Below are 72,089 nucleotides of genomic sequence, written 5' to 3'. Positions count from 1 at the left end.
CCTGTTCTAGATGTACTACCCAGAAAACAGTTGCTCACTATTGATATAGTGGAATGACTCATGGTTTCACAGGCTGTGTCACAGATTTGTAGATAAGCCTGAGAATATCCTCCTATCTAGACTGCCGACTCCAGCCTAGGAAATCCATGGGTATTTGGGGGTGGTTCCTGTGTGTGTGTTTGGGGGGGGGGAGATTTGTGGAGAGATTTCACTTCTGTGGTATACCATAGAGTTTGTCTACTGAAGCTGCCATTTTCTCTAGGGGAACTGATCTCTATAGTTTGGAGATCAGTTGTAATTCTGGGAGAACACTTGGCCCCACTTGGGTAAGCAATCCTATTCCCACCTCCATGTTAAGTTTGACCCATAATGTCAGACTACAAAAAGGTAAGGTCTACAAAAGGTGTACAAGAAGGTCTACAAAAAGGTAAGAGAGTGAGGCTGCTATGCAAGTCTAGTGGCTCAAAGCATTATATTGTCTTCATCAGTCGGAAATATAGGATGTATGCCAAAAGTATAAAAACAGCACATGAGTAAATTGGGAAAAGATCCAACGGTATTCCTTCTATCCTAAAATAACATCGCTATAATTGACACCGCTCATTCAAGGGGCAACCTTCTCACTTCCCTTTCTCAGACTTTTAACAACAAGCGTAACTCTTCTAGAATGGTTTTAAAGAAAGTGTTTAAAGTTTTTTCTCTCCCCTTTGAAAACAGATATGTGGCTCAGCCTTGCTCTTCAACATGAAATGCAGAGTAGTGTCTCAAACTTGCCCACCAAATGTTATGGTTCTCAGTTAAGGGTCAACAGAGACATCACACTGTAAGAAGAAAATGTTAAATATGAGACATAGATAAAAGCTCCATTTCACTTCCATTGCAAGGGTAAAAATCCTGGGTGTCTATTTCCAATCTAATGCTACTTGGACCTCCCACCATAGGATGGCTATTAATGCAGCCAAAGTTAATGCTGCAGCAATATCACAGGGCCAAGCTACAAGTGACGAATGACACTTGAACAGCAAGTGGATTGAGTGGAGGGCAAGTGAACAGGGAGAAATACACTTGCCGTTCAAGTGTCATTCGTCACTTGTAGCTTCACCCTCACTTCTATTTTTCTGATAGAGGTAACCAATATGTGCCTGCTGCTCTTAAAGCCTTCAGTGCTAAAATTGGAGCTCAGTTATTGTATAGGGCCCCGCTCTGGACTGATGCTATTGACAATTCAGTTGAACGTGTTCACTCTAATTTTCTGCGTAAAATCATAGGGGTTCCTATGTGTGTTCCATATGCTGCCTTATGCTTAGAGTGTGGTAAGAATCTGTTGGCCACCAAGGCATGGCTTCACACTATCAAATATTGGTTGAGACGCCATTTTAATTCTGATCCCCCTAGTTATACATATCATTTATTATCTGAATTTGCCAACTCTAGTTGGTCAGCCTGTACTGAAGCTAAAATAAGTTCCTTGAACTTATCTATAGAAACTTTATCCCTGCTATTTGAGTCTGAGGCCTTCTCAAAAATAAAATCCAGTCTTTTGAGATTAGAGTTACAGACTCTCTATAGTTCTGCTAATAGAACTTGTTCTCCCCTAAACTTGGGGATTGTCCCTAATGTAAGTCTCCCAGCAGTATACCTTTACCAACTCCTGGCTCCCAATTTACGTAGAGCCTTATCTCTGGCCAGATTTAATGTTCTTCCTTCAGCCATTTTATCTGGTAGATTTCATGGGATTCCTTCTTATAGCAGGTGTCCTTGTTTGATGGACTGTGTTGAAACTGTTTCTCATGTTCTTCCTCCAGTGCTCTTTTTATCTGGTGCCACGCTGCGATCTTCTACATCCTATATTAGCCCAACTTTCAGAGTTTTCTGATGATTTTAAGGTTCAGTTTCTGCTTGACAACCCAGATGGGGAAATAACTGAAATAGTAGCAAAGTTTCTCTACAGTGCCATGGCTATACGCCCTGACAAGTAATATTCCATACTGATTTTGCTGCCCTGCTGCCCTGCTCCTATCTGTAATTTTAATCTCATTCTATATGGACTCATTTCTGTATTTAAAATCTTATATTTTTATATATGCCAATAAAGGCTTGCTTGATTGCTGCTGCTGCAAGGGTAAAAATTGATTTTAGATGGCATTAATGAGGGGAAGTCACTTCAGGAAGCACTGAAAATAGGTTGAATTCTATGTTGCTTGTCTACCAAGTGAGGAGCCTTTTCCTCTAAAGCAAGACTTCTTTCTCTGGAGCAAGATTCTTCACTTTGCAGAAGGGGGTCATAGGATCCAATCCACCGGGCTGAACAGAGCTCAGTTTGTGGAATGGAACATTTCTGCCACCTCTTTCCACTTTGAGTCTACATGCCCTCTGAAAGGCTGTCCTTGAAGTTCAGGGGACTCCCTAGAATGATTCTTGGTGCAATATGGAGATCTGGAGGGGAAGAAGGGAACTAGGGAAATTGGCCCCCTCCCTCACTAATGGAAAGACCTTTGTATTGACTGTAAGAGACTATAGAATCCAGTCTATAATCTCTATTTTGTATCAATGATTCAGCTCTCTTTTCCTTTGCAATCAGTAACTTGGGTACATTGAATATGTCTTAAATATGGGTATGGGTGTGTATGTGTTAAGAAAAGATCATACAAATAGTACAATGTGGTTTTTTCAAAGAAGGTTACTCTATGCTTGACCAATGATGACCGGTTTACTCTGAAACAACAAGGACTTCTAAGAGGCAAATGTTCCAGTCTCCAAACCCACGAACCCCAAAGCATACAACATTAGCCAACAGGAGTGAAACTGGGCTATCTTGCAAAAACACATTGAGCAAACAAAGTCTATTAATGGAAACCATCTGATAACGGCAGCTACAGCCTTCTGTACAGTGAAGGGGACTTCAGTGTTCCCTTAAGCCTTCCTAGTGGTACCGCAGCTCCTGGCTGCACTGGAGATACCATGTCCACAACAATTTGCCAAGTGATGGGACTTTTAGTGTCAGCCCTGGGTTTAGCTGGCTGCATTGCTGCTACGGGGATGGACATGTGGAGCACCCAGGACTTATATGACAACCCGGTGACAGCTGTGTTCCAGTATCAGGGCCTCTGGAGGAGCTGTGTCAGTCAGAGTTCGGGGTTTACAGAATGTCGGCCTTATTTCACAATTCTTGGGCTACCAGGTAGGGGCACTGGCTAGCCAAGGCTACCATACAAATGTAATGAAAGCACGAGTTTTCACAGATGAACAAGAGGCAGTGTTTTAACAGTTTGCTAATATAAATGAAGACCAAACATGGATTACTGTGGCTGAACAGATGTGGCTGTAAATGTAGATACAGCTGCCATAGCTCTAATCTTATACCAAATTTGTGGGGTCCATAGATTTCATGTTTGAAAAATCGGTATTTAAAATTAAATCATATTTCTAGTTTTTGATCAACCTTTTCAATTTAGCAGTACAATCCTAAACAGAGTTACACACTTCTAAGTCCATTGAAGTTGTTAAAAGGGTGAAACGCTGCTTAAGATTGCCCTGTAAGTGGCTAGTACGACCCCATTTTATATATTTCAGTGGATTTTTTTCCCCTTTGGGCTGTATTTGATTAAACCTTTAAATTTTCTTACTGGCTGCAAGCCACTGGGTTTGAGAAGGTTCCATATCTATATAAATAATTATATTTTGTGGTTGGCTATAATTCTCTGTTATAATTAAATTGAATATTACTGTCAATGGTTTACTAATAGAGGATGCACCAAATCTCAATAAGGTATCTGCTTCTGTAAGTATTTTCATGTTCCTCAATATAATTTCAGTAGTTTTATGCACATGATTCCATGTGCGTAAAACAGTGTACTACTTAACAGAAACAGATTGTATTAATATTGAAAGAATGGTATCAAAGTTATCATAAATATTCAAAATGAGTTTTCAGTATTTTACCCATTCTGAAAACTGATTTTTTGTTTTACATATCTTTTTAATTATATTTTTAAAACATATGTTAGAATACTATCTAGATTTTATAACAATGTTAATCTTTTATCGAGTCATGTAAAATATTCCCATTATTATTTGCAAGAAGCGTGCTTGCACTCAAATCTCCTACTAGCCCTCTCCGCTCAACTGAGAGCCAAGCTACAAGTGACGAAGGACACTTGAACGGCAAGTGAACAGACTCACATGTATTTCTCCCTGTTCATTTGTGCTCCACTAGCACTCCACTTGATCACTTGATCAATACATGCAAGTGAACAGGGAGGAATACACGTGAGTCTGTTCACTTGCCGTTCAAGTGTCATTCCTCGCTTGTATCTTGACCCTCAGTCAAGTTCTAGGGCTTGACTTGATTTCCTAGCAGCCTCAGAACAACAGGTGCATATAAGATTTAAAATGGCCATCAAAACAGTGTTTCTAGTAAACACTGAAGGTAACTGGCACTGCATAGATGCCACATTATTCCCATCATGTACTTTTTGTTTAATTTTTTGGAAAACATTTTGGAATATCATCATTATATATATCCTTAAAATTACACTTTATTTTTATACCTAAATATGTTTCACATTTCCTGTGTCTTATGCTACTTTGCTTCTTGATAGCTATTCTAAATCTTCACTATTAATAGATTAAGGTTTCTGATTTCTTTTAATGTACCTTAAATTTTACTACTGATGGGTTTCTAAAGTCCTCTCAGAGGTGTGTGTGTACTACCTCAGAATAATGTGGGACATCATATGTCTGAATGTGCTTTCATGACAGAATCTCCCTACACATGGGAAGATAGCCAGTCATAGAGACACATGGCTAGCCTACTTGTCCTTTGAAATGTTAGATTTCTTCACGCAGTCAACTATTGTTAGAAGGGTGCATTGTAATGTGATATCGTATGCACATTCTCAGGTGGTAAGAGGCCTATATAGGCCCTTTCTTAACATTTGAATAATATATTCAAGCTATAAATATATATTGTGCTTTTAGGATTCCTTAAGAAATTACAGGACCAGAGAAGAACATCATTTAATATATTCACTTTCTATTGTCTTAATTCTGTGTGTGTTTTGTTATTTCTGATTACGATTGTTAGAGATGATAAGGTGAATAATAAATCAAAAAAGGATTCAGTTAGCTAGTACCCCTACTCATAATACATTCATATCATATTTGTCCGTTCTCCTCCTTCTAAAAGAAAGTTGTGTTTGAAAATGGTTCCTAAATTGGTATTTTCTTATTAAATGTCTAAGAAATTTCATTTTTAGCATGTTAAAAGCCTTTTGTGTCTCCAAATGCATGCAATATCTCCACAGTTGCTTTGCATGTCATGGTTGTTCTGATATGGAAATAGGGCAGAAATTTGAGCCAACACACTGGGTAAGAGGCTTTTTACCATGAGGTAATCACATACAAGAATTTTTGATGGCCTCAACATGTATTGTTGTTGTTAACTTTATACTTTCGATTTCTCATTGGGATTCAAGTCAGATTACACAGAGTTAGTCAATACAATCAGCAGGATGGAACATCCAATAAATAGTACAATAAAATTTCGATTGCAGAAATATGGAACCAACCAGAAATCTGAAAACAAAACTGAATCATATAAGTATTAACATGACACGTTAAATGATGCAAATACTACACAGTAAAATCCTACTAAGAGCAATACAAGCTATATACAGTAGTATAAACCATACTATTCTACTACCCCTAACCCTTCACCAAAGTAACTTTTTGAATGGGGCCATAGCATTTAAATTAGCATTTAGTGAGCTACTACACACAGCTGCTAGTTACTAGTTCATTCATGATATTTTTGTACATGCAGGGCTTTTTTTCAGCGGGAATGCGGAGGAATGGAGTTCCGGCACCTCTTGAAAATGGTCATATGGCCGGCGGCCCCACCCCCTGATCTCCAGACAGAGGGGAGTTTAGATTGCCCTCCACGCTGCTGGAGTGGCGCAGAGGGCAATCTAAACTCCCCTCTGTCTGGAGATCAGGGGGCGGGGCCACCGGCCATGTGACCATTTTTGCCAAGGGCCATTTAAACTTTAAAAAACTCCCCCCTTGTTCCAGCTGACCCAAAGTGACATCATTGTGTGGTCCTGACTTTCACCACTGAGTTCCACCACCTCTTTTCCCAGAAAAAAAGCCCTGTGTACATGTATCACAAAGAAACCCATATACATTCATTTATACTGTCATGTGTGGCAATTACACATTTCTCTATTTTGCTGTGTGTATGTCATTGTATGGGCAAAGTGCTGTCAAGTCATAGCTGATTCACATTTAACCTTGCTGGGGTTTTGAAGGCAAGAGACTAGCAGAGGTGGTTCACCATTGTCTGCTTCTGCATAGCAACCCTGGTCCTCCTTGGTGGTTCCCATTTAAATACTAATCAAGGCTGATCCTGCTTAGCTTCTGAGATGTAACTATATCGGCCTAGCCTTGGACATCCAGGTCAGGGCCCCAGCACGCAGGAGAAAATGAACACATGCATGGCAATAGTAGATAGATTTTTGTGGTTATTTTCTGCACAACCGTCCTTGCATGAGGCTTTAAAGGGAGATTAGACAGATTTGTGGAGGATGGTCTATCAATGGTTACTAGCGATTGTGAATAAAGGGTGCCAGAATCTGACATCAGGGGAGGGCCTCAGCCTCTGTGCTCTGTTGTTGGTCCTCCAGAGTAAGTGGCTGGCCATTGTGTAAGACAAGATACTGCACTAGATGGACCACTGGACCATTGGTCTGATCTAGCAGGGCTCTTCTTATGTTCATGCTGGGATAATATCATGTGTGAACTGGAGTTCAATGGTGATGGAATAATACTCTACACATGCTCCGGTTCTGTAAGTCTAAATTTAACAAAATTGTCCTATCCGCTTTGAAACAAATAAGGAAGGCAGGTAAATATTTGGAGATGCTGTGTAATTAGGGTAGGTAGGTACCATTAGCAACATCTTGACAAGGTGTAATGGGATATACCAACTTTTCTGTAGTGAGTGACCTTAGAATTAATGTGGAATATTCATTTCTTCTAATGACTATTGCAAGCTTGGAACTTACTTTTTGGTAGACCAGACATCCTTGTAATTTTGACCTTGATGAAACAGAAACCACTAAGATGGATCTGGGGCAACTGACAGTGGAACACAATAACTTTTTGTTTGTTCTGTTCTGTACACAATGTACAGTGACCACTCTTTGGTACTGATAGCACAGTTCCATTAACTCTCTTGCTTCCTCATGCTTAATAGTGAAATCACACCTATGTTAATGAATGGGAGCCTAGAAATGTCTGAACAGTTAACATTTGTTATCTTGCATTGGCTGATAAGTCCATACCTTGTGATTAGAATGAATCACAAAAAAAGCGGTCCAACTGCTAGAAGGATTCCTGAATCTCCTAGACCATTACGAAAGTTAGCCCATAGCTGTTCCCAGGATGGTTCGTATATTTGAATGGCAACACATACAACTGGGACAAACTCCTAAAACTGTGAGACCTTAAATATGTCTGTGCATATTGATATTAACTATTGCTATTAGCTGGGTAATAAACCACTCCATATTTTTACAGCCCCACCCCCAATCAAATGTCATAACTTCTCATTGGTTCCTTAATGGAGTATGTGGTGTACTGTACATTTTAGATGGGGTTGTGGTGAATGAAGAGGTTTAATTCTCCCATACTCGTATTTCCACTGCTTTATGCACAGTGCAAACTACTGAGTACTGCACAGATTAACAGTGTGACAGATGGTCGTCCGGACCTTGTCTCTGCTGAGAATTCCTTCTAGAATGTGCAATGTTTCCCCTTTGTTGTATTAAGAGATTTGAGAAATATTTCTTTGCTATTAATTAAATGTATTTTCTTGTGCATTTTGCAGCAATGTTCCAGGCCGTGAGGGCTCTGATGATTGTGGGCATTGTGCTAGGAGCTTTTGGCCTTCTGGTGGCCATTTTTTCCCTGAAGTGTTTGCGTATTGGCAACATGGAAGATTCAGCAAAAGCAAATATGACTTTGACTTCTGGAGTCATGTTTATTGTGGCTGGTGAGTCTGAGGGTCCGAGGTGCCACCTCTTCTGTAAAGGGCAAATGAAATTCAGAGCCTGGAAGTAACACACAGCAAAAGAGTAATACAGTAATACAGTTCAATGAGCAGATATTCCCTCCATTCGCTATGACTAATGTTTCCATAAAGCCTCCCAAATGCAAGAAAACTATACATGCCACTTTGTTGTTATTGCACCATATGCCTTCAGAGGGCTGATGCCACAAAAACACTTGAGAAATCTGAGAATGAACCATGTTCAGGACCCATAGAAATTGTACAGAATTAATTATTTCCCTCCTCTTTATGCCAAAATGAGGAAGAAATTGCTAAATGTCATTCTGGATTTCCTTAGTTATTAGCTTTGGACTCAGATTATGGTTCATTTGATGAAGGATAACATCCTCAGTGTAACTAGGGAATTGGCTATTTTTTGCTAATTCTTTTCAATTTTGGAAGTTACTTGTTCAAAAATAAAAGAGTTTTAAATAAAAAATTAAAAGTTGCTGTAGCAGCAGTCAGGGTTAAGCTGACATGAAATGAAGTGGGCAGGGAAGATCCCATTTGCACGAGGAAGAGTGGTATCTCTTCTCAAGGAAAAGGTCAGCTCAACGTAACATTAACCATAATGTTTTGCCATGGCCAGTGCAGTAAAAAGGTCCGTCTCACAGATACTAGCCATCATGAAGAAGAAGGCACCCTGTCATTTTCAGGAAAGCTCCGTGGCAGAGCATTGCTTTGTACACAGAATGTCCAAGATTCAATCCCTGGCGTCTCCCATACAAAGAATGAAGAGCCCTGGAAAGCCCTTGCCAGTCTGAGGAGACAGTGCTGAGCTGACCTTGGTAGACAAATGGTCTGATAAGGCAGCTTCATTTGATCATTTCATATATAATAGCATTGTTTTAAAGTATAACTCATCAGAATTGACCTTTCTATGACATGGCTTTCCTGAACAACAAACTGGAGTGCCTTGGCTCAAACATGACTTAAACAATTTCCTTGATGCAAGTGATCCTATGCTGGATTCTATTTACTCTTTTTTCCTTCTAAAGAATAGTTTTCCATAGAAAACCATTTTATATATAATCTGAGGTGATTAGCCACCCGAGGCAAAAAGACAGCAGCAGACATGCATTGGGATGCAATCAGATCTCTCAGATATCCTGTTCTTCAAGTGAGTGAGGCTCTTTCTCTTTGACAGGTCTCTGTGCCATTTGTGGGGTGTCTGTTTTTGCCAACATGCTGGTCACAAACTTCTGGATGTCAACGGCTAACATGTATCAACCAGGAATGATGCAGACACTTCAGACAAGGTAATTCCAGCTCCTGCTTTTCGGTGCTCCAAGGACAGGTGATGAGTATTAACCATTATTATGCCAGATCAATGAGAGACTTAAGGCATATCTACACCATGGACTCAACTGGTATAGCAAGCATTCTTTTTTTTTTGAGAACTCTGAGAATTTCATCACTTCTCCCCGAAAAATTTTGTTACACAGAATTCTCAACAGCACCAATACCATGCTACAGTCCTCAGAGTCTTTGACCATAACAATTTAACTGGTATAAGACTGAGAACAGCCCTATATATGAGTTTTTTTTCATTCTATCAAGCATTCATTGGATTCTTGTCCAATAGTCACCTACCAATAGTGCCATATACTAATATTTTGGACCAGATTTTTGGCTTTGCTAGAGGAATGCATAATGTGAATGGGTCAGGATTGCTCAAAACAGTGCACTAGGCAACATCTTTCAGATTATTTGGCTGCAGCACATCATTGCCACACCTTTTATATGCACCTGCCAACTTTTTCATAAGCTCTTTGTGTTAAATATTCAAAGTAGATGTGTTGTTTTCTTCCTTTATACATGGATGTAGTCAGATACTACTTCCTACTGAGTCATAGGATTAGAATGTTATAGTCTTAATTTACCATTCTTTCCCAAGTTCTTAATGTTACACTGGTACAACATTGCAAAGCTCTGGTGGAAATTATGTGTTTCCTTTTTGATAAGATGGCTCCTCCTGGTTCCCTAGTAAGGGCGGGGGGGGGGGGCGGGGGGAGGAGGAAGGGCCAGGAGAGGGAGTAATTTGCCCACCTTTGGAACTGTGTATGCACAAAATATTTATTTTGTTTAGAAAATGTTTATGCCATTTCTCCAGGAATGTGCCCAACATAACTTATAAAATAAAAAAATAGTAAAAACAAAACACTAAAAGACGTTAACTAAAATCCAGCATTAAAAAACCAGCCCAGCATAAAAACATAGATAATAAAAACAGACAACTGACAGCTTAAAATAACAGTTTCCCGACTAAAAGAGTGTTAAAAGACCCAGCCCTTAATTAACAGTGTGCATCAAAGATAAGCAAATTATTCCCCATGCCGCCTCTCCCTGCACCCTCTTCCCAAGCCTAGTCAGGCTCCTGGGGACTTAAAAATGCCTTTCCCCACAGCTGCTATGGGACTTTGGGGACAGCAAATTGGGTCTGGTGAAGTAACTCATAAAAAATGTTAATGTGTAGTTTGCCTTTTACTGGGGTGCATAACCTGAGGTCAGGAAAAATGGATCCATGTTCATTTAAATGACAGCTGTTACAGTTCAACTGATGTAGATCTTCCAGCATCAAGGACTGATATCTACTAGGTGTAAGTGCCTGGCTTAAAAAGCAGCTATATTTTGAAAAACCTTTTGGAGAGGCAGGCTGCCAACATACAGAGTGACATTTAAAGCACTACTATTCTTTTCATTTTATAGGTATACGTTTGGCGCTGCCCTGTTTGTGGGTTGGGTTGCTGGGGGTTTGGCCTTGGTTGGAGGCATCATGATGTGCATTGCCTGCAGAGGACTGGTGCCAGAAGAGACCCAGTGAGTGATTATATTTACTTATATGAAGCAATTATCATAATGGGGTAGACTAAGGTAGATGCTTTATTTTAGAAGCCAATAAGTTATACTACCTCTTAGAGGCAAATTAGACAGTAAGGCATGGAGCTGAGGGGTTAGCTTGATTTTTTTCATGTTAATGGGCAGATAAGAGAATCATTGACACATTGCTGGTATCTATTTGCAATAGCTACCAATTGCTGTAGTTTCTGGCATGTTCATTGCTGCATACTTTCCTAGTCTGTCTATTGCTAATAACACATCACTGAAAATCAGTGGGGGTGATAGTTATTTTTAGATGATACAATCCTACCAACACTTATGCCAGAATGTTCTACTGAATTCAGTGGGCCATATTTCCAAGTAAAGACACACTGGACTGGGCTATTACTGCCTTGCCCTTAATAAGTAGTTATGAAACATATGGCAGAAGCACCACCAGGCATATAAAAAATCTTTGTATTTTCATCACTGCTGATCCTACCCTAAATTGATGTTATAGCAAAATACACAATCAATATGTATGGAATTTATCCAATTGCATTATATCCACTAACTAGTAGCAAATAATGTAGTTAATTATGAGTTCTCCAGTCAGTTCCGCTGACTGATATGCTGTTTTATTTCTGTTTCAGTTATAAAGCTGTATCCTATAATGCATCAGGAAAAAATATCTCCTACAAGGCTGGAACTCCGTATGAAAGCAAGAAGGTTGCAGCATATGAAACTGCCAAAAGCGATGATGGGAGACGCTCCTATCCTTCAAAATATGACTATGTATAAAAAGAAGCCCTTCAAGGAGCAGTCCTACGCTCAGCTTACTAAGCCTCTAGATTTAGACGTCTTTTAAAAGTCTAATCTTTTCTTAGTTGCTTTTGTTTGGTATGGCGGTGTTGAAAACTTCTTCCCTGGATGTTTATTAATATGCTCAGTAAGATACCATCAATGTAATGAGCTCCTGCTAAAGAATTCTGATTTTCTTCCTGCACATATTATGAGGTTAACTGACTTTGACTGTAAGGAGAGACAAAGACTACTTTACCCCTCTGAAATTTCTAGATGTCAGTAGATATTTAAGACCAGTACACCACTGCAGTGTACAGTGTTTAGTTCAGGTGACATTCATGCCTTATGAAATCTTACCATGTTTAGCTGTCCTTGACAAAGAAAGATACATAATGCTAAACTCAAAGTATTTCTTAGATGCCTAACCCAAGTTAAATGAAACAGAAATATTGTCCATTTTACATCTAAGATGGAGTTTGGGAAAAAAAACCCAACCTAATCACAGAGAATTTCAGAGCAAATAAAATTGCAGGTTGCTTTCTGCTCATTGCATTAAATTCATCCTATGTAAAAACAAATATGAGCTCCTAGAAAAATATAATAAAATATGCCAAATATTCATGAACCCTTGCTTTACTTTGGAATTCCCTTTTTGCCATAGGCTATCAATATGAGTCATTTAACTGAGTGCCACTCTCACATTTGAGTCCTCCTAAACAGTTGTTCTGAGCTGTTCATTTTTTAAAACACATCTCATTTGCCTTTCTTTAAAGCCCACTGGGGACAGACATGCCTTCAATTAGACATTAACAATGCCTTGATGCTTATTATTACCTTATATTGTATTCATATATTGAATCATTGTGGCACTTAATATGAAGGATTGGCACCCCAGTTCTGAGGCACGGATGAAATTCCTCAGAGAGTATTGAAATGAACTTTAGAATGAGCATGCTAAGGTTTGTACAGCCTTTAGGCATCTGATCTATACCAATGATATCAAATTGATTTTATTTCTTCTGAACTCACTGGGGAAAGGGTTTAAAACCATTATTATACTTCTGATGCATATTTTGGAAATAGCAGCAAAAACACTTTGCTATTCTTTAGACACAGATGGTCATCTTTAATGATACCCCAGGAAATGCAAATTATATTATATTTTGAGCATGGATTTCATGGGTTGAGAAGTCTTTATTGACACAGCAGCAGCCCCATGATGTTTCTTTCCTTCCTGACAGATTTGAAGAGAAGCTGGTGGCACTTCAATATAACCTTTTTAAAGATTAAAAGATGTAGTGGCTAAATTTCTTGCCCCGGTGCCATCAAGTGTTAGTTCAGGTTGGTTGCTGTCCACTTGCTCTCTCTGTACCATTCTCTCTCCTAGTGAGGCACGGAACCAAAAGCATAAGAGTTCAGTTCAAAAAATAAATAAATCTGCCATTATTCCAGGGATGGGGCAGAACCTTTTCCTGTTTGACGATTCTGCTGGCCACACTGCTTTTGGAAGAGTCTGTATCGTGGAAGGGTCAATCTACTGGCATTCACTAATGGAAAGATACAAAATGTACTAATACACTTTTGGTTTTTTTGGTTTTTTACATACAAATAAATACATATTTTTAAAAAATCATTCACTTTCTGTTGTTTCTGGGAAAGGTATTCAATTCTAGATACACTAGATACACAGCTTCAAGTAAGCTGTGGTGAGGCCTCTTTTAAAGAAATCATCACTGGACCTAGATATGGGCACGAATGGAAACCCCCCCCCCCCGGAATATCCTGTTCGTCGTTCGTTGCCATCCACGAACGATGAACAACAAACATGGATGAGAATGAACTGTTCCCGGACATGTTCGTTGTTCGTGGGGGCCAGAACCACCCCCACCCCCAACCCCCACCCCACTTAGCCCCCCTCCAAACTCACTTACCTGGCCCTTTAAAGATCCTGTCTTTAGGCCCTGTCCTGGCAAAAACAGCAGTGTCTGCTGGCAGCGAGTTTGAGGGGTTACAAACTGACCTTCCCAATGTCCAATACCCACCAATTTTTCAGGGGACATAGTCCTCACTGTCCTCTGAAGACCCCCCAAGTTTCAGAGAGATTGCACCCCAGGAAAGGCATGATCCACAGGTCTCCCCATTGGCTGTCATTTTCTCTTCTCAGTGGCAAAAACAGGACTCTCTGCTGGAAGTACTTTGAAGGGTTAAAGCCAGAAAGAAAGCCAGAAGGAGTTCAGACAGAGTTCAGTCCCTGCCTCTGGTTGCCCAGGGGATTGATTGCAGGTGCCAGACTGTCTGGCTTGATGAATGGCTGCCGAAGGCAACGAACGAGGCTTGCAATGACCACCTGTTCGTTTAGGTTGGGGCCTCATGAACAGCTTGTTCACGAACAGCAGATTGGGCTGTTCCTGTTTTTTTTCTGTTCATAATGCTGTTCATGCCCATGTCTAGCTGGCCCCCACCGACCTGGTCAATTACTGCCTGGTTTTGAACCTCCTATTTCTGGGAAAGGTGATTGAGCAGGCGGCGGTGGAACAGCTGCAGGCATTCCTGAAGGATGTCTCGGCCCTAGACCCCTTCCAGTCTGGGTCCGCCTGGGACATGGGACAGAGACATTGCTTGTCTCTCTCACAGATGATCTTCGTAGACATCTGGATCGAGGTGGCTTGGCGCTGCTGATATTATTGGATCTGTCGGCAGCGTTCGATACAGTCAATTACGATCTTCTGACTCACTGCCTTACCGATGTGGGGATACAAGGGACTGCCTTACAGTGGCTTGTCTCTTTTCTACACGGTCAGGGACAGAGGGTGGTGCTTGGGGAGAAATTGTCATCCCGCCACCCTTTGGTATGCGGGGTCCCACAGGGAGCAATACTCTCCCCATTATTGTTTAACATCGATATGCGCCCCCTTGCCCAGTTGGTGGGTTTCGGACTTGGGTGTCATCAATATGTAGATGACACCCAGTTGTATCTGATGATGGACGTCCAGCCCGGCCCAGCTCCAGATGTCCTGGAACATGCTTTTGCAGCCGTGACTGGTTGGTTGAAGCAGAGTCAGCTGAAACTGAATCCGATGAAGATGGAGGTCCTGTACTTGAGCCATGGGGGATTAGGTTCGGGACTTCAGCTTCCGGCCCTTGATGGGGCACCGTTAGTGCCAGTTCTGAGAGTTAATAGCCTGAAGGTGATCTTGGATGCCTCCCTGAAAATGGAGGCACAGGTCACAGTCATTGTCAGGTCCTCTTTTTTCTATCTGTGGCAGACCAGGCAACTTGTCCCTTACCTGTCAACCCGTGACTTAACTACAGTGATTCAACCAACAGTCATCTCTAGGCTAGATTACTGTAGCTCGCTCTATGTGGGGCTGTCCTTGAGCCTGACCCAGAGATTACAGCTGGTACAAAATGCAGCGCATGTATTATCACAAGAGTGCCAAATAAGGCACATATAACACCATTCTTATGCAAGCTGCATTGGTTGCCAGTGGAGTACTGGATTAGATCCAAGGTTCTGGTATTGACCTATAAGGCCCTGTGCAGACTGGGCCCAGCGTATCTACAGGACCATTTTCCCCCTTATATTCCCCAGAGTACACTCTGATCAGGGGACAAACTGCTGGTGGTGTTCCCTGGCCCCAAGGAGGCCCGCCTAGCCTCAACTAGAGCCAGGGCCTTTTCGGTCCTGGCTCCCACCTGGTGGAATGCTCAGGGCCTGGCAGGACCTACTATCCTTCTGCCGGACCTGCAAGACAGAGTTGTTCCACCAGGCATATGGCTGAGGCTGGACCTCCACCAGCCTGAAAAAAAAAGTGTGTGTGTAAAATCTTAACACTCCCTGTGAAGGCTGTCCACCATCCTGTTTTAAATGTGTATGGATTTTTATTGTATTTCAATATGTTGTTTTTATTGTATTTTGTATTTTAATATGTTGTTATCCACCCTGAGCCCGCTCACGGAGAGGGTGGAATAGAACTTTGAAATAAATAAATAAATAAAATTTAAAAATGACAGCTCTTTGAAGAAGGGACTTTTACAGTACAGTGCTAAATAAGCTTAAACCTTTCTAAGTTTAGGAGTGCACTGCCAGTAACCTTGTGACACTGTACAATCACCACTGCAGCAGCCAGGAATCAGGTGATCAAGGAAGGCAGGAGAGTCCCATCTGGTCTTATTCAACTGCAGACACTGGCCTGGATCTTCACTTTAGTCAATTTGGTAATCTACCAGACTGATCAACTCATAGATTGCTTAAAACCCTACCTATACTTTACTGAGCCACTGGTTTGCCAACCTCCAGGCTGCCAGCCCCAACGTGAACCAACATAGCCTACCAAAGGAAGATTTCCATGGAAAATTTCTGAGCATGCTCAATAATGAAAATGCAGTAAACAAACAGGATTCATCATAATAAAGAACAATTCATTGAAAAGAAATCTTGATTGTCCATGAGGACATAAAGAATGAAGGCTCCTGAAGCCTAATGAAATTCATCTCTTTGTTCTCTGCTTTTTCCTCACAGGATGCTTTAGAGCTACAATAATACTGAGAGGTATGTTACCTACTTTGAAAATGGGAAAGTGGCATATAAATATTCTAAATAAATAAATAGTCCAAGAGAGATTAATTTATTCAACACCACCTACAGCGAGCTTTACAATAAGCATGGATTTGATAACTAAACAGGATTTGATCTAACTTTATAGAAAAGCCATCAAGGAGGGTTCTATATGTCTTTAAGGTAAGCTTTACAGGATTCTGCAACAGCATGATTGGGTCAACCTGCTCCTGTTTCCATGATGATGCGCTTCATTTTAGGGGCACTAACTTCTGCTTGTATCACTGTAGCAAAGAGACTTTTTAGGATTGTGATTAAGAAAGCACAGAACAGCAAATAGCAAATGGATTGTAACAGAACTTTGTACCAGTCATTTATACAGGGACACACAGATGCCTCAAGTATTTATAAAGTATGGCATGTCATAGACTGGTTCTGACATTGATCAAGGGAAGCAAAAAACTCCTTCTGGAGCTACAAATTGGACAGTGAGATAAGAGCTCTCCAGTAATCTCTATGCAATTAAAGGCCCTATTTCCCTTTCTGTAGTGACAAGGTTATTGCTCTTCTGCAGCTGAGCAGAGATAAATGAGGCTCTGGGTTAAATGGCTCCAAGATTTATGACATGGTTCTGGCCCAAATGTTATGGGAGCAGAGCTCTCCTAGCAAGATACTTCAGCTGAAGAAACTTGATATCATTTCCCCTTTCCTTTATTTTTCAGGGTCTGTGCTATTTTGCTTAGTTTTGTTCCATTTCCAAAGGTAGATGCTGGTGCCATTTGATTATTTCTTAATTGCCACTGTCATTTATATTCTCTATAAAGGCTTCATTGGTAGATCCAGCCTTACATTTAAAGAGAAAAAAATGTCAATTTGGAAAACAAAATGCACACAAAAATACAGTTAAAGAGCCAGGTGGATTCATACTGACTGCAAATCAGTACCGGGTTAATTGGAATATGAACCTCTACCAGTGTACACCAAGAGAAGACTGGTGCATAATGTTCTGAAAGTGGATCTGCCCAAAGATACAGCATCTACTTCAGCCAGTCTGTCATACAGTTTCATAAGTTGCTTCAAAACTCTTCCTTTGTTTTGCTGGAAAAACAGGCCAGAGTTATTTCCCCCCTGCCATCTAGCCTGCCTGTTTAACCCAGAGTCTGGTGGGAAATTCACTTTTGAATTTTGACCTCAAATTTCATCGAAGTATATACTGTACCAGGTCCTGGATTGGAGCTGGTTGGAGCAAGAACCAGAAAGTGCACTGCCTTTCCGTTCTGGGCAATGATCTATATGCTTTGGAATTAGATTTGCCAACATCCAGATGGGGTCGGGAGATCTTTCTGATTTACTACCCATCTCCAGACTAGAGATCAGTTCCCATGAGAAAAATGGTGCTTTTGGAGGATGGACTCTGTGGACCCCACTGAGGTCCCTCCCCTCTCTATGGACCCCACTGAGGTCCCTCCCCTCCTCAAACCCTGCCCTCCCCAGGCTCCACCTCAAATATCCAGGAATTTCCCACCCTGGACCTGGCAACTCTATGCAGAATACACTTATCCACATGCACATGATGAGAAAAAAAGAGGAGAGAGGAAGACTCTGATGGGCCTTAAGGTGAGTTGAGTCCTCCATGCATTTGTGCTCCAGTTGCAGTGGGAAGAAACATGTCTCCAGTTCCAAAAGACACATGCAATGGCTTGGTTTAGATGTGCAACTCAAACATGAAGTGGCATTATGTTGACAAATCTTGAAGAAGCCTAAGAGTCTCGCATACACCCCTTCTCTTCCTTCCCTTCAAGTGCCACAATCTAATTCATTATTTCTGGATTTGAGGCAAACTGTAGTTTTCTACTGCCTGCCAACCAGTAAACTGTATTTTCACTTGATCTGAAAATCCAAGGAAGAGCAAGGACATCCAGCACTGTAGTTCCTAAATCACAAGAAGTCAGGAAATGGATACTGAAATGCTGCTCTATTGGTGCGGGGGGCATTTCATCATCCTTGGTGAACTGCATAGGGAAAATGAAGCACAGGCAGAGAATGGACCAGAAAAGAAGCCATTTCCATATACAGAAACAGTCAGACTGAGGTAGGGACTTGACCTTCTACAGACAGATAATTACTTGTGGTTGGTGGAATAAAGGCGTCGTAAATGCTGTGCCATTGCACCTTGGGGGTCAGGAGTCTGGGGGCTGAAATGTAAACGATCAGCCTTATCAATCCATCAGCATTTCAAGGAGGTCTAGATAGAGGAGCTCAGGAATATAGCAGGGCAGCAAGATTTGTTTTACTGACACCTTTGTCACTCGCTAATAGGCAGTTAAGAACCGATGCAAAAAGTGGTGAAGCCAGCAGAACCAACAAAGACAGCAGTTTTCCTTGGATTGATATACCCACCTGAAGGGCACATCTTCATTTAGAGAATCATAATCACTTACTTTCCATCCTGAGTGCCCTGTTGCCTCCCATTATCAGCCATTTATCATTACTAATGCATATCTAGGACTGAGCTGAAACCACATATACTTCCTTGGGAATATTTTCAGCAGTGTCCAAAAATACTCAGCCTTTCAATGATTTATCAGCAGTGCCCATGAAAATGTTTGCCTATTAATTTACATTGCCCTCTCTTGCTCCTTTTCTCAGTTGGCTCGCTTTGCCCTAAGTAATGTCATCACAAATATGATTGGCTGGCTACGTCATATTGTGTTGCTGTCCCATTCGCAGCAATATCCTTGTATGGCTGATATCACTCGCTACTCTAATCCAGGGCACATTGCCTTCCATTTGCAACTGATTTTGTTTGCTGTCAGTGACATCATTTAGTTGAATCTGGTCGGCTACATTGTTTTGTGATGTCATTGCATTCATTATGTGATCTCTAATTGGCAGGGAATGCTCCTGTGACTTATCCTGGAAGAAAATAAGCAGTCTCCAGAATGTGCTTGGAGGGTAGTGGAATAAAATGATGGGTTGCTTCTTGAGGTCACCAATTCTCTTTTTATGCCACATGCTTTTTATTAACATAGAGTGCAGTTGCTCATCTTTTGTTGCAATTCTGTTTCATTGAACTCTATTTCCATTGTATGCTTTTCGGATAAGCGCTTCTTCCACTCTGAGTTCTCCATCTATCTGCTTATAGTCTCCTTTTCTTCTATCTTCTGGTCTGAATGAGATCCAATTTGGCCTTTTCTTTCATCCTGTATGAACAGTGGGAGCTCTGCCAATTTACATCAGCTGAGGATCAAACCCACAAAGGTTTCAGTTTTCTGCATTTTGTGTTTTGATGTGTCATTGAGTGAAAAATAGGTTAGAAGTCACACCACACATTAGCATCTTCAATTTGCATGAAATGCGTTTGCACATTGAGCACTGGCCTACCCCAATCCCAGTGGCATGTGCTGGTAATAGGATTTCATTGTTTCGTGGTTGTTTTGGAATCTCATCTTTGCAGAAAGAAGGAAATTCATTTTGGATTAAGCTTTTGTTCCTTTCTATTTCTCTTGTGGGAAAGCTAAATTTGTTTTCTAATGCCATTACAAACAAATCTTTGTGTAAAGGAATTATCAGGGCACCTGTTTCTCCATTTAAACTCGATTAAAAGTAAGTTCCCACCCTTCAATGCCTACTTTTTTGACATTGTCTCCTATGGATTTTTACATTTATAATTCTTTGCTGTTATTCTCTTGAATTCTGTAATCCCTTTGCTTCCCTTTAATTTTCTCTAACGTGTTATCAATGTAGAGTACATCAAGAACATGGAATAATTGTAATGTGCAGGACATTGGCTTTAAAATGAGTACAGGTACCACTTTTTGCACCCACCAATTTTAAAAATTCTAATTTAATAGCAAGGAAACTCAAATTATGATGAAATGCAAATACCGACACCGAGAGGTTTACATTGCTAAGGAAAATAGATCAGAATAGCCTAGGGATGCCAGTTTGGACTCATTGTGACTCAGAAATCTAGAAAGTGCTTTCCTGTTTCTGGATGTACTAGGAGATGAGGCAGCTACAGCTTCTTTGACTCATGCCTTTCCCATTTCCTTGATCTAAAAGTTCCAGATTCTGGGAGGTGGGGTGGAAAGATAAAATATGAGGAAGGAACTGGTTGGGGAAGAGATGGCTGCCTTGTCATCTACTCCATTGGGGAATTATTTTGGGAACTGATGCTTCTTATACTGTGAGTCTGCATACAGTGTCTGCTTCCTTCCATTTATTCTAGTTCTATATACGCAAATAAATAATTTATTAGAAAGGCACCATACATCTCCAATATCCTATCCTCACAAAGGAAACGATTTAATACCATTTTCCATAGGACTTCTTATAGACATCCAAATATGCCCAATCTGAAAATAGTGACCAAAATTCCTGCTTCAGTTTTGGATCAAAATTCAAATGAAAACTAAACAAGGATTTTCAGATCAGAAATATCCAACTGCACCCCACTCTCCCCAATTCAAATATTTGGAAAAATGCAAAGCATGAAACAATCCATGACTCTCTAAGATAGGGCTGAGTCAACTATCACATTGCAAATGAGTGCATGATGAAACCTCTGAATTTATCACAGCTGAGTAAATGTCAGTCCTCTGAGTGAATCTTTGTGGACCTTGTCTACACCAGGGAATACTTTTAAAAATATAGGAATGAAGGCTGCTGCTGAGGTTGCAGCTACATGTAGCAATCAGACTGGCAGCAGGGAAATCCACAGCCTAGTAGAGGGGCAACATATTTAACCCTTTCACCAGCCCCTCACTCCCTTGACAACATTTTAGTCATAGCTGGCAGAGACTGAAATTAACAGCATTTGGGAAGGGAAGAAACATGCAGCAAACATGGTGGTGCAGCTTTCATGTTCCCGTCAATTTATTATTTGTTTTAAAGATTTATACCCTGCTTTTCAATCAAATGATCCTCCAGGTACTTTAAATATAACACATTAAAAAAAAAACCCAACAGGCCTACAATTGCTAGCAGAAGTCAGAATGTGCTTTCCCTTACGCCTGCAGTCTCAGAGCAATTGGCATTTCAGCAGTGTTCTTTCTGGCAGGGAGGAAGGAAGCACGGCCCCAGAGTAGGGTTTCCAGGTACCCTTCACTTCCCATCAGGAGGGCGGAGTCCCTGGCGCTTACCTTGTGCTGGGCACAAGGTCTTCTTTTGTGAGTGCACAAAGCACACATGTGCTCTGCAGCTGGAGTGATAATTTCACTTACAGAAGTGACATCACCATGCCAGCAGTGCGAGCACTCCTGCACTCCACATGGGGCTAATTTGGCCCATTTTGGGCCCAAATCAACCCCAAATGAAGCGCTGGAATGCTCCTGCAGGCGGTGCGACAACATCACTTCTGCAAGTGACGTCGCTGTGCTGGTTGGGATTGCATGCGCAGCATACACTCCTGAGGTTTCTGCTGGTGGTGGGCAACCTCCGGGAGCATGTTCCCTCCTATCGATCGCTGGGCAATCGGCAGACGAGGGGGAAGATCCCCAGGAGTTTGTCCACCACTGGGAATTCTAACCCAGAGGCTTCTCCTCCTTTGGGTAATGGCTAGGTCAGCTCTTTCCCTGGAGATGGGGTTTGTCTAGCAAAAGGGAAGGTGCAACTTTCTCCTGGCCCTTGGACCTATGGAAGGATATGGAGGCCAGAATGTCCTTCCCCTCATGTCTGGAGTTCCCAGGTGATTTGGCTACCCTATCTCCTGAAGCCTGCTGTGGAAAAGTTGGCTGGGGATAATACGATTTAAATACTAGAAGGGCCTATGTAATTATCAGAGGGCCACACTGGCCCATGGCTATCTGTTGCCACCCAACAAGTTATGAGGAAGAACAAGGGAGGCTAAGCTTACATGGACAAAACCATAAAGGAAATAACTAAAATCAAGACAATTATGCAAGTCTCTCTCTGCTGATGTTAAACACCAGCAAATATATGACTGTTGTTTGCATTCATTCCTGCATTGTGGGTGATACCCAGAAAGACTGACACGTACTGAGTTGTATTCTGAGCCACAACATATCTTGTTCATCAGAAGGCAGCAGAGATAGCCAGTGATAATATCTGCCATTTTGTTCTAATCAACCACAGTGCAGTACAATCTCTTTAACATCTGTTATGTATTGTTTTCTGGCTTAGAAATTAGTGTTCAGAGGTGTCACGCTTATTTGTTTTGATCTGAAGGGATGGATCTTGCAACCCTTAGTGATGCTTAATTAATGCAGTACCACTTCCTTGGGAAATCTATACACAAAAGAGTGGTTTGTGGATGTGAAGGCAGCAGCACCAAGAGTTGGGAGATTTATGATATTTCTGTAAGATTCTGCCATTCATACTTTGGGTGTGTAAATGGACCCATTATACTCAAATCTTTTAAATTATGTATCGGTGAAATCAAAGTCATCTTTGGATAATCTTGTATGGTACTTACTATAATGGCAGACTGCGAACCAGCACAGAATATTTATATTTGCAGGGGGAAAACAGGTTTTTTTCTCACCATTCTTCTTTAAAAAGCATATAAATTCAACAAAACGAGGCCACACTTTATTATTTTTTTAAAATCTCTGTGTTGGATCCAGCTAGCTTTTCTGAAGGTGAAAAGAAGATGAGACGGTCCCCTCTACAACCTAAAAATCTGTGCTAGGGATCATGGAATCTGCATGGGTTTGAGTGAACACATGACATATGAGGTTGCCTTATATTTAATCAGACCATTGGCACATCAAGTATTGTCTACTCAGACTGGAGAGGCTCTCCAGAACCTTAGGCAGAGCCTTCACACCAACTATTTCATGATCCTTTAAAACAATGGATATGCCAGTGATTGATCCTGGAACCTTCTGCATGCCAAGCAGATGTTCTGCCACAGCTCTTCTCACGTGTAATTATTCCTCCATGACTGTTGGCTCAGCTGCTGAGGTGTTAGGGAATGTTTATAAACCTTCAACTGGTGAGAAAGTTTTTTTTAAAAAAAAGCGGCAACACATAAGTTCTGAGAGTTGACGGTTCTGTCTTCTGTGGGTGCAACGGGCGTTAGCAGAGAAGAGACCCAGCACTATGCTCTAAGTATTGGTCGACAGATAGTATGTGGTTCTGTATGTGAATTGTATATGTGAGTTGTATATCAATAAGAGCAAGACACATGAGTACTGAACTGGGAAGAATTTGAAAGACTGAAGATGGAATGGCTACAGAAAAAGGTATATTACACATAAAGTACGCCCATCTTTGTGAGGATTTCCAGTCATTAATTACTTACTGTGCAATATCTCCTTCTTGCCCCCAGTTTCATTGCACACTATATATGTATCTGACCAATATCTAACTACTCTCTTAAAAGCCACTGATCATTCTCAGCTAGTTAGTTAGTGGCTCACACATCGTGGATGAGAACTTCCACAGGAATAATAGCAGGAATGGTCATATACTTTTTATGGTTCATTCCTTTATAGAAAAGCTTTGCACAGTGGCCTACTCTATCATATTTTCAGCCGAATTTAAAAGCCACAGAAAAAAAGCTCCACCGTGTGGTTAATTCAATGCAATGCTTTGTCTTATTCCTTATGTGATGATATAACAAGGCTTACCTTGGAAATATCTTGGAAATACAGCAAGTCCAGAAAAATTTGTACGTCCTTTTGCATTTGTAACTTTAACTGTTTTTATACATATATAGTATGTCATTTTAGCAATGTATGATAGACATTTGGCAGATACTCATTTGAATACTTTGAACATTCCTGTGCAGTTTTATATGATTTTAAAAACTATTTAAAGTTACAAAGGTGTGATTTGGCTCATTTTAAGACCCCTGGAAAAGAATGTATTCTGAACACTGAATTCATGAAGAGAACCATGAAGAGCACCATAAATACAATGCTTTTTTGTTTTTTAAAAAGAAAAGAAGTGCCAGTATAAGGCTGTCTTGATTTCCATCAACCCCTCCCTCTCCCTGCAGATGCCCACTCTCTTTCTCTGGCTCTGTGACGTGGGCCAGCGCATAAGCATCAGGGCATGGGAGAGCCCTGGGAAAAGGTGCCAGTGCTCAATACTGGTGCAGTCATAACAAAAGCCCGACATAGAAATGAACGCCTCTTCTAAACTAGCAGCTCCTGCTTATTGCTTGAGCTGTTTCATTGTAGTTTTCAAGAACAGTTCTTACCAATTTGGTTTTCAGATATATAGATGTTAAACATAAATACAATAGACGTCTACAAACACTTTTTAAAAATCTTGTTACAGTTGTTCTTCAGTAGGGTACAAATTGAATGTTGCATGCAACCCTATGTTTTAATGCCTCCAGTCCAACGCGTAGGCTCTGCAAGACTGTTGTCTGAGATAAAGGTATAGTGCAAACAAGTCCATTGGACAACAAAATCTGTTTGAACAGGTGGCTTCTTTTTTAGGTCATGCTCCCTTAAGTGTGTACCCATAAACTTTATAACTTTAGAGATCTTTTTAGTCACATGGAAGTGGGACACATCTGTTGTATAAAACAAGGTGGTCCATAAGCATAGTAGGTAGCATGAAATGCTGGCAATTGCTCAACCAGCGCTCATTCAATCGCCTTACCCAGGAACAGAAGATTCAATACTGAGCAGTAATTGGTCTAGTCAGTGGGATCCCAAAGATTGTTTCTTCAGGAGAGGCTTCACCACTGCTTCTTTTAGCACTCCAGAAAAAATCCCAGAGCTCAAAGATAAATTAATAATATTCATCAAGGAAGCCCCGAAGTCCATCACTATTGGCTTTCACAAGCCAATCAGTCATTCAATAGCTTTATTGGCATAAAACAAAATTAAACAAGCCTATATTAATTGAACAAAATATAATCAGAACTTATATCCTATAGTCCCTAATTCTCATAGCAATGAAAAGAAATTTCACTACTGAGAGGGTAATATGGGGACACTGATCCGATAAAAGAAGAGAAACAAGGCTGGCTCACTACTGGTGGGCTATGCCTATTATGCAAAATAGGATTAATTAACACTTCCCATATTTGGACATAACATTCACTTTGGAGCAAAATATTTTGCTTTCACTAGTCTTGATAGACAAGGGTCCAAGGAGCAAGTGGTGGGCCTCACAGCACACAGTACCCTGTCAACCTCATTGTTGACTGAAATGACCAGACCAGAAGATGGCCAAGGGTTCTCCAGTTCACATACTGTTATCAAATGTGACCAGCAAGTCATGGTGGAGAGACAAGATTTTACCTGCAAAATAGCTCTTAGAAGCCTCACAGCTGATTGCAAATTAACATTTTGGCATCTCTCTGCAAGAGGGAGACTAAGGATCCAATTATTCTAAATACTTGGGCCAGGCAAGAGCTTGCAGTTGAAATGGAAGCAGCGCGGAACTCCTTCTTTGCTGCTTTTGCCGCTACCTCATAGGCTTTTATAAACATCCTTATAAGATGTTCTTGCTTCTTTGTCACGAACACGTCACCACACTCTTTCTAGCCATATCAGCTCCTATGTCATTAGTTGTAGCTCCTGTATATACCAAGAGGTTAGTCTGGTATGAGGGTATAGAGGGTGATGGGGAACAATTCCATTGATGGCTTCAATTTGACCTGAGTTGGGACAAATTGAAAAGCACCACAACTGATGGTGCTGATGGGAAGTAAAACTGGGGTAGTTGCAAGAATCAATAAAGAGACACTGAAATTAAATGGTACACTTCCCATGCAATTTTATTGTATTACCCATCAGCAAGCCTTGTGTAGTAAGATTCTTCAGTGGGAAAGTATGATGCATATTGTTGTATCCAGTATTAGATACCATGGCCTTACTCATCATGAGTTTCAAAATTTTCTGTCAGAGGTAGATGTAGAATATGCAGATGTATTTACCATGCAGAAGTCAAGTGGCTTAGCAGAGGCAAAGTCCTCATATTTTTTTCAGTCTTCGTCATGAAGTTGATGTCTTTCTCAAGGAGAAAGGAAAAGGTCAAGAAGTACTTTCTGACCCTGGATGGATTTTTGATTTGGCTTTCTTAACTGATTTCACAGAGCATCTGAACACATTCAATCTAAGGTTGCAGGGAAAAGGAAAGCTTGTGTGTGACATGTATTCTGAACTGAAAGCTTCTGAAGCAAAACTAAACATTTTTTAAAGCAAATTAGTGAAAGTAGCTTTTCAAACTTCTCAAGCTGCAATTAATTAAAATTTGAGAAGGACGGGAATTTACAACAATTCAATGCTGAAAGACATGTCAAAGAAGCACTGAACCTATTGCAGGTGTCCAGAACAGATTCACTGATTGCTGTAAGCACATAAAGGAAATAAGAATGTTTCCAAGTCTATGTGGAGTAGCATCAGAAGATGCAAGTAACTTTTTCAGATGGAGCTAATTGATTTGTGAGCCAGTGATCATCTCAGAGACATTTACAAAGAAAACAGTCTGTTAGATTTCTATTGTGGTCTACCTGATATATTTATCAACCTAAAGAAATTTGCTGCAGACATGTTCAAAGTCTTTGGCACTACATACATCTGTGGACAAACTTCTTCCAAGATGAAAACTGTGAAATCTAAGTGTAGGTTGAAACTTACAGATGAATATTTACATGACATTTTAAGGATGTCTATCACAAACCTTGACTTGGACATTAATGCCTTGGCTAACATAAAAAGCCACAATAATCACACTGACTAGGTAAGCTTGTGTAGCTAGATAAAAGGACCTGACAAAATATTGTTCCAAAATGGATTGCATTCAAGTTAACATTTCTCCATTGACCTCTGAAAGTTTCCTCTTGATCTAAATAGGTAGGTTAATAATTTTATTACATTTTGATTTAAGATGTGATTTATGCATTGGGCCCTCTAATGCGGCCCCCATGTGCCAAAAGGTTGGGGACCCCTGTTTAAACAGTGTAGTTCATATAAAAATGTTCGAATCTTTTAATATACTTGTGTGAGCCTGTGTTGATTGACATGGAGAGTTCACATTTACAGCTGTGATATAGGAAATCCACCCCAGGGATACCAGTCTAGGTTTGCATTTAGATTGAGATCAGATAGCAGAAAAATGTGAGACAAATAAATAGGGATACTTACAAGTATGAGACCATTGTTACTTTACTGCTTACTTATTTTATTTACAGCCTCATGGATATTAGGACTGATAAATTATACATCGTTTCTATTAAAATTGTAAAAAAATAATCCTCTGGAGCTGCATGAAGTTACAAAGATAAATTAACACTTCAATACAACACAATAAAAATGTATATACAAACCGAACAACCCTCCCTATCCCCACTATCAACATTGCTGATGTTGGAAGTAGCAACATCCAGTGTACAAAGAATGAAGAGAAGAAGACCCTGCCATACAGGGGGCAGCAAGGATTAGTCAGATAGGAATATGAAGGACAGCACTTCGCTTTTCTGTTAGGTGTCATTTCCTTGTCTTGTCTCGTATTAGGCTTAACAGGGGCAATATCCTCCTCCTCTCAGAGAACACTCTCTCTACTATGTAGCTAGATAGCCAGCAGCTCTCTCTCTCTGAAATGTAGTTCCTAAATAAACTCTTTTTACACCTTTGAACCAGTACTGCGCAACTACCTCTGATTATTTGGCACTCTGCAAACAGCTGAAACCGTAACTAGAGATGGGCACGATCAGCATTACGATAGAAAAATACCCACAATAATGGTGTTCACGTGATCGGGACCCAGCGGATTGGTGCCGTCCACGGAGACCGATCCAGCGTTTGGGGGGGGGGGCTTCATCGGGGCTTGATTCCGGCCATCGGGATCTGATTGGAGATGCAGACAATCAGGCGCCAGTAATCTATTCCTGGGGTAACGGAGCCAGGGGAATGCCTGAGCTGTGTTTGCCCTCCTTCTGTCGCCCTGGAAACCCGAATGGAAGCCCAGCTTTCCTTGATCAGCAGGGCTTCCTTCCTTGATCAGCAGCAACATACTCACCACCAGTTGGGAGAAGAGACCCAGGGGAGGGGGAAGGGGGTGTTCTGTAGCCATGGGCACTCCAAACGTTTTTTGCTTTTTAAAAAAACGGGGCTTTGTAGGAGGAATGGCTGTTTTTCTGTCTGTCACTGTCTGTTTTTAACCTGCTTTTAAAACACTGTATTTTGTGGGAAAACCTCATTCACAGCTCTGTGTGTGTGTTTAAAATATGCTTTTGGAAGACTGGCTGCTTGCTTTTAAAATTGGGTGGGGAGGAATGGAGGATTCTGTCCCTGCTTTTTTTAAAAAGCTGGCTGAAAAATGTTGACAGGGTGTCTCTCTCTCTCTAATTGGAGAGGCAGGGATGGGTTAAAAACTCCCCCCCAACCTCTGCTCTAAGTGTGTGTGTGTGTGTGTGTGTGTGAACAACCCCTCCCTGAGGGGAGGTGGCTTGTCGCCGGGTTAAACCCCCCCTGCTCTAAGTGTGTGTGTGTGTGTGTGTGTGTGTGTGTGTGAACGACCCCTCCCTGAGGGGAGGCGGCTCGTCGCCGGGTTAAACCCCCCCTCTGCTCTAAGTGTGTGTGTGTGTGTGTGTGTGTGTGTGAATGTCCCCTCCCCGTGCCCGCTGGGCCTGGCGATCGCTGCCACCACCCACCTTCCCACATAGCTGGGAACAGCAGGGCGCCCCTCCGCTTTGGCCTCCCCGATCCAATCCACAGATCGGAAACGGGAGATGATCGGTGTGGATCGGTGATTTGGGGTCATCGCTGGCGCGGATCCACGATCAGCTTGATCGGTAATTTTTTTTGGATCATGCCCACCTCTAACCGTAACTTGTTTAAAAGTCAGTTCCCTTGTGATTTTTCATCTTGCCACTTTCCTATACCAAAAGGTTATTTCAAAACAAATATCACACACATACACACATGCACACACTTCTGCAAACAATTTTTACATCAGAATTTTTTTTTTATAGAAATGGTTTTGGGAGACAACATCACAGCTTTTCTAAAATTTGAAAGTCTCACCAATAATGTCTATAGGTTTGAGGCTCTACAGCCAGAATTATTTACCTTTAGTATAAACATACTTCCTGAGTGAAAAGTTCCAGTATGCTTCTAAGAGTAGAATTTTGCTCTCATTTTTTAAGAAAGAAAAGGATTCCTCCAATTTTTCTAGGTTAAGATTTGTCTTATATTTAATGTAGTACAATGGTCTTCCAGCAAATGTCATGGAATTTCAAGAAGCAGTACTTAGAAATTACAGCAACAACACTCCTACTATTTCCAGGCTGACAAAGTAAGTTCCATGTGTTTGCATGTCTGCAACCTTGTCTTGTAACATAAAAACAACAATAATGATGTAACAGAAACTCCAAACTTCCGGTTTTGATCACAAACAGCTGCTCTGTTCGTTCCTTCAATGGAATGGCATTTCTGTCTTGAGCTGATGGGACACATTTTTGCTAACTCCTGTCCTGTTACAGATGACTACTTTACCCCTACACTGTTTGGGGGGAGAGTCCACTCACTGATTCAAAACAGCACAAATATGGAGGACAGAGAAAGCTGTAGTGGCTGGGGGAGGAGACCCTGGGAAGTTTCCTTTCTCAACCATGACTCCATTCGCGCTATTTAGAATCCAAGCCACTATGTGTATCTGGCACACAAATGGCATTAATTTTGAAGAGTTAATTTTTTAAATTTTGTAATATATGGATGTATATCTTCAGCTATCCTTGAATCTCAGGGCGCACTTATGGAAGTTTAATGAATTTTTCCTCTCCCAATAGTCCTAGTCTACATGGACAAAAGGAAAAAATAAAGGAAAATGAACATATGAAAAAGCATGGCTCCAACTGCTCAGATAAAGTTGCAATCTGAAGAACAGACTGAAAAGGGAATGCCAAATTCTGATTATAAAATCCGTCCTAATAGAATCTTCCAATCTTCCCTACATTTTTTTCATTCTAATGAATGGTTACAAGATTCAATTTTTAACAAAACATAATATATACATATTCAATTTCGTGGCTTAAATTAGGAGAAAATTATTGATTTGCACTATTTTTGAACCCATTTTTCCTCATATAAGTTACTAGCAGTGCTCCAAATTATATTAAAAGTCTGCTATCCAGAAATCTGTGCTATTTTTTCCAGGTCAGCAGTATCTGGGAAATCTAGAGCTGTGCACACTTTGGCAATGTGCTTGAATTTCAGACAGCATATGTAGATCCAATAATCAAGTGAGCCATTTAGGACTAAAACTTCATAACATTTTCCTTACTACTACTACTAAAGTAGAAGGGTCAACAAGCCAAAACTGTATTAAAGTGATTTCTAGGAAAGAAAGAAAAACTTTTGATGAAAAGTTTTATTTTTTATTTTATTTTTTTACAATTTTATTTTTGTACAATTAATTTTTGAAAATTAGGACTGATCAGCCTTGTTCTGATTCAAAACAGTCCTCTTTAGTAACTGGTACTATTTGAAGCAGAGCTGTTACATTGTTTTTTTGAGTTATGGTGCCATCAAGTGGCCAGCTCTGGTCAGCAATTTTAAAGTGTTCTAAAGTACTCCTCACAAATACGTAATGGCTGTGATTCTTGAACGGTGACTTACATGGAGTTGACAGTCTGATGGGCCCTGAGGTGTTCCTTGAAACTACAAAAATGATTCTGAAAGTTTTCAGGAGAATGAAAATTGATGGAATGGCAAATTAATTTATCTGTTCTCCCACCACTGCTGTACAAAAACAAAGCAGGTGAAAGGAAAACATTGCTAGGTACTGGGAAGATGTGTGTGTATTATGTGCTGTCAAGTAGTTTCAGACTTATGGTGATCCTATGAATTAATGATGACCTCCAAAATAACCTATCACTGACAGCCTTGCTCAGATCTTGAAAACTTTTAATTCCAGGTAGTATTCAGGACTCTTCTATTTCTGAATCCAGCTTGAACATCTGGCATTTCTTGTTCTATATATGGTTAGAGCCTTTGTTGTAAGATTCTGAGTAGAGATGAGCACAAACCGAAATACAAACCAAAGTTTGTCACGAACCAGGCCGGTTCATGAGCCAGCAGTTCGTCAGAGCCCATTTCTGACGAACTGCCACGAACTTTAGGGAGGTTCGTTTGGTTTGTTTTTTGGTTCATCACTGCAGACAGCCTGATGCCGATCAATCAGTTTCCTAGGCAACAGGGGTTGGGCTTTCTGCAGACCTTCTGCTGACCTGGAAGTTACTTTCTGCTGACCTAGAAGTGGTGATTTGGTGGCCCAGAAGTGGCGTTTTTACGAACCAAACAAACCAGTTCGCAAACCGGAGCAGGTTTGTGAATGTTCGTGAAACATGATGAACCACGAACCACATGGTTTGTTTTTTTTTCTGGTTCATGCCCATCTGTACTTCTGAGCACTGCTTTGCTTGCATGAGAAATTAATTCAATGGTCCAGTAGTTGATACTATCTTTGATGTCTCCTTTTTTCCCAGAATTGAAATGTAGGTTTGAGCATTTCCAGTCTGTGGGCCATTGTTTTTTTCCCCGTATTTGTCTGCATGTTCTTGTTAAAATTTTGAAGGACTGGGGAGATGTGGTAGGGTTGAACTGGCCCTGAATCAATTAGGTATTGTTCCTTTCATTAAAGTAGGAAAATGATGCTGAGGCTATCCCACTTCAGCAGATAGGGGCTCTTATGACTGAATGCTTTGCTATCCAAAAAATTCCATCTACATTGGAACATAGATGTCAGGGGAAAGGAATTAAGCATGGAGGTTAATTTCTAGTGCAGTGCACAGCAGAGTTACATCCTTCTAAAGCCCACTGCCTTCAATCGGCTCAGAAGGGTGTAACTTTGCTGAGGATCGTACTGTTAATCATATATGTGCCTCTACTTTCTGGGGCAAATTTGCCCTTTAATTTACTGGGAAAGTTCCAAATGAGCTGGAGTGCTTCTGGTAGCCAGGAGGAAGCCAAGTTGAGCCCTCGGAGTGCTAGCTCAGCAGGGGCCACTCAGGTAGCAGCAATTACAACAGATGTTGCATTGCTCATTCCCTCCTCCTGGAATGATGAAACTATCTTTTCACAGAGAATTCTGTGGATCTGGTAAGAAATATCAACTCAAACAGGAATGACAATTGATGTGGGGTGGGATGCATCCACCGAAGGGACCACAGGGGTACAAGCCTATGTGGGAAACTTCTTCCAGACAAAAGTGTAGTTCAGTCTTGTTCTTCTGAGGCCCATCACATGAACGATTGCAAAGGAAGAAAACAACTCATACCCCAGTAGAAACTCCTGCTGTGACAACACTATGATCTTGGAGTATCTATGTTCTCTGTTCACCTGATACCTCTGAAAGTCCTGGAGTCCTTTGGATGGTTTAGGAACTTTGGTTTTCTTTTCTCCTGCTCACTGCAGGGTGCAGTTCCGTTGCAAATAAATTGTGTTTTCTGACATAGTCCAGCTAGTGAGGCAAGAATCACCAGGCACCAACTTTTGTGCTGTTGGAACCCCAGACAGTGGTGGTCTCTGATCCAGCTGAGTCCCCACTACCTCTTGCAACTTGCTGCTTCTTCAGCATATTGTTGGTGTCCAGATGCTGGGTGATTTCCTCAAAGGAAGAAATATCCAAGTCACTGTCCTCATCAACAAACTGTAAAAGGAGAGAATAGACAAGAGATAACAGCGAACATTGTGAGAGCAGGTCAGAGAGTTGCAGTGTCTTTCCGACAGTGAAGATACTGTTATCAAAATTCTGGACAAAATTTGAGTGTTTCTCTGATTCTAGCTGTGCATTCAATATACACCCAGCCCACACAGATTCCAGAAAAAACAAACCCTTTTAATTAACTGCAGCCACCTCTCAGGCAAATTAATATTCAATGTTAATAATGGACAGACTACTCTAAACTCACTCTAAAGATCCACGACTAGATGTATGTCCGAGTGAATGTGTGTGATAAAAGGCTAGGATTTCCCTGCCCCTTTTTTCTCCAGGACTGTAGGGCAGAGTGCTTTAGAGTGGCAGGCTCCAAGGTAAAGTTCATCAAGGAATTTTCTCCAGTACAAGTATCAGGTTTTAGCATTTTATTGCTAACTAGCATACACACACATATATATTTAGGACAAATTGCAGACAGAGGAAAAGAAAGCAGAATATAGGAAAAGAAACAGTTTCACCTATCACATCATATAAGCACCCCTATCTGAAGGATGAATCAAGCTTACCTCCCAGCTGGGACATCTTCAGACTGCTTCTTACTCAATTAGTTGTTCTTTATTCTACTTAATTATTCTTTTGCTTGTGTGTACTGCATGAGAGGGTGAAACATCTGACCTCTATCATCATCCATGATGGGTAGTGACCTAACCTGTTCTAGTTCTTTACATAGAATTACACCTAAAAGAGTTATGACAGGTTCCACATCAAACCTCTCTGCCCAATCCCTTCACTCTGTCATTTTCCTTTTAAATGTGTGCAGAATGATTTCCCTCTAATTTGCATCTCAAGAAGTGAGCTCTGATTCATGAACACTCATGCTGGAATAGATATTGTTAGTCTTTAAGGTGCTCCTGGACATCTGTTTTGGGAAAGACATCCGTGGTTTTTCCCTCACTCCCAGATAACATCTACATATTATTTTCTCTTTACATATCCCATCTCCCACTGCAGGATATATACCTGCTGTCTTCATTTCATGAAACAGAAGTTGATTTTTTTACTGCAACAGGACAGCTATGCTGTCAAATACAAATAACAGCTCTCATGGACAACTGTGCAGCAAAGCTTCCTATTTTATAGTTATCACCCCCTATAGATCAGGATGCGGTTCCCCTCTTTTTTAAATTACTAATCTGGGTTTTCAAGAAGTTGTGTTTTTAACAAAATCATATGCATTCCCTGGGGAATGAATGGGAGCTGTGGGAGAACACTTACTTCCACAGGGACTTTCTGGTGGATTGTGCCCTTCGAGTTTACTATCTCTTGCCTTTGAAAACTTTTCACAAATACATGCACGCACCATATTTCTAACTATAATTATTATGGAACGCTACAGGAGGTTAAATGGGCTACAGCAGACCTACTCTTACATTCTTTTTTTATGGAGTCTCTAAGCATCTACTACCTGTTCTTGCTTTTGAAATAGTGATTACAATGAGGTTGTTCTCACCACCAAAACATCTCTTAGTATACCGTACATGAATAGAAGCTGTGTTTGTGGGATTAATTACAGAGAGAAAGAATACCATGCACAACCTGACTTTTCAAGCTAATCTGTACTATAAGCAATACCTGAAGCTTTTTAATGGGGTGGCTGGGTTTAGGATCTTCTTCAGTTTGGATGGAAAACAGTTTTACTCCACCAGCAGGTTTTCTTCCTGGTACAGTCAGAGTCCTCTCTAGATTTTTAGCCATTGATTGCACCAAGGTCTCTGTATGAGGCACAGAATTATTCAGAATCAGAATCTAGACAAGCAAACTGGACTGCTATAACAAGTGGCTTCTGTAAAAGTCACATATATACAAAATTGTTGTATGGTGACAGTGAAAGACTGACAGAATGGGCAGTTTGACCAAAGAGACATTCTAATGGAATCCATGGCCACTAGCATATGACAGGTTCATCCTTCCCACTCTTCAAATGGCTAGGCCAGATTTAAATATGCAGAGGCCATTCATGTGCAATGTTACCACAACAGTGGTACTTCATCTCATGTTACAATCTTTCGGCATTCTAACACTCCCTCCCCTTCAGAATACATAGTAAGCACCTTTTAACTGAGATGGCAGCCACAGGGAACGTCTGTTTAGGTAAGTCCTATCCATGCAGCCTTGTCACATATCAAGTCAGCTTGCATTGCCGGCAGCTGCAGTCAAACAAGTAACTAGCAGCTGCAGGAGAGGCAGTAAGTGAGAATGGCTGCATTGGAAGGAATTTTAGGACAGGCGCTGCCTTCTGCTGGAAGGGTGATAACCATACAGAAGGAATCCACCTCCTTTTCTCCTAGATCATAGGTTGTTTGTATTGTAAGCTGTATGGCTCTAATTTGACTGGGCTTAGTTACACTAGCACTGACTAAGACCAGGAGTTACGTAGATATCCTCCACCATCTCACTGAGCCCATTCTGCTCCTTGGCTCACTGAGTAGTTGTGAGCAATTAAGCAAGCTGGCAGACTACTAGAGTGTAAATGGAGAAAAACTTGCTATCAGCATGGTCAGACACATGTCCGTGATGACCACTGCAACTATGCAAAGCAGAGCTGTTCCATGTGATGAAGGGTATGTGCTTCTGCAGATTAGATCCCCCAGCAAATCTCCACTGACCGAAGGGATTTCTGTTAGCAGAATGGAACTTCTTTGTCTGCCCCTCTCTAGCTTCTTCAACCACAGATAATCCCTGAACTGGGATCCCCAGGAAAAGCATAAGAAAACCCCCAGAAATCAGCAGGGGAGGGGGAAATGAAAAAACCTGCCCCACTTCTTCTATTAACAAAAATTTTCTGCAGAATCCAACCCTACATTTGGTTCCAGATGACAACAACGCAAAAGACGCAGTAGTTCCATCTGCTAGTTTTGCAAAGCATTTTGAAGATTAAATTGCTTGTATCCACAACAGCCCAGTCTCAGAATTTCCTCAGGGCACTCTGTCATCATTCCTGAGGTTCATATTCCAGGGAAAGCTCTTGTCTGAGCTCTGGCAAGCAGAAGCCTCCTCAACACTTCAGACATGCTGCAATGTGCTGCAGTCTTGACTGTGCAAACACTCCAACAAAGTAACCACTCCGCTCCATAATATAACTGCATCCTATTCCTCCTTTAGCCTTTGTTCTACCAGACTATGTCAAAGCATGACTGGGCAACAGCAAGAGAACAAAAGAACAGCCTTGACTGATCAGGTCACAGCACCAGGGGAGTTGCCTCGACTTTCTTTGCTTCTAGGACACTATAATGACTCACCTGAAGGTCTAGCTGCAGAGGAGAGAACCCTTCCAGAGTTGCTTTTTCCCTGAGGTCGTTCTATGTCAGATGAATCCCAGTCACTCTCTTCATTCTGTGTCACTTTGGGAGGATCTGGTTTTGTCTTGAGGGCTCTGAGCTTTGGAGAAGTAAAGCTCAATTCTTCCTTAGATTCTTCTTCTTCAGAGCTGAAAGGTGAAGTGCTGAGGAAAGAAATGTTACATGAAAAGCTAGAGGAATACATGTTTTTAACTGGGCTGCTGTATGGGATTGGGGGGCGGAGGTGGGGGGGGAGGTGGGGAGAGGCACCATGCAAGGATGGCATCTTGAAGGATCTTCAAAAGATTGAGTGCCTTCCAAATCAAGCTCAGCTAGCAAGGTCTGAGGAAAAGAGGGCTGAGGAAAAGAGCTCTTTTTAGGACAGAAGTTAACAGAGAACTCACCTAAGGTGATGGACTGCACAGGGTTGAGGGGAGAGGGGGCTGCTTTTAGCTTGCTTTGGAGAAGGTAGCCTGAGATTCTCCAGTGAACTATTCATGGAGCTGACTTTGCTCCGAGGAGCTGGTTTAGGCACTACCAAGGCACATGGCTGAAATTCGACTTGCAAGTCCCTGGATTTAGAAGATGTAACCTGAAGTGGGGAATGCGGTCTCCTTTGGTTTTTAACTGAAAAGAAAGAAAATATATTAGAAACATCTGGAGGAAAAGAAATAAGCCTCTTTCTGTTCCAGAAGAAATTATACTTTTGTTGCTTCTGATGCATTTAACTGTCATAAAACCTTGGTGAAAAGGGCTATCATGCTCATTACACTGAATGGCCATGTGCGTTTTGATATGCAAGGCTTATATTACCCTTGAGCTATGAGAACAGTATCCAGTCATGATTAATATAAAAGAGAGAGCCAGAAGAGAGGCCAGTATGGTGTCATGGCTAGAGTGTTAAACTGCCATATACTCAATGAAACCATTGGCCCATCAAGGTCCGTATTGTCAACTGACAGCAACTCCCCAGGGTCTCGGGAAGAGGGCTTTCACATCACCTACTCCCTCCTCCTTTTCTAACTGGAGATGCTAGGGATTGAACCTGGGACCTTCTGCATGCAAAGGACAGACTGGCCGATTCCACACGGCTTACTTGAAGCCGGGACGTTGCGGAACATGCCGGCAAAAACGTGGAAGATCACGTTTTCTCATGTGAGTTTTGTGTGACATCGCGCAAAATTTGCACGAGAAAACAAAATATTTTGCATTTTTGCCGACATGTTCCGCAACATCCCGCAACGTTCTGGCTTCAGGTAAGCTGTGCAGAATCGGCCACTCTTCCACTGAGCCACAGTCCCTCCCCACTGTTAATGTTGAACCAGGATATGGGAGTCTAGGTTTAAATTCCCACTCTGCCACAGAAGCTTGTTGGATGACTTTAGGTCAGTTACCCTCTCAGCCTATCTTAATTCACAAAGTTGGTTGTAAGGAAAAAAATAGAGGACAGGAGAACAATGTAAAACGCTCTGGGTCCCCACTGGAGGGAAAGTAAATACGTAAAATAAAAATAATACATTTCTAATCAAATAAACATTATGGCTGAGGCAGGGTTTACCAGTTGTACCCTTTTTGCTAAGGCATTCAGTGGAGCTAAACCTATACTGGGGATCCATGACTGAAACTCCTGGTATGTGCTTTGTTCTTAAGAAGTAGCTTAAGAAGAGTGGTTTAATTCTCTCTCCCCATGACTTTTCCATGATAAAACTGCCCCTGCCCCTGAGCTTCTATTATCCCCAGTAAGGAAAAAGAAAGATGACTGTATTATATCTGCTTCCCCCTCCCCACCAGATGAGCAAACATCTACAGGGGAAAGCATTATTTTACCACCCTAGGGCTGTGGCCTCAGTCAAAATACAGCCTCTCATGGTTGTTTTACAAGTATAGACCAAGAGATCCAATTTCAGGTCCCATAATATAAAATATAATTTGACCTTAAATACTATTATGTAAGTGGATTTGAGGTACTTCCTTCTCCTATAAGTAATTTTATGTATATGATTTAATGTTTCTGTATTGGTTTTATTAAATAGTTGTATTATTGCTTGCTTTGGTGTACTGGAAAGTGCCTATAGCCATGGAGAGGTAAATGAAAAGGCTTTTACATAAAAAGGTGGAATATCAGGTCTTTTATTTTCAGGTAAGCTTTTACAACTATAGACCATATTCAACAGATTAATCTACCAATTAAAGCAATTTTATTCTTTAAAAGTACTATAAGTCACTTTGACGTTGCATAAAGAGACATGGTATACAAAAAATAAAATGTGTTTGGATTCAAATTTGAGAATTAAGACATTCTGTCATGGAACTTTACCTGATATTCCAGAGAATGGCACTGACACGTCATTTTCATCCTTCTGACTCCAGTTAAGTTTCTGTTTCACTGCTTGCTCAAGTTTGCCTCTCAGTGTGAGGAGATGTGGAAATTTGTTAGCCTTCTGCTGCTGTTCGGTTTTTAATACACTTTTTAAATTTTTATAGGTGTGAGATGAGATACCTTTTGTGCCCTGTCAGAAAATCAATCATGATTAATATAAATCATGTTTGGAGATAATTCTCTTCTTCGTTCACAAGGGACACAACTCAATGGCAGCTTCAGGTACCTTCTACTTAATGCCCACTCATTTCACTGGAGAAAATTTGGTAGGTTCTAACCATTGCATTCTATAACTACATGGAAGAGACTTGAAACTCAATTCATTTATCTTGGAAATTCATATTCTGCATCTATATCTTTAAAAAGCACTTAATGTGGTCTAAAATAATTAGATAGATACAATGTTATCACTGAAAACTGCTCTTACATAACCTTATAATGGCACTCAATGAAGAAAGGAGCCACCTCAGCTAGAATCAGTGGGAAATAGATGGTAGGTAAGCAACTCTCTTCTTCCCCAAGCAGCCTTGTGTTGGAAGTTGGAGATATTTGTTCCTCACTCAACATGGGTCCCAAAAACAGGTGTTGGGTAAAGAATTCAACTCTCCCCAACTGCCACCAAAAGGCTGCTCAAGAATTGGCTTGCTGTGTGAGGAGGAGAAAAGCTTGGTGAACACTTTTTCAACTGTTGGAGACAGTTTATTCATTTGTTTAGCATATTTATAGATTTTATGACCTCTTCTGGTCCCCCCAATGCAATATGAAACCAAATGACAACAAAGTCAGAAATCATTAAAACAATAGATAAGCCATCCCATACCACCTCAAGTAATACCAACATCTATATACTTCACCATAGCAACATATCAGTCTTACAGTGCAATCCTAAACCAACTGACATCCTTCTAAGTACACTGACTTCAGCGGACTGAAAAGGGTATAACTCCGCTTGGGACTGTACTATGTTATCTCCAGCAATTCTACCTCTCTTTGGCATCAGGAAATTCTTAAACTAGACCTTTACTTCTATCAACAATTGTTCTTATTGAGCCTGCATTGTGGGGAAAGCGAACTATAAGTCTAATAAATAAATAAAATAAATAAATTACTGCTTCTTCAGGCATAGCAAGAAGACAATTTGGGAAGGATTAGGTAGACCTAGAAAGATACTTTTCAGGCTCTTTGTTTCTTAATTTGGAACAATTTTTCTGGTCACTGATGACCTGTATGTAGATTCTCGCATGCACTTTACAACATGAAATTGAAATTTTATGTACCCTTAGTCAATGATCATTTTGTTCTTTTGAGCTACCAACTGGTACAGTTGTCATGGACTGTTAATGTTGTATTTATTATCAACATAAGTGTTTTTGTGACTAGTTAAGTTTTTTTTTAACAAACTGCTTGTGCAATCCTCTGCAGAGTTACACCAGTCTAATGGGCTTTTAATGGGCATACATTGGAATAACTCTGCATTACTTGAGCAATTTGAATTAATAATTCTGAAATATTAGCAAGTAGGAATCTGTGATTATAATTTATGACTATAAATTATGAAACTTTCAGGTAAATTAAGGGTGTTCTATGTGAGTTGGAGGATCCTTTCCCAAGGACAGAAGAAAGAAGCTTTAGAAGTTGTCCATTTACCTCCTTATTTAACTGCTAGGAAATTAATGACTTACATGCAGTCTCTAGCTCTTCAGTCATCCAATTTAAGTTTGGATATAAACCGAGGTATCACTGACTGAGTGCTGAACAAACCCTTCCAAACTGGCTGATGGGTGCCATGCCATGCATGCTTTGTAAACACATCATTGGTTTAGAGGAAAGGTTCAGTGTGCATGACGTGGGTGGGTGGTTTTTTAACAAAGGTTACATTTATAGAGGTCCTAAAGGAAGACTGGCAAACATCAGCATGCAGCCAAAGGGTTCAAGGCTTAACTGTTTCAGCCTCACAAGTTGTACCTATTACTACGCTAGAGATCACATGCTTATGACACAGCCTGTTTTTGGAGGCTTGCTCTTCTGTTTCCTCATTTCAACTGTCTTAATCCAGATACAAGGAGAAATGACAACTTGTTCTTATGCTACAATCATTGCCAACTCTCTGAGGTAAAGCAGGCACTGCAATCCCTGGTAAAGTATGCCATTAGAAGTCCAAAGTTTTCCCTAAGGGAAGAGGGTTATCCTTTCTCCCCATTGAGAAACCTACCTGCTTCACTCCCATGCTCTCCAGTTTCTCTTCCAACGTCTCCTCCAGAACTGGACGAAATTGCTTCAGCAAGTTTGGGTTCCTCCTCAATGCTTCTAGTACTCTTTTCTTCCTATCCAGAGTATCTTCCAGTTCTACAGGGGGAGAAAATGGCTAAAACAGGGGGAAAACAAATCTCAAGGAATTTCTATCACTTTAAAGCTTTGATAATATTTTCATAACCCTGTACCCTGTACTACTAAAAATTTATTTCAGACAACCTGGTATTTGAAATATTTTCCCTAGCATTGTCAGTTACACTGATATGACCACTTCACAAAATAATAATGAACAGTTATCATCATCATTATTTATACAGCAATGTATATTTTGCCCCTACAACAAATCCTATAAATTAGGTCCATATTATTAATCCCATATTTCAGACAAGTGGCTGAGGTGGAGAGGGGCGGGTCTAAGGCCAGGTAGTGAGTTCATGATAGGAAGGAGTGGTATCCTGACTCACAAGTCATGCTCTTAGCCATTACACTACACCAGATCTTTATGCCATTCTTGTATAGAGCTTGAGTGAGGAAAACGGTTGAGAGGACTTGGATGTACAGGCTCCACAGCCATTGTGAGGGGACTGGCAGGGAACTAGTGCTAGCACAGGGGCAGTTCAAATCACTGACTTGCATGAGCTAGCAGTCTCTTAGACAGCATTGCTAAACCAACTAAAAGGCTTTATAAGACATGAACAAGAGCAAGGGTGAACTAGCGATGGCCCTCTACATCTCTTTCCCACTTGGCCTCAGCACAACTGCTTTTCTCTAAAAGCAACGAGCTGTGGTGTAGAGCACAGCAATTGTGCCTACTTGGTAGAGTCGGGATGCATCTGTAAGGGCTGCAGCACAAGCTGGTGTTTGGTATAGCAGTTTATTTGTAGATCATACTGTCGCTCTACCTAACACTTTCTCGTCAATTTATGAAACAAAACCCCTTATCAATTTATTCTGCTTATATGACCAAACCCCTTTATCTCCGGCCCAGAGTTGAGAACTGGTTGCTGAGAATCACGTTAGGTAGTTTTTTGAACCCTCTGAGACTGTGAATGAGGAGCACATATGACAATGAATTCCCTGAACTTCTAGTTAAAAGAACACAAGTTGCATGTGGGAAAGACCTGAGACTTCACTGAGTTGCTGCCAGTCAGAATACACAATACTGAGCTAGAAGGAGCAGTCACCTGATGACATAAGACATTCATATACATGCAGCACTGGGGAAGGGTGTGTAATCTTCAACAATGGACAGAGTACTGGACTGCTCAATGATTCCTAAACAATAGAAATATGATACAATGCATAGTAAACTGACAAAACCATCTCTTGGACAACAAAATACATATGTGGGAGTAATTATACATTGATCATTCTTATCTAAATAATGGTGGTGGTATGTTCTACTGTTTGTCCCACAGAACTCAAATACAGTTGCTTTTATTTACCAGGCCTAATATAGAGGAAGATTACATAACTGTTGCGTAGATCTCCCTCAGACAGTTTTATTGCTTCAGAGAAAGAAATATGGCTATCAGTTTACATGTTAATCAACAGAGAGCAAGTCTATTACAGCTAGGTTTGCTCCTATTACTGCTACACTCAGGAGGTGGGGGTGGGGGTGTTCCTACTGCAGATTTAACAAATAACTAGTGAAAAGCATTTCAGTGGAGGGAGGAGGAAAGCCAGATAGGAGAGGAAATAGTGCCAAATGTGGGTAGGGAGGTGCAGAAATTTGCTCCTTTCCACTGAAACTCTTCCCAAACTTGCTTTGAGTATGATCTGGCAAGACAGTAACAAAGCAGGTATGGGAAAAATGTAGCTGGAAACCAAAGAAAACATGGAAAGTGGACAACTGCATGAAAACATTGTGTGGACTCCTCCCCTATCCTCCACCCCACCCCACCCCAAAAACCCACTGCCCTTTTTGAGGGAAAAGGGAGTGCAGAGCAAAACCCTCCATGTGGAAGCAGTCTTGATGTCTAATACTTTTTGTAGCAGTTAGAGCACACAGTTAGAGCTCCCATCCATTTCTCTTTGCTGGGAGACAAGCTGAATTTGAAATCAAATGCCTGGTTAGCACCAGTAACTGAAACTGATGAAAAATACCTTCTTCAGTAGACTCTTCTGGCTTTTCAGCCTTGGGTACCTCCTGGATTTCTGCAAAAAAAAAAAGACACCCTATTTAGATTGCAGCACGTATTACCAGCACTAGCATCAACATGACACCATTTCAAATCTTCCAAAAGAAATCAATTTCTTTTCATTCAGAACCAGAAGGCAAATTTCTTTGGGAATTCATAGATTGTGACCAAATCCAGTAGATTCATTACTTTGTATGTATAAATCACGTAGATAATATTCATGTGGATATTTTATCTAAGTTGCCTTGCAGCATCAGATTCGTAGTGTTTATATGAAACTACTTCATCATTTAGGAGCACGGGCTGATCCAAGATGGCATCATCGAAATAAGCACCCATTGGCATTCTTCGCAAGTTAACTTTTATTTACTTACCTTTTAATTAAGGAGCAAAATCACTGGTCTTTGAAACACCAACAGGCATGAAATAATTGAAAAGTTCCTAGATAAGTGTACAATGACTTTGAGGAAATAAAATGATTGCAGATTTCAGAAAACATTTCTTACTGAAATTCCTAGTTGACAGAATCACAGTAAGCAACTCTGATTTTTGCTATTACTGAATTTCAAGAGCTGCTCCAATAAAAATTCTTCAAGGTCAAAAATCACACGTGCTTTTTCAAGCACTTTAATGATCTCTCAGGAACTTTCAACCACTTTAATTAAACCCAGCTTCCTGAAATAAACCCAGCTTCCTGACAGGAACAGGAGGGGAGCAGGAAGACAAGGACAGCCAAAAGTCCCATGTTGCTACCCATAGTATCACCCATTTTGGCTGGACGTATGGGACAGGAATAGGCTGAAGCTGCTGGGCTAATCAAGTGAACCAAAGAGGAGATTTGTTCTCTTGGACCCTGAAAAGATACATATGAAGGCAGGCCATGCATTTGGTGCCCTCCCCCAGCAAATGTGTGTACAACTTTATGGAAAAAACAGCACAGGACTAAAAATATGTTTCAAACAAAAATATAGTAATTTACAGGTGACACAAAAATCTCAGTGTAAATGCAACTCCCTGTTTTGCCATCAGTTGATACGGGTGCATTTAACACTGCATTTTGATCTTTCATGCATGGCTAGCAGGAGCAGCTGAGAGACAGAAAACACTTTTAAGTGGAACATGTGAAATTATTCCTAGACTTTTCACAGTTCTGCAAAAAAATCCAAGGATTAATGCACTGTTGGACTGCATTTTCTGCCAGTTAATGACAGTATGCTGGACTATACCAATAACAGCAAAGAAAGGAGAGGTTGCTCTCATTCCAGAAATAAGAATCCTTATTGTCTACTAAACCTCTAGAGACAATTAAGGACTTTCAGCCTCTTAGCGACATAATGAAAAGACTGACTGTAGAAACTCATCCTTACAGTTCTGCTCTAATGAAATTTCTCCTTTTAATCAGGCAATAGCCCGCAACTGCAGAGCCACTATTAATCATTAATCCTTGATGTGTGGTTTGTACTGGTGCTGCAAGAAACCTTAGTCTCCAGAAAACAATCTGTAGTTGTCACTATTTATAACAGCAAGTAAACTCTGGAATAAATTGGACTTCTCTTGCTTCTAGGCTTCTGTTTCAATTTTAATGCCTTGGATGCTGAGATCATAGCTGAAATATTCAGAATGGTCTTAGAACAAGAATTGGATAATTAACTCCAGTGTGTGCTCTGAATGATGATACGGCCATTGCAGAATTTCCTTATCTACCTGACTAAACTTGCCCATCTATTATACAGTTGGTCAAGAGACAGAAAGAACAGTCTTGTGTTGATGCAAATTCATTCATCCTCATTATTGAACATTACCTCTGGCTTTGCTAGAGGACAGAAGTTTAATCTGCAAGACAAAAATAAGTAATTAAAAGATCAACCTTGGTTTACAATGCCTAAATCTGCTTACTTATTATTAGCACCTACACAATCAGGAATAATTTCAAAACAGAGCCCCATAACATCCTTCATGTGTGCTGTATGTTTTATGCTAGGAAACGAAATATAGAGCCAGAATCTCAATGTGGTGCTCCAGCATGAATTCCACTGCAGTGTGGAACAACCTTTCCTTCATAGCAACTTGATTACCACGATCGGTCTGACACAGGACAAATTTGTATCAAGGGAGCATTGAGACATGCAGTTTCTCACCTCAGTCTGACGTGGCTACAGATTCATTGCAGTAAAAGCTGCATCTGTTGGTTTTGCTGACTGGGTGGCCTGGCTCTCACAGCAGAATGGGCCTACAAAGTCACTTAGTATTTTGTTTTCAAAGCATAATTCAAAAGTCTCACTCTGCATAACTGAAGGGGGAAGCAGAGAGCTTCTAACATGAATCTGGCAGAAGATCATAGTAAACTTACAGTTCTCTCCTGAGATTGGATGACCTTGGCCTGTTCCCTGAGTTTTGCTGTGAGTGATGCCATTTGCTGCTTGTTATGCTCGGCCATTTTCCATTGGTCAGAAGATAAGGAGGCCCGCAGTCTCTCATTTTCACCCTTTAGCTGGAAGTAGAAAGTAAGTAATGTTGAGATTTGAGAATGATCATTTCACATTAATAAAACTTACTTGGTACAGTACAGTGATTTACATTCACTTGGACCCACAGCTAAATGGAGCTTCACTGATATTTGATTTTCCAGTGATTCTCCAGTTGATTTTCCAGTGATTTTCCAAGTGCACACAAACGTATTTCCCACATATCTATTAAAAATATTTTGAATCCACCTTTCCCCACTAACATGGGCTCAATATGTCTTTCACAAATATATCTAGCATAAACAATTAGCATAAACTTACTATGAAGATATTTAATGCTTTGTTTTTAGACTTTTAAAATGTCTTTTAGGCTACATTTTTGTAAACTTGAGCCTCTATGGGCAGAAAAGGTAGAATATAACTATTATGCTTAAAAAATTAAAAATACAAGTTACAATCCCTCCTCAGATTCCAATTAAGCCTTATTAGAGAATGATGAAAAGGCATTACATTTTGGAGGTTTCAGTGAATGGTGATCATGATGGTTACACTTCTTTTTAAAAATGTGGGCTACACAAATTGACTCTTCTGTCCTGGATACAGCTGTCTGATAAGAAAACTATGTGAAATTGTCTATGGTTTACAATACATACTTCTTCCTTTTCCATCTGGTGCCCCTTCTGAAGTTCATTCAGTCTTTTCTTCCACTGTATTTTCTACAAAGGAAAAAAAATGTCCTGATTTTATTTACAGCTACTATGTTCCATCCTTTGTCACTAAGTATGCATAAGTATCCATTACCCCAGTTTCCCAATCTTTGCATTCTCTACTAAATTGACATGAATGAATGAAATCTGACATACAGCATAAAACTACTTTAATGTAAGGGCAACTAAGCTTCTCCAATCATGCCTTTCTGATCCACTGATCTTCTGAAAACAGGATGGATTGTGCAGATCCATTCTGCTATTGGTGGCACTTTCTTCTGGTGAAGGGAGGCTTCCACAGGTGGAAGGTCTTCATTATGGGAATGCAATCTGAATTTGAGATTCAGGTGTGTGTGTGTGGGGGGGGGGGGTCAGATTTTTGCCAATCTGGCTAAATCTAGCTTTCCCAAATCTAATCAGAGAATCCAGGATCCAATCAAGGAACCCGGATCCAGCCCCAGGATAAATCCGGGTAGATATGGGAAACATGGCTTCGGCCTCTGGCTGGATCCTTCCTGGACTTTTCCTGCTTTTTTACCAAGAGGGGAGGAAAAGGAGGGAGGGAGAGTGATATAGGGAAGGATAACTGAATGGCCAATCCATGCAGGAGCTCTCCTTGTCTGCCTGGATTCTGTGAGTAACACTGGTTCAGGTGGGCTAGTGTCCCTTGCTTCAGTTTGGTTTGGGAGGAATTCTCTGTTTTAATATGATTCTCTGGATTGATGTTGGTCCCTTTGATTCACTTTGGTTCTGTTGGGCTTCCTCTTGCATTCAGGAGCATGCATTTAGCCACTGGCAGCCTTGCTCCTGTGTGTTTCTCTCTGAGACCCTGTTTGGAACTGTTTTCACCATGGGAAACAATGGAGAGTGGCCGGGCAGCTTGCCCAAGGGGTGCTTGGATGGGGGTGGGACTTCAGTTTGGTACTGCTGGGCTTTTTCTGCATTGAGGTTGCATTTGGGTGTGTGCCTTTGGCCACTGGCAGTCTTGCCTATGTGTTTCTGCCTCAGAGTCTGCTTGGAAATCCCACCCATAGGGAACTATGGAGAGTGGATGGGGGCACTTTCTTCAGGGGTCTAGAGAACTGGACTCCAGAGTCCAATCTTCCTGAAATTTGAATGGTATTTAGATGACATTCAGGGGTTAGTTCCCTGCAGATTTGGTGGAGTTTGCTTGAAAAATGCCACCCCCAATCCTTGGAGAGCCCCCATATAATTTTCCCCATAGGGAATAATGGAGAGTGACTGAGGTCACCTTCTTCAGGGGCCCACAGAATTAGACCCCAGGCTCCAACCTTCCTGAAACTTGAGGCAGGGTCTTTAGAGGACACTCAGGAGTAAGTTCTTTAAAATTTGGTGGAATTTGCTTGAAAAAAGCCCTTCCCCAGCCCCATGTATAGCCCCCAGATAGTTTTCCCCATAGGGAATAATGGCCAAATAAATCCAGGATTCCCTGATCTATGATAACCAGATCAGAAAATCTTGCCTGGATTTCATGAATTATGGATTTTTTGGGATCCCTGAAATCCAAATTTGGAATTTTTTTTGGTGCACACCTCTCATCCTCATACAACAGCAAATGGTTTTGTGCACTGCAACTAGTGGAAAAAATCCAAGGGATCCAGCCCCTAAGAAAAAATGCTGGCAAATGGCTTGCTGTATAATTCCCTTTCAGAAGGGTGACAGTCTCCCCTGCCACTTACCTACCAAGATATAAAAATTTTAGTGCTGCAGTACTCATCTTTAATTGCTTGATGAACAGAAGTATTATTGCCCTAGCCAGTGGGATGTCTTCCAAGTGGCTTTGCAACAATCCATCTGCTGTCGCTCTTTTCTGGTAAAATGCCACTGTATTATATATACTACAACTTCACATTCAGGGATTGGCTCCTGTTAGCAGACCACAATGTTTAGTGGACTGCAAACAGAATATTCTGCTGTAAGTAGTTTCTGCCTATCTAACCATAATATACAAGCAAAGCAAGAGATGAATACCCTGCAGACCACACAGTATCAAGTGATCAAATACATGGTCCTTCCCACCTCTTTCCCCCCACCTGTTGCTCTGTCTTGGTTTTCATCTCCTCCAGCTCTTTTTGTGTCTTGCTCCATTGCTGTTTATCATTTGAATCATCATCCTTTAATAGTCCCAGATTGGAGACTTTGGTATTCTTGACTTGTAGTTCGTGAAGTTTCTGGAGAATACATAAACAGTGGATGTAAAAGTGCTAACGTAAGAGGGTATCTTGCAACAGGTAGGGAAAGGGGGGCATCTCTGAAGTTGGTTTGAGGTTGAAACACAAGAGCCAAAAATGCTATGGGAAATGGGACTCACTATGGAGGTATTTGTTAAATGAAGAACAAGCTGTTCACTGACTCTTGTTTTGAGTTTTCTCTTTATTGAGAAAGGAGGTGGGATGTAGTTATCATCCACAAATATTATCATAATTGGCTCCATACCTCTTACCCTGCCCCCATTTTCTATATGTAGGAAATTGTGTTAGGGACCAATGGAAAAGCTCCCTTGGGTTGTAGGATTTCATTGTTATGTTGCAGTCGGCTTATCTTGGCTCCATTCCTTAGAGATGTTTGCTGGGACACAGACTGAGAACCCCTGAGAGGAAAATGCACCAGTCCAATAAGAACAGGTTGGGCCTAGAGATCTCCCGTATTTACTAATGATCTCCAGCTTCTCATTCACCATACCTCTTCCAGGCTGGAATTCTTGTTGGAAATGTCCTTGAATTCAGTGAGGAACATCTGCCGGAGGTCTTCCATTTCCTTCTGAAACTTTCTTCTCTCCTCCTCTTTCCAGCTTTCAAATTTCTTTCTTCCCTCTTCTTCTCTTTGGCGAATATTTTCTGCTTCCTATCAAAGAAACAACAACGGGAACTGGGCTAGGAAGAAAGAAGAAAACTGAAATTATAGAGTAGTTTGAAGATGATTCCAGAAGTCTCCACTTAGCAGGTGCTCAAAGTGAACTAGAGGTATTTTCTAAGGGGAATGGTGAAGATGACGCCTCAGAGCCACTGGTTGCCAAGTTAGTTCAGTTTGAGCCGTCAATATGGCACCAACCAGTAACTGGGAATGGAAGAGAATAGCATGGCAGTGATCTGCAAATCTCAAGAGAGATTCTAGTGGTCAACACTATTCAAATGCTATTCTTAAAGAGTCCATACGAAAGAAAGGACAGAAATTACATAAAAAGACAATGATTACTATGAGTATCATAGGAATAATAGAATGGCCCATGCTGCCAAGTAGTTGGAAAGTTAAGACAGCCTCTCTGGGATTTAAAGCAGATATTTTAAAGGAACAGAAGGACAACTCCATTCCATTACTTCCATTTTAGTCTTTGACATGCAAAAGCTCCTTGGTCATTACCACATTTTGCACATGATACCACTTCTTATAAGTAATGAGGTCTCTGGGGTGCGTTTTCCCCCTTCATCTTCATTTAGTTTCATACCTGCCTCCTACGCTGGCTTTCAGTCTCCAGCTGGGCATTGGTCTCTTTCAGCTTGATCTTCAGTGCTTCAATCTCATTTTCCATTTGCTCCACCTGTTTTTTCTTCTCCATCTCTACAAAGTTGATTCCAAAAGAGGGGCCCTTAGTGAAGGCCTCAGCTGAACACATTTACACGTGATCAGTTTGGAAGCAGCTCCTCTGGAATGAAATGTCTCTGCTCTTAGAATAGTATTAGTTATTCACCCAAGAAAGGATAAATTTTGGGAGGAAAAGCCTCAGAATCTGATACAAGTTCATCTACCGGGCAAGAAAAGCAAAAAGAAATGTTATATTTCAAACTATAACTTATTGAAGATTCTCCATACTTTCAATTTTAAATTTTAATATTTGGGGGAAAACACAATGAGCTTTTTCAATGCTTTCAAGAATAGGATGAGTACGAAATGCCAAAATTTGGCTTTTTTAATTCAAATCCTAACTTATGCCAAAAATTATTTAAGTAAATATTTATTGTATTTGTTTATTATTTATGTTATTTATAGTCTACCTTTCCCTGTGAGACTCAAGGGGAATTACATGGTGTAAATCAATGCAATCACCAAGTGGGACATCCAATAAACAATACAATAGGTTTTGGATAGACTGAAAATCAAGCAAAATCTGAATGCAGAACTGAAACAAAGCAGAAGCAATTAAGCAAGACATGTTAAATGATCCATACATTTCATAGTAACAGCTTACTTACATAAACAGACTGTACACGGAAGTGTAATCTACATCCCCTTCCCCTTTACCAAAGCATCTTTTTGAACCATTTCCTTTCAGTACAGCCCTCCTACCCGTGTAAAAAAACCCTCTGGAATAATTCAAGTTTGCATAATTTTCAGAAAGCCATGAGGAAGCCATCCTAACCTCATCAAGTAGACCCTTCCATAAGGTGGGGACTACAACAGATAATGCGTGTGAACAGGCAGCTGTTGATTTTACTCGTCTGCAGGGAGGCACCTACAGAAGGTCCTGTTCAGATAAATGAAGCTGCCAAGGTGGAGCATAGGAAGAGAGGCAGTCCTGCAGATATGAGGAACCAAGGCCATGAAGGGCTTTGTATGTGAAAGCTAAAACCTTTAATTGAGCCCAGCAACTGATGGGTAGCCAATGGAGTGCACTAACTGGAGTCTCCAAGTTGACTTTGAGGGGAGACCTATGTACCCTGCATTACAGCAGTCTATTCTCATTGTTACTGTGCTGTGAATCCAGGTGGCCAGATCAGCTGCGTCAAGGTAGGAGGCCATCTTTTGGGTTAGACAGAATTTGTAGGTTTTTTGCAGCTGCATTTACTTGACTTTCTAGCAGCAGTGCCATATAACCCCAAGGCTCTTAACCAAGTCTGCAAGGTCAACTAAACCCCATTGAAAGTAGGGGAGCACAATGTCCTTCAAGATCTCTGCCTTCCCAACCAGCCTAATAAAACACTCTAAGAGAAAAACATAGACTACAGTTTGACACAGAAAGCTGGACCCCGCACATCCATTTTGCTAATGGTGAGGTGATACTCTCCTCTACCTTAAGGAGCCTTCACTGACATAGGAGGCTCTCCATAATATTCATTGTGTTAAAGAAGAACAACACTGTTAACAGAACAGATCTATGGGATCCAATCCAGAATGTGTTTAATAACACTGATTTCTATACTTAAACATAGGTTAAGCTAGATTATGGTCTTATTTTATAGTGAATTTACAAACAATAAAAAAGATCTATGCTAGGAGTCATAGATCTTGTATAGACAAAGCCCATATGAGATAGAGGCTGTAGTCAGGAGCAGAATTAAATGAGACTGAAGAGGTAAAAATGGTTGGATTCAACCAACAGAAAGATACTAACCAAGAACCAATATCAGATTTATCAAACAGTTCTTCAGTTATCATCATCCTTGCCCTGAACAATCTTCTGAAGCTGCTGGAACTTAAAAGGATTATTTAGGGATCTTGAAAATAAAAACTCCTCATTGCTAACTTTGGCTTGAATTCCCCTCCACTGGGGAGCTTGGGAAGAAATGTTCAGGCAAACCCCCAGTGCTCACCAGCTGCAGTGGCTTCAGAGTGCCTGCGTTGCATGTGTGCTTGAAGGTAGGAGTAGTTCATGAAGCTCTTGTCACACAGCTGGCACTAGGTAAAGACAGAGGATGTGAAGAAAAATAAGACTGAGTATAAAGGCCCAAGGTAGCAAGACTCCCCAAATTGCTCCTGTCATTTTCCTTCTCTCCATGCTCATCAGGAAGCATTCCACAGAACGGAAACAGCCCAAAGCCTGTATGTAGCCCTAATGTTATGGGAACAGCAGATATGTTGTCTGAGGGCGAAGCTACAAGTGACGAATGACACTTGAACGGCAAGTGTATTTCTCTCTGTTCACTTGCGCTCCACTCAATCCACTTGCTGTTCAAGTGTCATTCGTCACTTGTAGCTTGGCCCACAGATACCTCTGTTTAAGGGTGTGCAGTTCAGTTCAGAATTTGGATTAAAATACTGAATTTTGGATGATTTGGTAGGAATTTGGATTAAAATACTAAATTTTGGCTGATTTGGTAAAATCCAGGTATTCTGAAACAAAAAACAGGTATCTCAAATTCTTACCAATTTTTCAAAAATAAATTAAACCAAAACTGGAAAATTCAGTCATTGTTTTCTATGGGAAAATCACTCTGGGAGATATCTGGTGGGCTGGAAGGGTCATTTTTCAACCAAACTTCACCAAATTTGGAGGGAACCTACTGCTGACAGTCCTCTATGTTTCACATAGAAAACAATGGCCAATTTTTTCAGAAATACCAAACCATATTAGAGAAACAATTTGGAATTTGGGGATGTCCAATTTTTCCCTCAGATTTGGTTTTAAAAAAAAATCAGAGTTGGGGGGGGGTGCACATTCCTACCTCTGTTCTTAATCTGGATGCTTATTTACAATATCTTACCTGAAAAAATTCAGGGTGGTACAACCAACAACAAAGTGCTTGTCTTACTCCTGCTTAACTTTTGACCTAACCTTTTATCTGGTCCTTCAGAAGAAAAGCAACAACTTGTTATTGCTCAGTGCTCACCTAGAACAATAGCATAGTTGACCCAATTGTAATAGAGATGCCATAAAGCAAATGGCTGAAAAATGTAACAAAACTCAACAGTCTAACCCCCAGTCATAGTACAGGATCCTCCAACTTCAGCTGAAATGCTAGTCTGCTGTAGACTAGTCTGCTGTAGCCTTTTCTCCATGTTTACCTTTACTTCCCTCCAGCTCACCCACCCTCCACAAGACTTCAGGGTTACATGGACAATCAGGCCTATCAACTGCAGTAGATAGAAGTGAAATTAAAATTATTTGTGTTTCATAGGAATTGACTGTTGAGTTTTTTGTTGCAACCCCCGCCCCCCCCCCCAGGGACAGTCAGATTAAGACATGCTGAAGCTTAATTATAGCTGATTTGGAAGGTGGGTTCTATGGCCTTATACAAGTTACCTCAACAGTTTTTAGTAAATTTTTGTGTAATTTGAGGCCCTTCATAATTGGAGATCCCAAGCTTTAGCTTGTGCATAAGTCTAGCTCTGAAAGAAGCTGTATCTAGATAGGGTGAATTTCAACTTCCCTAGCAGAATTCACCTTGTGGTAGTTATTAGCTCCGGCTTGCAAGAGTAACTGCTGGGTGGAAATCATCTTCTTCCGTCTCCTGCTTTCTTCTTTTATGCTCCTTAGTTCTTCTGCTTGCTTATCCAAGTTATGTTTGACACGCCCGAGTTCATCCAGAGCAGTCTGCTGCCGTTCCTCCTGTAGTGCCAAACTCATGCTCAAGTATTCTTGGGAGTGCAGCAGGTATTCAATGATCAGCTGAGCCATCTTAAGAACCTTTAAGAGAACGGGGTCAACTGGTTGTTGGCAATAAGGGCACTTCTCAGCATCTAGGTTGCAAAAGGTGATACTATTGATGTTTTCTTGCAGGGTGGTAAGATCCAGCTCGCGAGCCACCCGCTCCACATCAATGGCACTGAACCGTCGCCAGTCAATGGTATCTCGCCGTGACTGAAATTTAAAGGGCGGGATTCCACCAGGACTGGCCAGCATGTTACCAAAGAGATCCCCACTGCTTGGGCCGTTCATAGGAAATACAGATCCTCGAATACCTGACCAGTAACATCTGGATACAGGTGGCAGTAATGGGTAGTAAATATTATAAGCAAAAGGCTGAAAGACAAAAAGAGATACAGATGGTTTAGGGCAGAAGTTCCTAAATTTTGTGGGGCCACTGCCCCCTTGGTTCCATAAATGCACCCCCAGTGTCCCCTACCCTACGAAAAGCATTATTCAGAATCATGGTTTGCATGACCCACTAAGGAAGATATTAGCAGTAACATTCCAAACAGTACCAATTAATTGCACATTTATTCAAAATCCAATAGAAACTTTTAGTTTAATTAATTCAATTTAATGATTAGATAAATACTACCTGTGCTTGTCATTGTTTAATGTCAGTCCTAGAATTGATTATGTTCTGTTTCAGCAATTCATCAACTGCATATTGGATCCTTGCTAATGCTATGTCTTTGTAAACTTGTATCCATTTACCTTATGACATAGTTTATGGAAATGTTCCTAACACTGTATGGAAATGCCTGCCCTTGTCCTTGCTACTGATTGTACTAATCTCACACTATGTAATCCGCTTTGAGTCTTAGTGAGAAAGGCAGCCTATAAATGACATAAACAAACTAACAAATAAACACTATTATGTTAAAGACTTACTAGCAAAATCTTGAAAAATGACAGGCACAAAAACACACATTGTGATGACAGATTCTCAAAATGTGGTATACTGGTCTGCCTAGAGCTTTGGTAGCATTACTAAAAAATCCAATAGCTTCCACCAGATTTCAGCACCATATAGAGGTAGAAACTTGAGGAAGGCGTTTTATTCTTGGTTGTAACCTGGACAATTGTAAATAAGAGAACAATGTTCTTGGAGGGGCCCACCTTCAGGACCCCTCTGCCACCACTTGATTCTTAGCATCCCCCAGGTAATCCTCTCCCCCTCCCAGCAACACAGTATGTTTGTGCATTTGAAGATATAACCAAACACTTTATGAGGTTTACAACATTAATTTGATCTGGCACTCCATAGCTTTGGAGTATAGCATTCCGCTGTAGCATTCAGGATTGATTCAGGTTTTGGGTGGCCCTAGGCACTGCCTGAAGTGGTTCCTTCTCCTCTGTGCCCACACCTCACCCAGAGAGACACACAAGCCAGGTAGCAATGGCTGTTGCTGTTTGCATGGCTTTCCTAGTAAGCAAACAGAAGCCTCTGTTGCCATGCAGAAAGAAGGCCTAGTTACCATCACCTGCCACTCAGCCGCCCAAGTGGTTGAACGATTGGAGGTAGCAAGGGGCACTAGCTGCTGCTCCTTGTCTTCTCTATCAGATTGGTCATATCAACTCACGGATATAGCCAGAAATATAAGGGAATGGTTGCTGGTCTTGGCCAAAAAAATCATGGAGGATATTTCTGCACACATCCGAAACAGGGAGACTAGAGACCCAGAATAGAATAGCCTTGGAAAAAGACAAAAGAGCAACACAATAACATGGCCTTGTGTAGATTAGAAACAGACTAACCCATATCAATAATAACTGCACTTTATATACCACTCTTCTACACAGATTAGTAGTGAACAAGTTAGTGTTATTATTATCCCCACAATACAGCTGGGGAGTTGAGGCTGAGAGGAGTGGCTTACCCAAGGCCACCTACTGGGCTCATGGCTGTAGTAGGATTCGAATCAGTAGAGTGCTGATTCTCAGCCGAATCACTTAACCACTGTGCTACCGCAGCTCTCAGACAATTGATGATAGCAGCCATTATAGCTACCTAAAGAAAGTACAGCTTGCACTCTTTTTCTGGAGGACTTGGAATAACCAACTGTGGTGATCTGGGAGAGCAGCCCTTCCCTATGGTTGGGGTGAAGGGTAAAAGGAACTGGTAAGAGATTTCCAAAGAAGGAGAAAATGGGTTTACTAGGTATCTAATCAGGTACAGAATGATGAACTAAATCAGGTATCTGTACCCAGGGCTCATTTCGAGGGGGAACGTGCAGGAACGCAGTTCTGGCAGTTTGGGATATACAAGATATCTCTAACAACCAAGTCATCCCCACGTGCAGATGCTTAAATCTGAAACCTGGGACCACTTGGCTACAAAACAGATGCTTCTGTAAATTTGGGGGGAAACCCAGGTTTGCAGAAAAATCTAAGAATCCAGAAAAATACATTGATTTTTTAAAAAACACAAACATTTGACCTCTACACATTCACAGACTTCCAGTGATTGACAAGACAGGCTCAAAGGAACGACATGGTGACCAGGCACGCAAAACAACCTGCCTGTGATTGGCAAACCACTGTCAGACTAATGGGGCCCATTCGGCCTGTCAGCTGCTTCAAAAGCTAGCTGATGACCAATGTCTGGGGGCTGTAAGAGGGCTTTGCCTCTCCCCAGCCTAGGCAGCATGGCTGGCTGCAAGGTGCCATGAGCCTGCATGCTGCCTCTTCGAGCATCCACAGGCCTGCCTGGGAGGCACCAGCTAGGGCAGGGGAGGGGGGGGAGGGAGAAACAGGGAAGAGTGTTGGGGGGAATACTAATAGAGAATGGTTGGTTTGCGGGAAAGGCAGGGGTATGGAAGTTCCCCCCTGCAAGTCCCTTGCCCCTCTCCCCATCATTGCCAGCTGTTCTAGATGACTCTGTTTAGACCTGATTCAGATACAGCAGTGTATTTACGAAGCCCTAAACATCTAGTTAGCTTTCTTATTATCAAATGATTAAACTCTTGGCAAGAGGTACATCTCAAGTGTGTTTTACTGAATTGTATTGTTGTAGTTTTTAATGTTATGCTACCTTGTTTTTATCTTTATGCTGTGTTTTTTGATGTTATCCATTCTGAGCCTGTTCGTGGGGAGAGCGGAATATAAGTACAACTAATTAAACTAAATAACTTTTTAGCTTTGTTACTGGGTATAGTATACAAGTAATACAAGTACAGAATCTTTGCTTCCTTTCTAAGCCTTTGTTAATAAAACATGATTATTCATCATTCTTAATATCAGCTCAATCAACAGAAAATCATACCATCCATCATTACTATTCTAAGACATAAAAGCCAAACCATGTTGCCGACGATTCACTTTTTATCCCCACACATGAGCAGTATGCCATGCATGCACAGTACATGGGGATAAAAAGCAAGTGGGGGCAAAATGGTTTGCCTCCCCAATGCTTCCTTGGAGACTCCACAGGCCCGGAAAGGCCCAGTGCAGCAGCGGGAAGGCCCAGCATTGCAGCACTGGGCCTTCCCACTGTCTTGGGGCTTTCAGAGGCCCAGGAAGACTCAGCCCAGCTATAAGTAGACCCAGCGCCATGGTGCTGAGCCTTCCCACTGCCCAGGAGCCTGCCACCGCGATCTGCCTTCCAGGATCCCACCGCCATTGCCTGCCGCCACCAAGAAGCCCACCCCCACCCACCACTGAGGAGCCCACCGGCTGCTCAGCTTGCATGCAATTTACTTGCATGAGTTCTATTGAAAAGCATTACAGCACCAAAACAGTTGCAAACAAAATGCGGAATGGATTTTCCATAAAGGTCTCTGGGCCCAGATAGACCACCTCCCTCCTTCTGGACAGCTGCACTCAGCTGCAGAGAGCTCAGTTAAGCCCAGACCAGCCCCTCCCAGCCCTCCTCTGTCCCTGCAGGCATCCTAGTGGTTCCCAGGAGGAGAGGCTTGCTGAGGCTGGCGGGGGGGTGAGGGGTGGAAGACCTGGTGCGGCTTCCAAAAGAAGTGTATGGAGAGACCATCAGGAGGAGTCGGCGGGGCATGTACTAAAAGGAATTACAGGATTGTCCGTTGAAAATAACGAGAGAGGCCTGAAGGCCCATTGGAGAAAATGGGAGCCCAGCATGCCAATTTCCTTGCATTGGCTCCATTGAAAAGCATTACAACACAAAAATAGCTGCAAAGAAAATACAGAATGGGTTTTCCATAAAGGTCTCTGTGCCCAGATAGACTATTCTGGGACTGGTAGTAGTAGAAGCATTCTTGGACTGGAATGACAGGCCCCACAATGGAATGACAGCTAGGGTTGCCAGCTCCAAGTTGGGAACTTTCTGGAGATCTGGGGGGTGAAACCTAGAGAAACCTGGAGAAAGTGGGGTTTGGGTAGGAAAAGGACCTTGGCATGGCATAATTCCATAGAGTCCACCCCCCAAAGTAGCCATTTTCTCCAGGTGAACTGATCTCTGTGGCCTGGAGACCAGTTGTAATTCTGGGAGATCTCCAGCCAGTACCTGGAGGCTGGCAAACCTAATGACAGCCCCTGGGAGTAGCAGAAATGTTCTTGGATTGGAATGGCAGGTCTCAGAGTAGAATGATTGCTCCTGGGAATAGGCTTTCCCCTAAATCCACACTGAGTACAGCACCAATGCATTTTATTTCGCTTTTCTATTGACCTGATGGGTGTCATTGTTGCGTTGCCATGGCAGCGCCCTGCTCATCATTGTCAGCCCTGCCATTCCTCAGGGACTATGTAAGAAGAAGGGCTATTACCACTACACTCAAAGGCAGAGGGAGGACAAATGGGGAGGAGGGGGGAAGCCAGCCACAGGGGGAGGCAAGCAGAGGGAAGCGCATGAGGGTGTGCATCTTTGAAACGTCTCATCTTGGCAGCTGCTGTAGGGCCTGGCCTGAGAGGCCACTTGCCGCTGGTAGAGGGCCTGCTGAACCCATTTTCTTTTTTTTTTTTTGTAAAATTTTTATTGGGTTAGAACATTAATATTTTTACATTACATTGCATTCAATTATCCCCTAATTTTTCGTTTCTAACCCCCTCCCTTTCCCCCCCTTTTGTTGACTTCCAACAGCTTTCCCACCCTCTGTCCCTTTTCCCTTACTTCTATTAATTTCCTCTATCTAAAACAAATATATATTCTCCATTATATTAAGCAGTACATCTTTAACTCTTTTACTTACTAAACATCCAAACTATACTTCTTTAGATAAACAATTTATCCCATTTTCCAGTTTTGAATATTTCTGTATGTCATAAACCATAAAAATTTCCCACATTTAAATCAAACAATTTGATTTGTTCTCTCTATATTAATCATTTCTTCTTTTTATAGTATTTCTATATAACTCATCACATAGTCAGTCATTTTAACTCTTCTATACATTCAGTTTGGTGCATATAAGTCTTATCAAGTAAAAAAAAAATATTGTTAATTACTCAATCCTCATGTTTAAACCGTTAATTATTCTCTATCAATATTCTATCAATTAACCTTTACATATCTATATATATCTCAATCAATTAATTAATCTAACTGCTTATAAATTCACATTTCTCTTCCTCCCCCGGTAAAGTCACCCCTCTCTTTTATACTTTTATTGTACTTCAGTAGTTCTCAAACTGCCACAGTTTTCCTCCCACCTCCCACTTCTTCTCCAGATATTGTTTCAGCTTCTCCCAGTCTGTGTTAAACTGCCCTGAGTCCAGATCTCTCAGTTTTCTTGTCATCTTGTCCATTTCAGCCATATACAGCAATTTGTAGATCCAATCTTCAATAGTTGGCACTTCTTGTACTTTCCATTTCTGCGCATACAAAAGTCTAGCTGCTGCAGTCATATAAAATATCAACGTCCTATGGTGGGCTGGGATTCCCTCCATTCCCAAGTTTAGCAGCAGGAGTTCTGGGTTCTTATTTATTTGAAACTGTAAAATTTCACTCATTTCTCTTATTATTTCCCCCCAGAACTGCCTAGCTACCTCACACGACCACCACATATGATAGAGGGAGCCCTCATGCTTTCTACATTTCCAGCATTTATTAGAAGTGTTCAAGTTTCCTAGCGCAATCTTCTTTGGTGTCATGTACCAACGATAGATCATTTTGAAAATGTTCTCTTTAATATTAATACATGTCGTTGTCTTCATTGTAGTTTTCCACAAGTATTCCCATGCCTCCATTGTTATTTCTTTATTAAAATTTATAGCCCATTTCACCATTTGTGTTTTAACTGTCTCATCCTCGGTATACCATTTCAACAGTACTTGGTATACCTTGGATATTCTTTTCTTGTCCTCTTTAAAAAGGGTCTGCTCTAGTTCCGAATTCTCTGTTCGTATACCTCCCTTTACAGAGTCCGAGTTATACAAATCTCTGATCTGTCTATACTGGAACCAATCGTAGTTCGGTGATAGTTCCTCTTGCGTCTTTATTCTAAGTTTAGACACTTCAGTTTTAGTTATTTCTTTGTACGTTAAACATTGTTGTTCATTTGCTGAACCCATTTTCTAGAGCCCATTGCATTTGTTCACACATGGGGCATTGTTTCTAGTATAGATCATTAAAGGAGAACACTTAGATGAGTCCAAGAAAGTATCTTACCCAAAGATAAGCAGGTCACAGGCAAAGAGCCCCTTCTAAGAGGAAGCTCCTAATCGATCCAACTTCTCATAGTTACAGGGTTTCAGTATTTTCTCCTTACAATAACTGACTGTCCCTTTGAGAAGGGCTCATATTCTTGACTAACTAATTATCTTATAACTTCAAACACTATACAAGGTTATCTATATTTGACATATCTTCCTAAAGTATATTAAAAAATGTTAGTTCATTCTTGCTACTTTTATCTATGTAGTTAGTGATTACAAGTTTCTTATATGTATGAGTATCTTTTGGCCCTCAAACAATAAACCTATTCTTGAATCATATTTTCAATTTCTATTAAATTGGACACTGGGGTTCTCCTCAGACCCTCTCTGCACCTAGGTCTCAACACTCTGCATCTATCCATATGGGCTAGATTGCTCTTCTAATCTACACAAGGCCGTACAACTGTGTTACTTCTCTGTTTCATGTCCCTCTCCAAGGTTGTTGTATTCTAGGCCTCCAGACTCCCTTCTTGGAATGTCTAGATGAGGGGCCAGGCTAGCCTTTTCTCCAGGGATCGCCGCCACCAACAACAACTGGAGAAAGAGAACCGTGGCAGATGCTGTTGTACTTTGGGGAGTAAGGGATGGTGGTAACCTTCTTGGAGTGATCAGGCCTCGGTAACAGCCCAAAGAAGCTGAACATTGATACTGGCCCACATAGTATTCAGCTATTTTTTAAAAAAGCATTTATATGTTGCCTTTCCATCAAAAATAAGGTTCCCAAGGCAGCAGACAACAGATAATTGTTAAAATAACGTTTAAAATGCATATATAAACACAATAAAACCATACAGACATATAAACACACATACAACTAGGGAAGGGGGCCAATAAGAGTTTATCGAGAGTATGCCAAATAAAACAAAAAGTCTATACTAACTGGTGGAAATCAGTGACAGTTCTTCAGTATGACATGATTGCATGTCAATTTGGTATCTGAATGGCCTGATGAATGATTTGAATTCAAATTTGCTTTCAAATTCAATGCCTGCATTAAGAATGCAAGCAGGTATGACAATTCCTACAAAAAAGTAAACAGATATACACAAAGCATGTTTATACATTATTATTTGCATTGAGTATATTCCTAACTACAGGTGTCAAGCATTAGAGAACTAGTGATATAATCAATCCCTTGACAGATATAGCACATATTTTTACAAGCTTAATTTTGAAGTTTTCAGCCCTTGTGCTCATTACTGTACATCCAGCCATTTAGATACTACTAGAAACACAGCACTTCTCTGCATCAATTATCTGAATGAAGACTGACACATTAATACCACCACCTCACACTGTACAGCATTATATGCACAAGTTAATTTAAGGTATAGGTAGCAATCCTCATAAACTATAGACAAATCCAAGTTACACACACACACAAATTGAGAAACCTTGAATACACAGATGAAAACTTTTTTTATAAGAGATTGTCATCAAGGGCATTGGGAGGTAAGGAATCTTTTAAAATGTAGAAATGAAACTGTTTTGGGTTATTCTCACTTTGAAGAATAATTACCTTAATGTGTAGGTGATTAACAATTTGTTAAGAAAAAAATTGCAATTAAATGCTATTACATCTTAAAGCTGTGAAGATGCAGTATGGCAACATCTCCTTGAGTGCAATACCAAGGTTCAAGTGCTGTGTTTTCCCCAATCACAATGGCATAATAAATACATTCACAGTTGTATAGATTTCATTTTATTTCAGGTTAAAACTACTTTCTTGTTCTATTGGTCATTCTGCACTGTTTGCCATCTTTCTTTTCCCCACTTCTATTTAAAACAGGTATAATTAGCTAGATAGTACTATGATGGAATATGAAGCCCTGTTTCAGAGAATTTTTAATTATTGCTCAATACAGCTTGAGATGTTGTTACAGGAAACATACATTAGGATTTAAAATGCTGCACCTTTATCTTAACAATTTGCTTTTAATATTTTACTACAACCATTATTACACACATTTATAAAGCCACTTACAAATTATGCTATTTGTGAAATGATACATACCATGTTTTCAAATTATATGATCTATATGATCTGCATCGGTAACATATTCACAACACCCAGTTGTGTAGAACAACAGTATGTTGTTGAACAACAGTATGTTACTAGGCGTGTCTTGTGAGATGGTAACAGGACTCCAAAGTTTTACCTTCTGTAGATTTAATGCACCCCAGCTAAGCAGAAAGCTTCAAGTGGTTAAATATTCATTCTCTGCATTGTGTGTGTTTGTTTGAGACTCCAGTGTGAGCAAACAATTATCAAGACAGGCAACTGAGTGATATATTTCTGGATGCATTTCAGAAAAGCTGAACTCTGCCATATTAGTCTAATTAAGCCACACTGTTCAGGACTAGAGATGGGCATGAACAGAAAAAAACCTCGAACATGATGTTCGTTGTTCGTTGCCATCCACGAACAGGGACTCAAACAACCACGAACATGGCCCTGTTCACGAACATGTTTGTGGTGAGGGCCAGCAAGCTCTCCTCCAGCCATCATCCAAGTTTGGTCAAGATCCCTACTGTACCACTCCCAGAAACCTGACCTGAGCAGGCACTAGGAAAGGTACCAATAATAAATAATAGCTTGGCCCCAGAGCCTGGCAGCAGCCCTGGAACTTGAAGGGGTAGATCCCTACCACACCACTCCCAGAAACCTTACCTGAGCAGGCACCAGGAAAGGTACCAGTAATAAATAATAACTTGGCCCAGAGCCTGGCAACAGCCCTGGAACTTGAAGGGGTAGATCTCTATCCCACCACACACAAAGAAAATTCAAGCTCTAATGCACTCTCTCTATCAAAATGCCAACAGCAACTGTCCCTCCCTCTCCACTGTCTGCAAACTAAGCCACAGCTGGGAGCCCCCCTCCCCCCTGGTCTTTGCTCCCTTGTACCAAATTTGGAGCTCCACACTTGAAAGAAAGACCTGCCTATCAAGCTAAACTGGGCTTAGATTGGGGTTTCCAGGGCAACAGCAGGAGTTCAGACAGCGTTCAGACAATCCCTGCCTAAGTTGCCAAGGGAATTGATTGCAGGTGCCAGAATGTCTGGTTTGACGAACAGCAACACAGATTGGCTTTTTTTTGTTCATATTGCTGTTCGTGCCCATCTCTATTCAAGACTAGTGGCACAAGTGAAATTAGGCTAAGCATGCAAACATTTTCTTTGACTTCTGTAAATGAAATTCCGGGAGGAAATGCAGAAAGGTCCACTGATGACACACAATTTCCGTTTTAGCATCTGCTAAATCTTGGCCTATCTGTGGGCTAGTCTCTTTCTATGCCCTCTGTTGACAATCCCCCTTGAGTAGTGGTCATCAGGGGTTTTTTTGTGTGTGAAAAGAGATGGTGGAACTCACTGGTACCATATGCACGCTCATGCTCCCGGGACTGCGTGATGATGTCACTTCTGGGAAGAGATGTCATCGCGCAGGGCGGAGCCACCCCTCAAGAGCGGTCCCGCAATGAAAGAAAGACTTCACACTACTAGATGACCATATTAAACCATCATTTTTGAAATCTGAAGCAAGCCAACGGCCCTTATGCTAGCACAAATCTATTACCTACAGTTCTCTGGTGATTTGGTGGTGGCGGGGGGGGGGGCTACATCGTCTAATCAAATCTGAGTTTAGTAAAGTTATCACCTGCCTAGTTATGTAGAAAACAAGGCCAAGCAATTCTATTCAGCAGTAAATTCAATTTTATTCAGTGGGGCTTAATCCCAGGAAAGTGTTCTTTAGACCACAGACTTAGTCATTGCAAATAAAAAGGTCTGCAAGGAAACCGAGTTAATCCAAAATTCATCCAATCATATAATTCGTATTAAAATTAATGTCCTAAAGCCAGACTTGAAATAAAACTACAAGTACATTATCATTTTTCCATGTGTCTGCTTAGGTGTTTATGGCCATCATACTGGGGGGATAGCTGTTTGCAATGAGGAAAAATCATTTGAGATATTTGGAACACAGTCTCAGGTCAGCAGCAGAAGATATTCATTGCCTGCATTTCTCTCCAGTGGGAAACCACAGCAGCTTACAGCATTCTCCCCACCTCCATTTTACATCACAACAACCCTGTAAGGTAGGTTAGGATCAGAGAGAGTGACTAGTCCAAGGTTACCCAGCAAGCTTCCATGGCAGCATGAGGATCTGAACCTGGATCTCACAGATCCTAGTTTGACAAGGTAACTACTACACAACCCTGACTCTGTACTACTTTCATAACCAGGCAAGGAAAGGTCAGATTTCCAACAGTAACATTAAACCTATCCAGTTCAGAAACTTTATACTGCTGGGCTATCATGGGTCAGTGTTAAATGCTCTTATTTCCTTCTGTGCCTGAGCACTAACAGTCATGGTGGGTCCCAGCCTCAGGCCTCCCAGGCGGTGTGAGGGTAGGTGGCAGGCCAGGTCGCGCATGCCCACCAGCAGCCCTCCTGGGCAGCACACAGCAGGTGCCGTCCAGGTGCCACAGCTGTGGGCAATGGATCAGCTGGCCCAGGCACGCAGCTGTGGCTGTGCACACATGCCCCACAACCGTCCTGGGCAACATGGAGTGGGCGCCGGCCAGGTGCTGCAACTACAGGCTGCAGATCAGCTGGGCCATGCCCACGCATGCCCCCCGTAGCCCTCCTGGGTGGTGCAAGAGTGGGCAGCAGGCCAGGTCACATGTGCCCACAGCAGCCCTCGTGGGTAGCGTGGAGCAGGCACTGGCTGGGCAGGCTGCGGATCAGCTCCAGGGGAACTGATCTATGTCTGCAGATCGGTGGGGGGGGGGCATCTGGACATGTGATTATTTTCTAGAGCTGCCAGAACGCCGTTCCACAGTGTTCTGGCTGAAAAAAAGCCCTGGGTATTATATACTGTACCAATAGAAACCTAGTTTTGATCTGCTGGCAGCTATTGCAATGCAATAGATAATATTTAAGATAGTTATCAACTGAACACTCTAAACCCACCTGCTTCTGATATCACTAAATACACTAGAATTGCTGCCTTAGCTTCATTACTTTAACATTGGATAAAATTTGCATTGCTACCTAGAAGTGAAGACTGCCAGATAATCTGGGAGCAGAGGCCATAAGGGTCAGCATATTTTGTATAGGACAAAGTTCTTTCTTTTATCACTCTCTAATGCTAGGAGACAATATAAAAATAAACAGACCTGCTTAAAGCTCACTACCTGGTTCCTATTTGAGATTTTTATGGTACCATTCAAGCAGAAGCAAAGGCATAAAATGACAATTAACTGAATTTTCAAAAACTGAAAAACTAAGCTAGACATTTGTAATCATCAGCCACAGGGGCTAATTGAATACAAAAGTATTATAAGCAGCCTCACTACTGCTGTAAGTAATCCAGTCAAATATTTGTCCCCTTCATCTCAATATTTGATTTGTATATTGTACAATATTTTATTTGCATTCATTTGCATATCACATCCATTTGTGTTTCTGTTCAAACTGCCCTTTATTTCTTAATCAGCAAAATGCTCACCATTATGACAATAAAGAGAGAGAGAACTTTTTATTTTGCAAGGACTTGTATGGGTGAAGCGGGTGGTGGGCGTCAATAGGACTACCCAAGGAAAACACAGGCTTCTTCTCTGTCCCATTGGTGTTGAATCCATGTACTGTGAGCCAAAACATTCAGTGTCAGGTATGGTGTGGACAGCAACCAGTTTTCAAAAGACAAACACTGATAACTAGGCAGTAGTATCAAATATTAAGCACTCTTCTATCTGGGAGTATGATGAGGGTTTACTTCAACACTTTGGGGACCTGAGGCATTGAGAATCAAGGCTACTATATGCATAACACTGTTTAAGGACCCATATTCTTCATCTGCATGCCTGAGTTCTATTTCTTATTCATTCTACAGCATGATGGAATCTTGGGATCTGATTTTCAGGTAGGAGAAGACACACTAGCAAAATCTAGGGCAAAACGTGAGTATGGAAACAGGGCTTGCATATTGCAAGGCTTTCTAGGAATTCAGTTTGTCACTACGCATCTGGGGGACACCCCCCACCACAAAATTCCTCTTAATGACTTGAGTCATATAAAGTCACCTGAAAGACACATTTTACGTTCCCTGTAACTCTGTCCACAAAAACAGTACTTTACTTCCTTCCAAACATGAATTGCAACTACCCACTTGCATGGGTAAAAAATTAAGATATTTATTTATTATGCGGTCACAGTGACTCCTGTCAATCAAAATCAAAATTTTTCTGTCATTTGCAAAGCTGTACATCATCATCTGCAAATCCCACTCTCAATTCTCTTTCTTTCTCAATAACACTCACCCATTATATGACAGATTTATATATTATACAACAGTATTCGAGTCCAGTGGCAACTCAGAAACCAACCAGATTTTCAGAGTGTTACACTCTTACATGATTTGAGATCAGTTGGATAGGATCAGTTTCAGGTTCCACAGGGAGGCAAAATCAGCCTCTCTAAGTAACAGAGTCTTCTCAGTAGTTGTCCCAAAGCCCTTCCCAATGAAATTAATTTGTCTCAATTTATTTATGTCTTGTTTACGTCAAAATTTTTATATTCTAGTTTTCTTGCCTATTTTGATTTTCTGTAGGGATGTTACTGAAGTTTGTGAACATACTGTTTTGATTCATTTCTACAGCTGCCAGCTCCAAGTTGGGAAATTCCTGGAGATCTGGGCGGTGAAAGTGGGGTTTGGAGAGGGAAAGGACCTTGGCATGGCATAATTCCATAGAATCCACCCCCCAAAGTAGCCATTTTCTCCAGGTGAACTGATCTCTGTGGCACGGAGACAAGTTGTAATTCCAGGAGATTTCCAGCCACTACCTGGAGGCTGAAACATAGAATGGAAAAACCACCCGGGGATAACAGAATGAAATTCACATGTATTCACTAGAAATAATGCTTAATTATGTTTAAAATGACAGTGCTCTACATAACCAATAATAAATGCAATGAACACAAAGGAATAGAGTTCATACAATATTTCCAAAGTCTCATTATTTCACCAAACCTGGAGGGTGACGCAGATCAAATGGATCTCCATTTGATCTGTGTCACCCTCAAGGTTCGGTGAAATAATGAGACTAGATATGGTGGTCCTTAACAGCCGCTGATGAAGTCCAAATGACGAAATCTGCCATTTAGCCAGCCTCAGCTAGGGCTACCATCTGGAAGGATCTCCAATTTGAATAATAGGAAGACACCTACAGCAACAAAGAAAAGAAACATATTTGGAACATTGCAATTATGAACTTACCTCATTTATGACCTTGGAGTGCTTGTCCTTGTTCCCTGAGTTGGACGGAACGGGCTTTTTAGTCCCCTGATACAGTCTTTGGAAATATTGTATGAACTGTATTCCTTTGTGTTCATTGCATTTATTATTGGTTATGTAGAGCACTGTCACTTTAAACATAATTAAGCATTATTTCTAATGAATACATGTGAATTTCATTCTGTTATCCCCGGGGTGGTTTTTCCATTCTGTGTTTCACTATTTACCGGGGATTGCCTTTGTTTACTACCTGAAGGCTGGCAACCCTATTCATTTCTGACATAGGTTCTCTCCACTTGGGATGAAACTACAGTAATCTTTTTTTTCTTAGACCATATTAACACCATCTGATAGAATGATTACTATTAAAATTAATCCCTAGTTCTTTGTCAATGGCATAAAAGAAACAAATGAATCAGAAACACCAGCAACAAAAATGGATGTCAGCTGCTTGCAAATGTTAAGTTGCTTTTCAACCTCACACAAGTTGTTAGATAAAAATGTCAATAGGATTTTAGCTTCAGCTTTTGTGATCTTCTGTTCATCCAACTAAATATAATAAGAGAGCAGTCATAAGGCTGCTGCTGGGTCTTTCCACATGCTCAACCACCACCCCCTGGGCTAGTTCCTCTCTTCTATTGTTGAATTGTGGTTTTAGATTATTGTTCTTTTGGGAGAAAACTGGGATTAAAACAAACAAAAAGCAACTCACAATCCTAAAGTCTCTTCAGTAAGGCCCAAGAAAGTGTTCTTAGGATTGTACTTCAAGAATCTGTAGTAGTGAATCAATGGTCTTGTATAGAGGTAAGACAGAACATGATGCAGGGTCCCCTTACAACGAAAGTCCTGTAAAATATATATTGCTTGGCAATATTGCTTCTCTCTCCCTGTACCAATCCACATACCAATTATGGTCCTTGCAGCAGTTCCAGCTTTGTGTGGGTTTGAGTTCTATATTGTAATTTTTGCATTATTTTTAACTTGCAAGCTGCCGTGGGCTAAATAGGAAATCCAGGATATAAATATTTTAAATGCACTAAACAAATAACCCACCTTACAGTATCTGAGTAAAAAAGACATTATGTATCCCAGTTCTGAATACACAGATATTTGTGCCCATAATGCCCACTGTCTATAGCCTTCACTTTATGATATTGTTATATTGTACTAGTTATTTATTTACTCCCTCCTTTCATTTACATTCCACAGTTCTCCAGACTCAATTATAATAGAGTTGCCCGGTGAAAAATTTCCAGTAACCACAACTCCATGCTGCTTTTCTTGCAAGGCATGGGCACTTCACCAGAAATTTTTTTAGCTCTTTATTACTGGTTAATCATAGCACTACTTTATTCAGACAAAAAAGTTACAAAGTAAGAAAACTTTTGAGTTTGTCAAACCTCACCAGGATAGATGGTAAGCCAAGCTAAACCAAGCCAAATGTGTAGGGTTGTGGGACTGGGGTGGGGGAGGGGGGGAGAAAGGAAAATATAAAAGCCTTGCTGGAACAGGCCAGTAGTCCATCAAATCCAGCATCCTGTTATACTCAGTGGCCAGGTATTTGCCCTGGAAGGCTGACAAATAAAACACAGAGAGCTGCTGAAGAATAACAGTTAAGTGGTTGGGATACAAATCGGTGCTCTGCTTGTTCTAATCCCAATACTGCCATGGATATTCCACTCCTTTCAGCCCCAGCTCCCCAGTTGTATTCTGGGTATAATAATAATGCTGACTTTGTTCACCACTTTAAATTGGGCACTAATCTGTCTAGAAGAGCTGTATATAAGTGCATTATCATTGTAGTTGTTATTTATTATTCAGATTACACACAACACAATCAATAATAAAGATCACGTTATCATTGATTGCCCTTGCTGAGCTGATACAAGTTTCTGCCAGAGACCTAAGTATCAGCCAGGTATTTGTGCAATATGTACGCTATTCCAAGTAACGTTGTCTTTTGCAATTCTGAAGGTGTTATGGCAGAAAGCTGCAGTTTTTCCATGTAAATTGCAAATTAAAAAAAAATAGTTCCCAGTGCCCTGATGACAACGGGGACTACTGTTGCATTCTTCTTCCATAGTCGGGTGGTTTCTATTGCCAGATCGCTATATTTAATCATTTTTTGTTGTTCTTTTTCTTTGACTCTGGCATCCCCCAGAATTGCAATGTCTATTACCCAAACTTTTCGGTTTTTCACAACTGTTATTGTAACCCTTGTCCACTAGAGGGAGATAAAGAGTCGGGGTATTCCTTATAAGGAAAAAAGATGCAATTTTCCTTGAGAGACTGGAGGGCCTGAAACTATAGGGAGAAGCACTCTCTCCTCAGAAGCACTCCTTTGTATGAACTCTCTATTAATGTTTTAGGACTCCTGTGAAGAACAGAAGGCATCTCAATGCAGAGCACAGCTACAAGTGGTTGCATTTCAAGGGACTGACCACACAAGTCAGAAAGACTGAGACCTGGATCTGCTTGAGTAAAACAGGCCTATTTTGTTACATGATTGTTGTTATATATGCTTTATTATTGTATTGTTCCAAATAAGATGTTTCTCCCCCCCCAAGTTTGTTCAATGATATCTTTTATAAATGCAAGTGTCACAAGGTGGGATCACACTGTCATAGACATGAACTCTCCCAGTTCTTAAATTAGAGAAATCTATTTATTTGGTACTGCTCCTTGAACAAAACAGGTTACATTATGTCTGGTGTATTGTGTTCAAGTTGCCAATCAGTTTGTATTCTAAAATCCCACAAGATCTTAACTCGATCATTTTCTAACACCTTTTCCACCTGATGTTCCCATGAGTTCTTTGATACTGGCAATTTATACTTTTTACTCAGTGACCAATGAATCAGCTTTGCAACCCTGTCATGTCTAGCTTTGTAGTCTGTCTGTGCAATTTTGCTGCATTCACAAATAAGGTGGGACACAGTTTCATCTCTTTCCTGGCATATCATCATCATTATTGCCATTGCCTGCAGTTACCTCCTAGCAGCAGGATGCTGGAGATCATGATGACATGCTACCTTCTAGTTACAAATAGCTTACCACAATATTATGGAAGACATATTGTGGAACCTTAATTAGGTTAGGTAGTACTTGGGCTGTGGGGAAATAAAATCCCAAGAAATACTCAAGGTTTACAGGAACAAAGGCAAATTTTCATTCTAGCCCGGAAAATATAAATGCTAGCAGTTATTGCTCCCTGTCCCTAACAGACACATCCCTGCCCCTTGTGAGGCAACAGAGAAGCTAAACTGGAAGTTAATTGGTTCAACGCCACAAAAACGGAGAAAAATAATTCCATTTGCATTCCTCACTGAATAGCCCATCTTTTATGTGGAAACTTGGGCCTGGATTTGCAGTTGTAGGGGGAAACGTGGCCAAGGATCCAGGGCCTGCTGTATTTTAGAACCATCTGGCTCGCAAGCCGTTGTGGTGCAATTTTACTTGCAATACCCGCTGGACAGACAGAAAACAATTAGCAAGGTTGTATTCACACACACACACACCTGGTTTTTTTTGGCCAACTGATGCTTTATAACCCAAGTGTAGGAATGCCAGGCCGGGCTCAGCGCCCCTTTCCCAGTAAACTCTCCCACACTCAAATCTTCCCTAATCACCCAAGGTTGACTGGGCATATACATCTGATTTAGGAAAAATGACAGGAGTCTTGAGGCACTCCAAATATTATTCCAGCAAAGGCCACCTCTCCGAATTTTTTTATCAGCGAAAAGCAGCTCAATTAAATGGGAGAAGAACCGGAAAGCGGCGGATGGGCCGGCGCTTGCTCCATTGCCTTTTCATTAGTCTTAAGGCTCGAATGTGTCTTTGAAACCAGGCGCAACAGCTGCCTGCAAACGCTTCCTTGAGCAGCGGAAAGGGGAAGGGACGAGGCCGGCTTGGAAAGCAACTCGTAAGCCCCAGCCCTCGCCAGGCGCCGCCTCCTCTCCTTCCGCCCCGCGCCAATTCGTTCGAAAGCGCCCAGTTTTAGATACGAAACAAAACGAGGCCTTACCTGAATTCGTGTTTTGGGGAATGGGGCTGGGCTGCGCCGGGCAGCGTGCGTGAGGGGAAAACGGGCCAAAAGCAGAGGCAGGAATTCTCTGAGCTGAATCTTCCCCCCTCCCGCCAGGGAAATTCGACCCCCACCACCCCGCACACAACCCACAAGCTTCCAGCTCGCTCCTTCCCCACAGCGACGAATCACCTGCGTTTAATTTGCAGCCTGGGGACGAATCCTGAGCTGCGGAGAGCCTTGGCGGGTCTCTCGTGTGACTGGAAACAGCTGTGCAGCTCTCGCCAAAGCCAAGCCGTTGCTCTGGTAACTTAGCAAAACACGGCGCCCGTCTTTTTATAAATTACTAGATTCCTCTCTCTCGGTCTCTGCTTGCTTAGCTTCTCCTCTTTTTTCAGGTGGATAAAAGCTAGCTAGTTCAAGTAATGAGTTGTCCAGCCATGCAATTCCTCATACCAAAACTGCATGATAATTGCACCCCCTCCCATTCATCATTCTCAGGTCTTAATTGAAATTAGCAGCATTGTCCTTCTGAGATAAGGTGCAAGAATGTGTGTCTGCTTCTGTCTCACAGTAATGGAGGAGGAGGAGGAGGATCAGGCCATCCGTGTTTTAA

General features: G+C 41.2%; 2 protein-coding genes across 2 annotated transcripts; one reads left to right on the top strand and one right to left on the bottom strand.

Annotated features, from left to right (window-relative positions):
• The first annotated feature begins 2,961 nt into the window (after positions 1–2,961).
• On the top strand, positions 2,962–11,731 carry CLDN18 (claudin 18). Its single transcript, XM_054984121.1, has 5 exons — positions 2,962–3,181; positions 7,889–8,053; positions 9,258–9,369; positions 10,820–10,930; positions 11,584–11,731. The coding sequence occupies exons 1-5, from the start codon at positions 2,962–2,964 to the stop codon at positions 11,729–11,731; spliced, it is 756 nt and encodes a 251-aa protein (XP_054840096.1).
• An 18,847-nt stretch (positions 11,732–30,578) lies between these two features.
• Positions 30,579–62,248, bottom strand: DZIP1L (DAZ interacting zinc finger protein 1 like). Its single transcript, XM_054982105.1, has 16 exons — positions 62,171–62,248; positions 53,287–53,865; positions 51,716–51,800; positions 49,633–49,745; positions 48,870–49,031; positions 48,221–48,358; positions 46,113–46,175; positions 45,345–45,485; positions 44,797–44,827; positions 42,960–43,010; positions 40,813–40,946; positions 38,538–38,730; positions 36,625–36,847; positions 36,182–36,384; positions 34,515–34,654; positions 30,579–32,873 (listed from the first exon to the last, which is right to left on the bottom strand). The coding sequence occupies exons 1-16, from the start codon at positions 62,171–62,173 to the stop codon at positions 32,700–32,702; spliced, it is 2,433 nt and encodes an 810-aa protein (XP_054838080.1). The 5' UTR covers positions 62,174–62,248; the 3' UTR covers positions 30,579–32,699.
• Between the last annotated feature and the right edge of the window lie 9,841 nt (positions 62,249–72,089).

This window comes from Eublepharis macularius, chromosome 6, assembly GCF_028583425.1.
Source record: "Eublepharis macularius isolate TG4126 chromosome 6, MPM_Emac_v1.0, whole genome shotgun sequence".
Classification (NCBI taxonomy): Eukaryota; Metazoa; Chordata; class Lepidosauria; order Squamata; family Eublepharidae; genus Eublepharis; species Eublepharis macularius.
The sequence above is the reverse complement of the archived record's forward strand: the minus strand, read 5'-3'. Positions and strand labels throughout refer to the sequence as shown.

Coding starts and splice junctions, on each gene's coding strand:
- CLDN18 (XM_054984121.1), top strand. CDS start 2,962: ATGTCCACAACAATTTGCCAAGTGATGGGACTTTTAGTGTCAGCCCTG. Junction 8,054..9,257: donor AGTCATGTTTATTGTGGCTG/GTGAGTCTGAGG, acceptor TCTCTTTGACAG/GTCTCTGTGCCATTTGTGGG. Junction 9,370..10,819: donor ATGCAGACACTTCAGACAAG/GTAATTCCAGCT, acceptor TTCATTTTATAG/GTATACGTTTGGCGCTGCCC.
- DZIP1L (XM_054982105.1), bottom strand. Junction 49,032..49,632: donor AAAGCCAGCGTAGGAGGCAG/GTATGAAACTAA, acceptor TTTCTTTGATAG/GAAGCAGAAAATATTCGCCA. Junction 48,359..48,869: donor AGAATTCCAGCCTGGAAGAG/GTATGGTGAATG, acceptor TGTATTCTCCAG/AAACTTCACGAACTACAAGT.